The following is a 54,190-nucleotide window of genomic DNA, read 5'->3' on the forward strand; positions in this document are numbered from 1 at the left end:
TGCACACTACTTTTCTAGGGTTGTGGTTTTTTTTGTAACTCAATAACAATGTCTTATCTAGAGAATTATGCAAGGTATTATATAATATCCAATGCATTGTACACTATATGCACAGTATTTGTTTATCTGGATTCTAGGACACAAAAACAAGGCAAAATCAAATGGCTGATGTAGCTGTTTCTGGCATATCCCAAAAGGAACGGAGCTAAAAGGATACAATCATCTTCCCAAACCATTAATGTTGAAATCAAGAGGATTAAAACAAAATTACATTCATTTACAAATGAGTGCAACAGAAGACACCAATTAATTATATTAAATGTAAGTATTCATTATTAAGAAATCTGCAAAGGAGAATTTTTGAAGATAGTGTTGCTCTGACAATCTCATGTGGTTATAACAAGCTATTACCTTCTTGTTTGGCCACTAGATTCTGACCAGATGGACCCCTGATCTGGTAGGATTTTTCTGATGATTTAGATTAGGGTCCCCCTGTTAGGAAATGGGGTGAACACCTGGATGTGAGTGGCAGCTGAGTGAATGAAACCGAATTTATCCCCCTCCCTCTCGGTCAGTGGAAAAGTTAGCTTCCACGAAAACAGCCCTTAGTCTCCAAAAGGTTGGGGACTGCTGGTTTATATGATTAAGGATAGCCTCAAGAAGCAGATGCGTAGGTCAAACGATACATAAAAATCATAAATGTATAGTTATGCTTGCCTGACTTCCTCTTGTTATAGACTGCCCTCCCTTGCCCGGTTGCTGTACAGCCAGCTGCGCCGCACGAGCTAGTCTTCGCTGAGGTCTCAGTGTCCTTTCGCCGTCTAGCTGCTGTGTGTGCCCATCTCGCTGTGCATGGTCGCTCGGTGTCCCTGCAGGAACCTCGTTCTTATTCCTGTCAGCTGTCCACATCTTCATGGGACGTGTAATTAGACAGGATGTCCCTTGCTCTCTCGCGCTCGGATGTCGTGAATCTCACTGTGATCTCAATACCCTCTCGCTCTTCAGTGGCTGTGGCTGTCCCGTCATGCGTGGCCATTCTGTGCTGCTGTCGGCTTTATGCTCTGGTTGTTGTGGTCAGGTGTGGCGCTGTTTAGTTGTGGAAGAATATAATTTTCTTTTACTATATTCTTTTTTGTTTTTTATTTCTGTTCCCCCTTTTTATCTTTCTTTTATGCATCTTCTACTTTTTCTTTTCTTCTTTTTAGTTTATATTAATTTTTATAAATATAAAATTGTATATTATAATCTTTAATAAAATTATTATTGGAAAATACTGCATTTTAATCTGAGGCTCTGAGGAGATGCTCCGAGGTTTCCTTAGCAATAGCATTTAGACTTATATACCGCTTCATAGTGCTTTACAGCCCTTTCTAAGCTTTTTACAGAGTCAGAATATTGCCCCCAACAAACTGGATCCTTGTTTTACCGACCTCGGAAGGATGGAAGGCTGAGTCAACCTTGAGCCAGTCAGGATCAAACTCCTGGTAGTGAGCAGAGTCAACCTGCAATAGTGCATTCTAACCACTGCACCTCCACAGCTCACCAGCTTTTTTCCTTGATTTTTAAAAAGATCAACCATTTTCTACTTCCAGCAGAGGAAGCGGCTGGGTAAATCCAACTCGGTATGAAACCAAGAATCATATCTCACTGATGGATGTGCAGTCAATACCTTTGACTGTCTTACATGTGAACTGGGTGATTGTGAATGTCAGAGCTTGATGCTTGCCATGAACAACATCAGTATATAAATATTAAAACAATAGTTATTTTTCAGCACAATAGTACTTTTGGGCTAAGGCAGAGGTGGTGAACTACAGCCCTTTGGGACTTTAATTTCCAGAATTCCTGAGCCAGCGATGCTGGCTCAAGAATTATGGGGGTTGAAGTCCAGAGGTCAAAAAAGGGAAGTAGTTCTTAACCTTGGGTTAAAGGATCAACTTTTTTTTTTCATTTTACTTTTTGTGGTGCATAAAATTCTACTTTATATCATTTTAAAACTTTGGACAATTTCTCTTGGGTTGAGAAATAAATTCATCCTCTTAAGGATTGAATAAATGATGTAAGTGGACAATTAGACAAAATATTTTGTCACTGATTTTTAATGCTAAGGTTTATTGCTTAATGCAGTTTAATTAATGTGCATGTTCCATTTACTTTGCACTTTCTTTAATATTATTATATCAGACAAGTTCAGTAGCAATTTGACCAGGGTGACTGTTTTTACTGAAGCAAAACAGTTTGGATCGAAGCAAAGACTTAAATATGATGACTGAAAGGCACCTCTCTAATTCATTAAGAAGAATTTGAAAGGTTGAAATTGGATCCTGCTCTATTGTACTTCTGTGTTCACTGCTGCATTTTCCAGCTTTCTCCTTTGACAGAATTGTTTTATGTTCCAATTATATGAGCCAAAAGATGACTCAGGTTGATGCTAACAAAAGTGCTCTGTATGATCATTTATTTGGAGATGGGTTCAAAATAGGATAAATTGCTATTAAATACAAGCACTTTTAAGGAACATGGCATATCTGACTTCCAGGGGAGGTATGGTGAACTGGTTCCTTGGAAGCCCTCCGAATAAAGAGAGGTTGGGAGTTCACCCACATGCACTCTGGAAAGCTCATTTTCCTCAAAACCAGAGTGAAACCTTTTAAAGGACACCAATTTAGCAAATTTTATCTTCTAAAGCTAAGTAATATTTTGATCCAATAAAGTTATAAGCAGATTATATATCCAGAATGGAATACTAATGTCATGATTCCAACAGATGAAACCCATCAAAAGAACTTCCAGGCAAAATTCTTCCTTAAAGAACATTTTATTTAGGAAACAAAGTATCGGCACTACATAGTTGAACCCAAAAACTAAATTCCCTTCCCCCAGGATACAAAGTAACAAAGTGCAATTCCCATCCCTAATAAGCTATCATAAATCACATTTCACAATTAGCTAAAAGCGTGGGCTTTCTCCCCAGCTCCTCAGCCCGCCAAAACGTTATCAGCTTGTCCTTCATTTCTTGCAGTAGCGTTATTATTATGGCTAGCTGAGCTTTCATCCCAACATCCCCCCGCCCGCTGTACCTGATTTCTAAAAGCAAGAAAAAGCTTAGTAAAGGAGAAGAGAAAATGGCTGCATTTTCAACAGTTGTCAGAGTGGGAATATCCAATGTTAGCAGCGTTGACAACTTTTACTATAAGATTTTGAAATTAACTATAAAAAATAAACAGCTTCTCATGGGAAAGATTTAATTTTGACTATCTTAGTTACTGCAAGTCATAACAAAAGACAAGTGATGCTTTCAGAAACTGGACACTAGAGGGGACTAATGAATTTAAGCCTAATTTCAGTTAATCTTTGAAGAATTGGGCCAGAAATTAGTAATCAGAAATTAGTAACTACAATATCAACACTGTCAGTAATGATCTCTGCTTCTATGTCCAAAAGACATTAATGAAGGAATGACAGATGTGAAACAAATGTTATCTGACAAGACAGAGAAAGTACTGAAAGTGGAAGTATAACTGACAGGCCAAGAGATTGATTTGGGAAAAAATGCTTTACTGGATAATCAAATCATTACAGCCCTAAGGCCAGATAGAAACAAAATATCAAATAAAAGAATACATACCGGTACATACATACATACATACATACATACATACATACATACATACATATTCTTTCATTTGATATTTTGTTTCTCTCTGGCCATAGGGCTGTAATAAATTTGATTTGATTATCCAGTAAGGCATCCTTTTCCAAATCTATATATAAACAGAAAAACAATAAGAGTAATAGAAACTAAAAATAATTAAGAACAAAGATACTAAATCCAAACCATATACTATTACAGGAAATTCCAAACTAAGTGTCTTCTATAAATCCAGTGTTGGAAAATTATCTGTATTGCTCTCTTGGTTTGTTGATGTTTTTTTAATTATTAAGACATTGGCCAGTTGCTTTTATAGGACCAGTGCAATATCTTTTACCATGTAATTTTTGTAGCCTGTCATTTTTAAATCCAATTCCAAGTCAGTCTCAATCTTGTCTGGTAGAATTTATTCCATAACATCTTTTACACACAATTACATATATAGAGAGACAGACACTCTTAAAATTAATCTTTGGATCGTTTATTCAAAAATATCCTTCAATATGTCCAACATTTAACTATTTTGCTTCATTCTCTAATTCTAAGTCAAGTTTGCCTGTTTTTTCCCTTTTAATTGTAATATTGCAATGGAATGTGGTCCAGAGTGACAGAAGGGAGGGGCTCTTTCCCATGAAGCAAAGAGACAAAGAAACCTGGAATAATCTGGTATGCATAAAAAGAGTGTAGGTGATTTTCTGGGAGCATTACAATTCCTTTTAGATTATTTTTTAACCAAGCAGTATTTTTCTCCTCCAATGTCTAATTTTATATGCTCAATATCTATAGTTCAAGATGGGGAGTGGGGATGTTTACAATTTTCCTTTTCTAATAAAGACATTTTTAAAATCCTATGTGGAGTTTCATTTATCTTGAGTTTGGATACTGCTGAAACATCTAGCTATATAACGAAGAGGTCACATTGTGAAATTATTCTTACTCTTATTTATAGTTTATAAATAAGAGTAAGAATACTCATATATTTAATCATCAGAAGGGTAGCAGAGTTGAGAGAGCTCTATATCTTTACGTGTCAGGATTAGGTGGATGTTACTAAGTGAAGGACTCATGAAGATAGGTGGTAGCAGCTGAAACTGTCTATTTGCTTGTTCAACACAGGAAGTGAGGTCAGAGTGTACAGGGCTGATGGGAGAGGAGAAGACTTTTAGCTTTGTCTCCTGCAAGTTCAGGCATTCAGCTATAGTTGCTGGTGGAACTATAGAAAGTAAAATAGAAAGAAAATAGTTTAGGAAACACAGACTCTAAATGTTAATGTTTCACTCCCTTTGCAATAAAATCTGTGTGAAGCTACTAAAAACATAATCCAGTTAAATTGCCCTGTACTTTGTTCTCCATGTATGGCTCTTTTGTCTTTTTGTATGATTTTAAGCAAACGTTTGTTAGCATGAGGAATTTGTGTAATGGAGTCTACTGCATCTCCCTTTTTTGTTATATTTTTATATACCAGTTATTTCCAATCTCTGCACCATAAAACGTTGTGGGAAGTCAGCTCCCCAGAAAAAGGCAAGAAAATATATTTCCTCAAAGGATCTTGAAGAGGCAGAAAAAGCATGCCCAGTTTTTCTTAATAGCCCCAGGTCTCCCTCCCCCAAGCAAGGACCAGCTCTATAGAGATGCAGGTGTAAATCCAGGGAGCTAGGAGATTAAGAAGACAAAGACCTAAAATACCCCAGCCCCATGGAATCAGGATATGACCTTTGGACATAATAGGATTTAACCCATCACCATCAGAATACCAGAAAGGCACACACAGACTCAAGTCAAAAGTTCATGCCACAGGAACAACTCCAAACAAAAGGCTCCAGAGGGTATAAAAACCCACTCCCTACAGGTACATGTGTTCACTCTCTTTTCTGCCAGCCATCTTCCTGTCTGGTTCTCCTTTTCAATAAACTACAACCTTCTTCCTAAAGCAGTCGCCATGTTTGTTCCCAGCTTGGACTGAACCACAATGAAGACTTTTCTTCCAACAACGTGTTTCATGTTTATACATCTAGAGTGGATTGAATTATTCCTCAGAACTGTGAACTGTGTCAGGAATAGAAGGCAATGCTATGAGGGGGAAGAAGAATCAGCAAAATAGTCTTTTCTTCTTCTGCCATGAATAAAAATAATTGTTGGATTGTCAGTCTGTTTTCTGTTTCTCCCTGTGCAAAAGTTGATTGAAGTTGTTGTTAATGCTACCTTAAGTATATAGCTTGTGTTAAATTAATATAGTTCAGAAAGATTGCCAGCAGAATCAGATGTAAAGGAGGAAAATACTAACTATATATTTGTAAGGTTCCTAGTCTTCAACAAACTATATTGTGTTTGGATATGCTTCACCTTGCATACATTTAAGTTATATTCTGATGTCCATAACATGTTAGCATATTTGGGGGAGGGACTTCACTTAATGCTAGAGAACATGCTTTGTACTCTGACATTCAGCATTCAATTTCCAGATGGAAAGGCTTCTGCATAAAATCTTGGGCACCTGTTTCCACCAAATTAGACCAGCCTCCTTCAATATTGTGTGGTGCTCTGCTCTCTGATCCAGATGTGTTAAAATCTTGACCAGGTGAGGTAGTTCTGGATGTTGATCTCCAAAATAAATAGAAATTTGAGCCAGATTGGTATAGGGCTAGAGTTTGAGGTTTGAATATTTAAGGCATCTGTAATTCAGTACTGAGTTCTATAAACGTTTGTTCTGATTTTTTGAAGATTTGGTTCTTCCTACTCCATCCTGAATGTTTTGCATAAGCTTAGTAGCTGAAAACTAACACTTGTTTTGCAAACAAAAAATTATCATACTGCTAGATATCTAGAGACACACACAGGAAAGTATAGCAGTTTAGTACCTAATTACCTTTACAATCAGTGAAATTAAGTAAATAATGTGCTGGAGTGTAAGATAATTATAAGGCATCCAGAGTGCTATGTAAACAAGAGAATGAGCCGCAAAGCAGTATGCCTCACACATTTCTAGATGAAAAATCTGTTTTTCTGTTCACCAGCTCTAAATTTAAATAATTTCCTGAGTTTGTGAGAGGATCAAATCCAGAAGCATTGATCCTCATATGTATATTGGGTATCAGTCTGCGATCGCAACATACTTTTTATCCATTAATAGTCAGCTTTTTCTTTCTTTATTTAATATATAATCAGCCACAAAAGAGGCTTCATAACTACCTAATTTCTAATAAGTATGGACAGTCAGTAGCTCTCCAGCTATTGCTGAACTATAACTCCCAGCAGTTTACATCCACAACATCGTCCCTGCTGGATAAAACTGATGTTGAACAGTTCCTGGAGAATTAAAAATGCTCATCCCTGACTTGTGCTAGTAAAATAGGAATGCTTTAGACATTCATTTTTTATTCTTTGAAGCAGAGGTGTGTTATGTGCCTTCTGAGATGGATCTCCCAGCTTATTTTGCTTTGATATTTTAAATAGAAGCAATCAACTGATCACTTTAAGCAAAAGGTCTGATTTTAAGCTGGATTTTTTTAGTACAAAAGTCTGGCTGAAATGGAATGTGGATCATCAGAGTCTTGGAGAACTGAGAATAGGATACAAGTGAAAAAGCTTTGTAAATATAGTATTAAAATGAAATTGTTTTATTTAGAGAAAAGATTTGCTGTTGCTTCTGGATTTTTTATGACAAGATAGAGACTCAAAATACCAATAGATTACAGGTAGTCCTCAACTTATGACCACAATTGAGCCCAAAATTTCTGTTGTTAAGAGAGTAATTTGTTAAGTGAATTTTGCCCATTTTGCGACCTTTCTTGCCACAAATAAGTGAATCATTGCAGATGATAAATTAATAACCCGGTTGTTAAATGAACCTGGCTTCCCTCATTAACTTTGTTTGTGAGAAGGTCACAAAAGGTGATCACATGACCTTGGGACACAGCAACGGTCATAAGTTTGAACGAGCTGCCAAGCATCTGAATTTTGATCAAGTGATCATGGGAATGCCTCAAAGGTCATAACTGTGAAAAATGGTCATAAATCACATTTTTCACGGTCAGTAAATGAACTGTTGTAAGTCGAGGACACCTGTACATTGAAATACTTTTATAGCCTTGCATAGTCCTTAATACTGATACATTTGTTTCAAGAGTGCCTATAATGGATTTTTCTATTTAGAAAATTCTTGTAGGTATAGTCAACGTATGCTGAGGATGCACTTAAGATACAACATTCACTTCCAGTTTTCTGTTTAACAAAGATATAGCACAGTGATTTAAGAGATCTTGGCATCTTGCCCTGAAGTAAAATATGAAACGTCAAGATTTTGTTCTTAGTATAGCAATCTTATACATGAAAGAGAATAATAAAAAGGAATGATGGAAAATTGCAAATTGAAAATGTAGCTTTTGCAAACTGTGGGAAGAGGAGGAAATATTAAAAAGGGCAGAAAAATATATTTCCTCAAAGGATCTTAAAGAGGCAGAAAAGCATGCCCAATTTTCTTAGTAGCCCCAAGTCTTCCTCCCCCAAGCAGAAACCAGCTCTATAGAAATGCAGATGTAAATCCAGGAAGGTTGGAGGTCCCCAGCTAGAAGATTAAGAAGACAAAGACACCTAAAATCTATGTACCCAACCCAAACTCTAAGACAGGATATATAGGATTAATTTACAGATGCCAAAGGGATTGGACCGGTTTGGACTCCAGCTGGGCAGAGTCAGGCGGTCAGGACACGGGCGGTCTTGTCAACGTTACCTGGGAAGAGTTTGATTCTGTGACCCCTGATGAAGTGGACAGGATTATGGGGAGGCTGAGCTCCTCCACATGTTTGTTGGACCCGTGCCCTTCCTGGCTGGTTTATGCAGCTAGGGAGAGGACACGAGGCTGGCTCCAGGCGGTTATATCTGCTTCTTTGAGTGAGGGTTATTTCCCCACCATCTTGAAGGAGGCGGTGGTGAGACCTCTCCTCAAGAAGCCTGCCTTGGACCCAGCTGTATTGAACAACTTTCGTCCAGTCTCCAACCTTCGCTTTCTTGCGAAGGTTGTCGAGAGTGTGGTGGCGCATCAGCTCCCTCTGGTCCTGGATGAAGCGGATTATCTGGACCTCTACCAATCGGGTTTCAGGCCTGGGTACAGCACAGAGACGGCATTGGTCGCTCTGGTGAATGATCTCTGGAGGGCTCGGGATAGGGGATATTCCTCTGTCCTAGTCCTATTAGACCTCTCGGCGGCTTTCGATACCATCGACCATGGTATCTTGCTGCGGCGTCTCAGGGGATTGGGAGTGGGAGGCACAGTTCTTCAGTGGTTCTCCTCCTATCTCCTGGGACGCTCGCAGTCGGTGTTGGCAGGGGGGCAGAGATCGGCCCCTAGGTCTCTCGTTTGTGGAGTTCCTCAGGGGTCGGTTCTCTCGCCTCTCCTGTTCAACATCTACATGAAACCGCTGGGTGAGATCATTCGTGGTTTTGGAGTTGGGTATCATCAATATGCCGATGATACCCAACTTTTCTTTTCGACCCCAAACCACCCCAGTGATGCCCTCGCTGTGATGTCCCGTTGCCTGGAGGCGGTTCGGGTCTGGATGGGGAGGAACAGACTTCAACTCAACCCTGACAAGACTGAGTGGCTGTACATTCCGGCATCCCGGGACATTCAAAATGTTCCATCTCTATCTATGGGGGGTGAGCTCTTACCCCCCGTGGATAGGGCTCGCAACTTGGGAGTCCTCCTAGATTCACGGCTTACCCTGGAAGATCATATAGTGGCCGTGACTAGGGGGGCTTTCGCCCAGGTCCGCCTGGTGCGCCAGTTGCGGCCCTATCTGGACCGGGATGCCCTGTGTACGGTCACTCATGCGCTCGTGACCTCTCGCCTTGACTACTGTAATGCTCTCTACATGGGGCTTCCCTTGAAGACCACTCGGAGGCTCCAACTGGTACAGAATGCGGCCGCGAGAGTTGTCTTGGGAGTTTCCCGGTACTCCCATGTTACACCTTTGCTCCGCGAGCTGCATTGGTTACCAGTTGTCTTCCGGGTGAGGTTCAAGGTTTTGGTTATGATCTTTAAGTCCTTACATGGCATGGGTCCGGGTTACCTCGGGGACCACCTGCTGCCGGCATCAACTCCCCTCCGCCCTGTGCGTTCCCACAGAGAGGGCCTCCTCAGGGTGCCGCCAGTCAGGGAATGCCGACTGGTGGCCCCCAGGGGGAGAGCCTTCTCTGTGGGCGCTCCGGCATTATGGAACCAACTGCCGGTTGAGCTCCGGACGGCATCAAATCTCCGAACTTTCCGTCGTGGCCTGAAGACCCACCTATTTGAATTAGCTGGTCTGGCCTGACGGGGGATTATGGGTTTTAAATTGTCGTTTTAGAATTGTATTACTGTTTTTAACTGGGCATTGGTTTAATCTTTTTTAATTTTTGTATTGTCTTTTTTATATATGCCCTGTGAACCGCCCTGAGTCCCTACCAAGGAGAAGGGCGGTATACAAATTAAATAAAACTTGAAACTTGAAATTTGGATACAGGTCAAAATATATGACACAGGAAATACAAAGCCTCAAACAGGAACAGGAAACAACCTCAAGAGCTCCAGAGGATATAAAAAGCCACTCCCTACATGTGCTCTCTCTCTTTTCTTCCAGAGCCATCTTTCTGTCTGGCTCTCCTCTTCAGTAAACTGCAACTTTCTTTCTAAAGCAGTTGCCATGTTGTTTATTCCTGGCTTGGACTGAACCATGATGAAGACTTTTCCTTCAACAACACCATACTGTTAATATTTCTTTAGAGTTAGAATTGATATTAGTTTATGTGTAGTTACTTAAAGGGATTATACATTGACAGTCTGTCTGATTGCAGAAGAGATTTTTTTTAATCGTTTTTCTGAAAAAAAGGAAATTTCTCAGTATTGTGATTAGATAGCAAGGCTTTTTGGTTATTATTGAAAGCAATTGTCAATGACTCAAAGCAAAAAACCACTGGGTCTAAATGGGGCTGATGCATCTGATGAGCCAGGAAGTACCAAGCAGTCTAGTAACCGTTACCCAAGAAAAATAAGACAACTCTTCCTTCTATTAAATTTTGCTTGATCAACAATGTCATCCTAAATTATGGTAGGGTTATATGTCATCCTGATTATATCCTTAATCTTTCATCCTAGATTGTCTTTTGGCTTCTCCTGGCTTAATAGCTTGTGACTACAATTTAGTTTCAGATGTAGTAACATCATTTTGAGGGGATGTCCTTGGTGCTTTATAGATGTTTCATTACCCAGACTAGGTATCATCATCAGTTAAGTTAACCTAGTTTGGATAATGAAATGTCTGCAAGAAAAGAACTAAGCTCAGAGGGCAGCAAGGACTCCTCATTTCACTCCTGAGCTACAAATATTCTCCTTTATCGGTAACATCATTTCTTTTGGCCAGGGAAGTACAATACTTTGGGTTTGCCTTACCTTGTTATTTATTGAGCATATCCTAAGAAATGTTCAAATGCAGTATATTCAGTAGTATAAGATGCAGAAAGAGCTTCTTCCTTGAATGAGAGTTTATGGTGGATGGAGTTTTTTTTAGAACACAGTGTGCTTGTAGACACAGACAAAAAATACAGCTTCATAACCACTATGTTTATAATGGGAGCATAACTGTGGGAAAAACAGGAGATGGCCATGTGTTTATGGACACCAATAACACTGCAACCACAGGCTTCAGTAGTTCTCATTTATGTTCATGTTTTTTAAATCCACGTTTTTGTTGCAGACCTTAATAACTTCCTTTGAATTTACAAGGTGGATTAAAAAACACACAAAATAAATCAAATGTTCAGTAATAGAGACTGAAGTATGAATTTCATACTGTATTCTTTGGCACTCTCTCTTCTATTTACTTAATTCCTCAACTTGATCTCAATTACTTCTAGCCAGTATCCCTTCTTGTTAGCTTCAATCCTTTCTAGCCAGCAGTTTCATGGTGCAGTAGAAGACTCCATGGCTTGATTTTGCTTGGTTTCTTTAAGTACTGAGGAATTTTCCTCTATAGTTTTATCCTGGAAATGAAACTAATTGTAGTTGAATTTCAAAAATATTGCACTCGGCAACTTTCTTGGTGTTCTTCTAAATTCCACATCTTGTTGAACTGACATTTTGAGAGATTAGTTTTTTTAAAAAAAAATTGGTTGATATTTTTGCACAGTAAGTTATACTATAGGTAAGCTAATAGATTCACTTGAATTTGCTATCCTAACCATCATGAGCGGAAAGGGTCTGCACTACATCTACAGCTTCAATATCTTCATGAAAACAAAGGGGCGGGTGGATGTAGGTAGGAATTCCATTGATATAAACAAGCTCAGCTTCATTTGTTTCTGCAAACTTTGGAAACAAACTTCTATATTCTAATTAAAATGCTGTTGAAATTCTGGCCAATAAACTTTAAAAGCGCCTCTATTTTATAAAAGACAATTAACTGATAAAATCAGAATCTGGCAAAGCAGAGGTAACTCATTGCTCATTGAAGTTGATAGGTTTTTGCTTGGAGAGCTTTATTTTTTACTTTTTAATTAGCAAAATGATGGCTGCAATATATAAATATATTAAACAACAATATTCATTAAAACATATCCACAATAACATCTAAGCCAGACATGTCAAATTCGCGACGTTGCGCAACGTATCGGGACGGTTTTGCCATTGCCGGCAATGGGGTGGGCGCGGCTTTCGCATGACGCATCTGGCCCATGGGCTGGCAGTTTCACACCCCTGATCTAAGCTATAAAACAGTAGTAAAAACAAAGAATGCAGCAGTCCAAGTTATTTCCCCCCAAAATGTCAAAGCAGATAAATTTCAAACCAGATGTCACAAAACTACCCACAGATACTGCAAAGCAAATGTAATATTTCCCCATTATCATATGGCATTAATGCTTTGGGATCTCTTTGCCTGCAGTTCTATCCTTTGTAAAGTTACTGGGTCCACACTGCAGTTGCTACTTGAGAATTTTCTACATTGAAGAAAAACTTTCAGAAGCATGTTTTGTTCTTTCGCTCACTATGATTCTACAATCTGTATTCTATATTCTAGCTGAATGAATTTCTTTCTCCAATTCTCCTATCTTCCAAGTCTTTTCTTTTTTTCCTTCCATATTTCTTTCTCATAGATTTGTGATTGTTCATCTTATCTTAAAATCATGTTGATTAAGAATAGTAGAAAAAATAGTAGAAAAAAATGCAGGTCAGAGCAAAGAGATACACAAACATCTTCTGTCTGTAATTTAATATAGCATCTGAAAAATGGTCTGTTTTGCTTTCCTCTTTTTTTCCTCTTTTTTTTCTGCATAATGGCATATGGCTTGCACATATTCTCTGAGAAACCTACTCTGATAAGGGTTATCTGGAACCTTTTGGGCTTTCAATAAGAAAGTGTTATAGATGGGGGAGAATAACTCTAGAAACAGCAAAAAAACATTGGTACCTCATTTCCCCCCCCAAAGAAGTCCCAATTTGCCTTGAAATATGTTAAAACTGATAAGTAAATGGCACCCAACATTTTTATTCTCTGATGTTACCTAATAAAATGTCTGCAAATAAACAACCAAGTTCAGAGACCACTAAGGACTCCACAGTTCAGCCCTGTGGTACATATATTCTCTTCTGTTTCGAGTAAAACAAAACAAAACTAAGTTGACATTGAGGGGCAAAGAAAAATACCATGATTTGTAAGAAAAAAATATCTGATCCATAAGAAAAATCCAACCAATGTAAAGAATATTTAACAAGAGTACAAAAAAGTGCAAAATAAAGACTTGCAAAAGAGTGTGACAAGATATTCTTATTTATTCATTCTATATGCAGAATATATATTAAGGAAAGCTGGATTTGAAGTACTGTAGATTAGTATAGTTTAAAAATTGGAGGAAGAAACATCAATAACCTGCACTATGCTGATGGCATTGTCCTGATAGCTGAAAATGCAACGGATCTGCAAGTCTTAGTACTAAAAGTCAAAGAACACAGTGAAAAAATGGGATTAAAATTAAATATAAAGTGAAGCTGAAGACAGCACCATATTAGAAGACAGTTCATGGTCTTCCACTGTCCAAGACCAGCAGACGTCTGTGTAAGTAAGCAGATTTAGCTATGCTCATTTATATCAAGTCAGACAGAACCTTTTGGAAAAAGCAGATAGTTTCAACGCTGCCTAAATTGAAAACCTGTGATTTCAATTTGATGATTGGCTATTTGCATAGACACTATCATGTTGATACACTACTACCATTTCTTAAGAGATATGGAATACTGTTCTTAAAGAATCCATTTTTGGCTTGCTGAATTCATCTTTTCAGAAATCTTATTCATTTTGCCTTTTCCTCAAGCGGAAGACTCTGTTGCTGCCCCTTAAATCGCAATCCTAGTCCTATTTGTCTGAGAATTTAACTCACTATAATTTTTACTGACCAGAAATTAATTTTCCATTAAAGGAACATTTTGATTTGGGTCTTTATGTATAGCGCTATGAGAATTCTATGCAAGGTTACCACTGAATAAGTATAACAACCTTCAACTGAATTCATGACACTGTCATGCAAGAATTCTATATTAGTTTGAAAACGGCTCCAATACACTGGCAACCTGTGAGAATGGCATTTCTAGGTCAGCTCTGGCACAATGTGTACCTGCCATCACCACAAAGGAAAACTTTATAAATTATGCATTTCTGTGGAGCTTGTTGGTGGCATGTTTCATTATTTGTAAGAGAGAAATCAGAGGGTATGCTGATTTTATATAGCATAAAAATCAAACAATAGTGCAATGTGAAACAAGGATATGGATTGTAGTTGAGAGGTGGGGTAGAAAAGCAGTTTTTATATAATGCTAGTACAGATACTCCTCGTCCTATAACAAACCTCCCAAAAGCTATTTATGAACCCTTTTCAAAATAATGATGGCCACACACAAACTCTGTGGTCATGTGATTGTATTTTTGGCACTTGGCAACTGACTCACCTTTACAGCTATTTGCAGCATCCCGTGGTTATGTAACCAGGTTTTTTTCAGTACTTTGCCAGTTTCCAGATTTTAATTCCAGTATTCAGCAAAACATGCCTATTGGGTTCAATGGGTTTGCTTAACAACTGTGGTGTTCACTTAAAATCACTGCGAAAAATGTTGTAAAATTGGGTCTGATCAGTGATTCCTCAATTTACAACTCTAAAGTGAAAGGTAAACATGAAAATCTATAAAGAAAAATGAAGGAAGGGGGAAAAGTGCAGGAAGTAGTAAAAAAAGGATTTAAAAAGAAGCTACTTTGGATTTTTACAGCAGTTACATTTAGTATCTCTCCTCTTTAAAATTATATTAAATGTTCCATTTTCAACCATTTTTTAATCAGCATACCCATAAATCATCATTTTTTCTGTTTTCAACATTTTATAAAAGCTGGGACACATTCTTATGCATGGTACATGCAATCTTAGCTAATTTTAAATCTGTGTTTTAATATTACTGTATTAAGGCTGAGTTGACAGAAATAATAAATTTCCCACAGAATTAGCAAGAAAATAAAATATAGAATTTGTAAAGCTTGGAGCAAATAAGGCAAATTTCTTCTTCATTAGTGTACATTTATTTTCTAGCTGATTTTTCATTTCTCTTTTATTATAATTCTTTTCCTTTCCGGGTGTTTTATTTGTATGTTCCTCCTTTAATATTGTAAATGGCTGTGTAGCTGAGCTCTGACTGCAATACTCTTATAATCCGTCATTGAGAGATGCCAGTAATCACATAGAACAGTTTTTTTATTACAAAATGTGCTTTATTATACAATTATTAAAAATATACCAAGAATTTTTATTCATGACTCTATTAAACCTTCCTATACATTTCTAGATACTGTTCATTTGTTTTTATTTTTATGTTCTATATAGTTTAAACCTTAAAGCTTCCTTTCTCCACCCAAACATTAAATTCTCCCCTCCCTCTTTCAATCCTTCCTGCCTATTTATCTCTGTTAACAGTTTCTTTACTCTTTGATTGCTTTATGGCTTAGTTCCTAGACTTTAATTACTTCATTTTTTTTCAAATTGTTATTATGGCTTCTTTCTCTCCTCCCTCCCGTCTATGGTTTTGCTTCTTCCAGATTCTTCTTCCAAGCGTCTGAGATCACTTGAAAAAGAATTGAACTAAATTGAACTTTATTTGGCCAAGTATGATTTGACACACAAGGAATTTATCTGCGGCACAGAAGCTCTCAGTGTACATGCAAAGCAAGAGTAATAATAATAATAATAGCACCAATAAAAGGGGTAGTAAGGAAGATAAGGATAATAATGCTACAACCATACAACATGGGTAAAATATACATAAACATTAGACAGTACTGTGAGAATTAGGTGTTCAGCAGAGTGATGGCACAAGGGAAGAAACTATCCCTGTGCCTAGTTGTTTTGGCATGCAATGCCCTATAGCAGCACTCTAAGGGAGGGAGCTGAAAGAGTTTATGTCCAGGATATTAGGGGTCTGCACATATCTTCTCAGCCCTCTTTCTCGTGCAATATACAGGTCTTCTATGGAAGGCAGACTGTTTGCAATTGTTCTTTCTGCAGTCTTAACTATCTATTGGAGTCTGTACCTATCCTGTTTGGTCGCTGTAGCAAACCAAACAGTTATAGAAGTACAAAAGTGGCAAATACATTCACAAGATCTGATCCATCTCTTATTGACCAGTAAATTATGTAGTGCATTTTGGAATTATCAAAAAAATTTTCAGGCAAATATACAGTTACGATAAGCCTTGATGTGACTAGGGCATAGATTACCGTAATAGCCTAAAGTAGCATAAAATGTTTTGATTCTTGCAAGTGTTTCTTTGGTTAGCCCTAATACATTAAAGTCACTGCACTGCATATTTGGTCCTTTGGCAGAAATGCAATATTGAGACAATGGCTGGTAAAGCAGTCTGTTACTGTTTGATATGCATTTAACTGCAGCCTCTTTACTGTAAACTGTTCTGAAGCTGGACATACAGGACGTGGCAAATGTCATTTGCAGAGCTATGGTATCAGATAGGGCAGGGATAGGCAACTTTGGCTCTTTTATGACTTGTGGCCTTCAACTCCCAGAATTCCTGAGCCAGCCATGCTTGCTCAGGAATTCTGGGAGTTGAAGGCCACAAGTCATAAAAGAGCCAAGGTTGCCTACCCCTGAGATAGGGCATTGTGCACAGATATGGCATCTCAACCCAAGCCTCCAGATGATTTCCCTAACTTGTTAATCAGTACAAATAACAGATGACAAAGACCCTTACAGCATTTCATTAGCTAATGATCATGGTGATTTCAGCAGTAGTCCATCAGCATGATTGGGGGACTGGAGGCTAAAACATATAGGGAACGGTTGCTGGAATTGGGTATGTGTAGTTTAATGAAGAGAAGGGTGAGGGGTGACATGATAGCAGTGTTCCAATATCTCAGGGGCTGCCACAAAGAAGACGGAGTCAAGCTATTCTCCAAAGCACCTGAAAGCAGGACAAGAAGCAATGGATGGAAACTAGTCAAGGAGAGAAGCAACCTAGAACTAAGGAGAAATTTCCTGACAGTTAGAACAATTAATCAGTGGAACAACCTGCCTCCAGAAGTGGTGAATGCTCCAACACTGGAAGTTTTTAAGAAGAGACTGGACAGCCATTTGTCTGAAATGGTATAGGGTTTCCTGCCTTAGCAGGGGGTTGGACTAGATGACCTCCAAGGTCCCTTCCAAATTATTATTATTATTTATTTTTATTATTTTTATTATTATTATTTTTATTATTATTATTATTATTATTTTTATTATTTTTATTTTTATTATTTTTATTATTATTTTTATTATTATTATTTTTATTTTTATTATTATTATTATTATTATTATTATTATTATTAAACAAGCCGGCCTGGCCTGAAGGGGGATGGGTTGGGTTTTTATGGTCATTTTTAACACCTGTATTTACTGTTTTTAGTTGGGCATATGTTTAATTTTCTTTTAAATTTTGTATTTTTGTATTTTTATATATCTGCCCTGTTCACCGCCCTGAGTCCTTCGGGAGAAGGGCGGTATATAAATAAAATTATTATTATTATTATTATTATTATTATTATTATTATTATTATTATTATTATTATTATTATTATTATTATTATTATTATTGCACCATCTGCTGATAGGAATCCTGCAAGAAGCCCATAACTGTTTGCTGCATCTCAAACATGAAGGTAGATTACAATGATTTGAAATCAGCAACATCCAATATTGTCCTATCTTTAACTGGATTTTCTGCTTCTTCAATAGCTTTGCAAGCTTCTTTGATGTAAGACAGCCTTTGAAAGTTATAGATATTTGTGGTTATGTTTTTATGTTTTTACTTTTGGAACTGGCAATTAAATCAATTATTTTGAAATGAGTATATCACAAATTGCACTCTATCCTGCAGACTTCAGTGGAAATTAAACTTAATAAGGAAACAATATACAGGCTTCTGTAGATTATTTTTCTACATTATTAATGTTACCTAATGTAAAACAGTTGCTTACATGTAGAAGTGTAGAAATATAGGTAGCTTCAAAACAATTCTTTTGATGTACTAGATAGTTGCAGCAGTATAACATTTTGCCCACTACAAAGATAATCAGATATTATCAGTAAAGAACACTGGCCCCAAGTCAATACACATGCTACTATGTTTCAGGAAGACTGCCACTATATGAAGTGGTTAACTTGTCCTATTAGAAATTTCCCATAGAGAAGGCTACTTTCTGAAACATCCCATCATATTATGCTTTGTCATACTAGATGAACTAAAGGAGGATTACTTCAGGCCTAGCTGATTTGCTTGCTCACTGATGCTTACACAAACTATAGAAAGACAGAAGACTAAAAGTCTTATTGTTCTGATGTTCTTGTTAATCTCTTATAACAAGACCATAGTAATATATTACATATTCAAGTAGCTATTTGCAAATATTCAAACACCCTTGATTACAGACAGATGAAAAGACCAAGTATTAAATAAATTCAGCATGCATGATAATGGTTTCCAGAATTTTAAGAATTTGTGATCTGTTAAAAGAATTTATTTTAAGTTAAAATATACATAACTACATATGAACATTTAGGTCTGTAGAATTAGATTTCTTCAATAATTTAAATCAATCCTGAGTACAGTGATTTGTGTGTGTGTGTGTGTGTGTGTGTGTGTGTGTGTGTGTGTGTGTGTGTGTGTGTGTGCATGGAAATGGATCTTGATAGATATGAATGAATGAATGATCCATTTCCATGCAAATTAACCTGATAGGAACGAGGTTAAATTTAGAAAAACCTCTTATTTTTGATCGCATTTCATCATCTGATTTGAGCCAGAAATATTAAAGTTTTGTCTGCTTTAGCAAATGAAGCAGGTGAATGAATAAATGGGCTTGAGTAAGGAACTAAATGAAAACTGAGTGTCAGGAATGTCTCCTTTCAAAGAAATGAAGGAGTTTGCTTTTGGCAAACAGCTAATATTATCTATATTGCACCAACTGCACAATTATCTATAGGAGAAATTGCAGCTGGAAATTGATATGGATAGTGGTCTACAGTTGGCTATGTTCTGTTGCTTTTTTAAAACAGTATTTTTAAATTGAAAAATAATAGTTTTTTAACTTCAGGCAAATATGCTGGAAATTTCTATAGGTGGTAGGATTATATGATAGTTTCTTATATAGGAAGGTTATATAGGAAAAAGGTTACATAGGAAAAAGAAGGTTATATGGGGAAAAGGTTATATAGGAAAAAGAGGCCGTTTTAATTTTAACAAACTTGAATAACCTTTTATGGGTTTACATATGATGCAAAGGTAAATGGCATTTATAATTTGTAGCAATAAAAAGACCTGGGAAATAATGTGAAATAAATTTAAACCACTGCAGATGTCCAGAATTCAATTTGGATTCAGAAATGAAGGAAAACTAAGGAGGGCAAATATTTTCATAGTCACTGCTTTTGCCTTTCTTTCTAAAGGTGACTTACCCTGTTGGGGTCAGGCATTCAGATTTGTACACACTCTTAGGTTTCACTGCTTTGAAGCCTCAGATCCAACTGTACCTCTTTTTCTGTTTCTGCTGCCTCATTAATACCCACTCAGACAGCGAAAGAAAGAGAAAACAAGCTTTTCTTTGCAAATACCAATCGTTCCTTTTGGTATACAGACTTCATTGACCCCAAAATCATGAGCAAAGAATGCCATGAATTTAAACCTGGACACAGTATATATACCAGGTTAGCAATACAGGGATACATGTACATTCCTTAGTTCATCAACACTAACACTTGTGCTTTTCACATAATAACCTGTGATCTTCCTAAATAAAAATTACAGTCTAAAACTGTTCTGGTGCAAAAAAAAAGTTGAACAATTTTGCTTACTGTAACAAGATAAAACCACTAATGTAGGCAATAAATAAAGAAAAAAATGCTTCCTTGAAAAAAGAATGAAACAATAAGGGTACATTTTTAAGCAGTTTCTGTATGGAAATATTCCCATTACTCATTATGAGGTAAACTAAAATTTGCCTCGCTTCACTTAATATACCTAAAATGAAGTCTGCTACTAGTCAGGGATTCTTTTTTATAAAAGATAAGATTCTACTAAAGCAGCTTTTAAGCATCTGAGAGAGTAAAAATCCTCAGTTTGCTCCCAGTTTGAATAAAATTCTCAGCATATAAATGTAAAAATATTCTGATAATTCTTTGTAATTTTGCATACGTCTGCAGTTTTGAAGAAAAATAAATATACTGCTCAAAAAAATAAAGGGAACAGAAAATAAGACATCCTACTATTAAATACAGTACACTGTGTTGTTTAAGTGTTCCCTTTATTTTTTTGAGCAGTATATTTTCTTTGATGGGAGGTACATCAAAGTCTGGCAAAATGTTGTTTTAACTGATTAATAAGTTGCTGAGAGTCTACATGCTCTGGAAAAATTTCTTTGGACTTCTGAGCTTCTATATAGCTTCTTTGGAGATCTCCAACCTGCAGAAAAGCAAACAGACCAAATGATATAAAAATGCTACCAACAGCCTTTTACGTTAAGATTTCATCCAATGATTCGCTTTAAAAATATTTATATTCTAACATATATAATAAGGCACAACATTTTGAACTCTAAGGCACTCTACATGGGGGCTGTCTTTGAACACAGTACAGATGCATGGACTGCTACTATGAGACTGGAACAAATATATCAGATGGGCAAATTATATAAGAATTCTGCAGTAAAAGTTTATTTCATGAATTTATTGCTTTTCTTTCTCTTTTCCAACCTATTTTCCTTTTTGTCAAATCTAGGTAGAAAACTGATCTTCAGACTTTTTAGGCAAATTTTGGGTCAAAAATACTTAAGATATACAAACTAATAAACAAATACATATGACAGAGATACATTGTGGAATGGAGGAGATGGATTGAATATATTCAGAATAAATATGGGACTAAAAAGTTTTATTTAGCATTTGAATAAGTAGTGGATCTATATGATGTATAACTAGTTAGTAGTTATTTTATTAATATTTTGACGAAGGAGAGTTAAAGTGCGATAGAATTTAATGTTTTATTGTTGTTAGCATATTTTAGATTATGTTTGTTTGTATTTTTATACCCTGTATTCAGCTCTGGGAAGTCAGGGAGGGGGTAGGGTAGGGAGGGGTTGGGGAGAGGGAGGAGGGTTTTTTTTTGTATTTAAAAATCTATTGTAAAACTTTTCAATAAAAAAAACAACAAATACATATGACAGGAAAAACAGTGATGACATTACCTTTTCAGACAAGACAGCAAAATTGAAATGTGGCTCATACATATGAGGTGCTATTGATGAAGCCGTCTGCAGAAACACTCTTGCCTAAAGCATAGAAACAGTGTTCATATTTGTACAGGTCAAGATACTCAATATTGCTACCCCTCTTTCCATCTTAGGTTGTCCCGTGTTATTTTAATATAGTAACTTTTCTCAGACCAAGTTGGATCACTGGTCTATTTAACTTTATATATAACGCACTATAGAATAATTTAAATACATGAGAAGCACTCATATTATCTGTTTTTATTGATTTTATTGAACTGAACTTTCTGTCCTCCCCTCAGACTCATTTTTCCTACACAGAGAAGACAAGGTACCTTGTGAATAAGGGCCTCTTTGCAAGTCAAACTCAAGTTTATTATCTAAGCCAAGATCACTTCCTCAAACAGAAACATATTTTAACTTTTAATATATCCTACACATTATGTAATGTAATATTAATTGCACAGCCAGCCAGATATTTAGGTGGACAAAAATGCAAATCCACCTATCGACAAAATCGTGGCATAGGCAGATGTTGTGTTTTAATAGCATCAAAAGATATCCTCACATGATGTAAGCTGTTCCAAACAAAGCTGCCTTTGCAATTGACTGATAGTGATTTTGTCAATGCCAGTGGTGTTCAAGTATGTTCCAGATGTATGGGGATTGCACCCAAGGAACCAATCATTATTGATACTATCTTTGCTTTCTTTTGCCACAGTTCTGATTCCATTTGCAGATCTTTATATACTGGATTGTGATTTTCTCGAGTTCTTCTATTCTGCTGTCTCCAAGTATTGCAATGTATACATTTTTTTGGTCTTTCATATTAACACTTGTTAAATTTGGGGAGCTATATAGCAGATGCATGTCTGTTTGAATTCTAAAGTCCCAGGCACTGGCTTGTTCATTTTTTATTACTTTGTCTATTTTGCAGCCTCATCAGTTCTTACTTGCAGGCAAGTGGTATTTATTTATTTATTTCTTATTAACAAAAGTTAAGTCTGTGGTATTATTATTTAAATGTATATATTACTTGACTCTTTCTATATTGTAGTTAACAACATACAACTATGCAAAATTATATATATTATATATATACACACTTTAGCAAAAGAACATACTCTGAAACCAGGAAACTGTTTTTAGCAAAATCCTGTGTTGGGAAAGGTGCAAACAGAACCATACCTATTACAAAGCCATTCTTGTGGGTGTCTACCCCATAGCTCTATTCTTGTGACAAGTGCTTTATGCAATTCAAGGTGCTGGTGATTACCCATAAAGCCCTACATGGCTGGGACCAGGGTATCTGAGGGATCACCTTTTTCCAAGAGTATCTACCCGCCCAATTACATTGAACAGGATGGGCATGGTGCAGATTCCATCAGCCTAAGGATGTCGACTGATGGGAACTAGAAGACAAGTTTTTCTGAGGAAGGCCCTCTGTGGAACATCTTCCATTTGGAGATTAGATTTTGTTAGCCCTCTGTAAAACTTTAAAGACCTGGCTGAGCTCCCGAACGAGGGACACTACATGCACTAAGGCAGGGGTGCCCAATCCCCAGGCCGTGGACCAGTACCAGTCTGTGGCAAACAAGTACCGGTCCGCACAAACAAGGAAAGCCCCATCCTCAGGATGCAGGCAGGACACAAAACTACGCCCCCTCTGTGCTATATGTTGCTTGCAGATGACCATTTGTCTAGCTCTGATTCATTGTTATGACTAAAATCAAATATGTTATTCTGGAAGATACAGTTTGTTACCAATTACCTCAACACTAACTACTCTGTATAAAATTACCAAATACAAACAGTGGTTTGGATAAAACATTGGAAATTTCCTCTAATCCCCAAATTGAAAGATGGTCTGTGCACCTGGTCCAACTGCATGGTTAAGAATTATTATATGAAGATTTGAAATGCATGCCCACCATCAATTTAGATATGCAATATTCAATGCCAGAACAGTACACGTGTGCTCAAATGCATAGCGGGTGAGTAGGTATGGGATGGGTGGGAAAAGTGGTAATTAAACTAAGCTATAAATGACAATCTACAAGCCTTACAGTTACTGCAAAAGAAACTGGAAACAAACTGAAGGAAAATATTTAAAAGAAAAGATGCTATGCATATATATACTACACTGCCAGCTAGACATCAGTGTATGATCTTTATTTATTAGAGCAAAGGATTGTGCAGATGTATATTTGATAATTTCCATGGTAACTGCTAGAATACTGAAGCAGTAAGCCTGAAAGAACTTTGATAATTATGAATAAAGCTTTAATTAAAATATGTTTTTGAAACTTAAGTTATGCTATGGTTCATTTGCTAAACTAAAGCATGCTAGCTGGGAATTTTTGGAATTTATATCCACACATTTTAAAGTTGCCAAGTTGAAGAGCACTGCAATTAATTTGTTCATAGTCATCCAAAGAGCAAATCTGAAACTCTACATAGTTTAAAAGCATAGAGAAATTTATATAAAAAAACCAGTATGTAGATTTTATTTTTCAACAGTGATTTTGGCTTGGGCATGGCAGCCAATGCTACAGATACAAGTTTCATGACCTCCAGGAGTCTGCCAGTGGACTTACTTTACAATGCACTCTATATGCAACTCTTTTCCTTGGAGGGTTGATTCATTGGGGCTTTATACCTGCCATATTTTTTACCTAGTTACAGTGTCTCTACAACATAATTGACTCAATGAGGACAGCTTAAATTTCTTTCTCCTCCATATTATGTTGAACTGGCCATTATGGATTTCCAGAATTTAATTCTCCAAATTGCAAAATGTTTGTGGTGTTTCAGACAAAACAGTTCTAGGCCAGAATATCAGAAAATATTTCTGATTCAGAGGATAAAGATCTGAAAACACCCATTAGAGCTGTATTGGTACAGCCTATAGACAGAATTGGAACGTTTTGTAACTCTGTGGAATGTTCTGCTGCTGCAACACTAAGTTTTGTACATATCAAGTTGAAACAAACCTTCTCCTACTCCATCGTGGATTGGTTAAAGGCATTTGCACAGTCGTTTTTCCTACCATTGATGCAGCCTACCCTTCAGGCTGAGACTTCATTACTATGGTTCTCATTTGCCTCAAAGAACATTATTCCTAAAATACATTAGCTATAGAAACTTAAGGTCCCACCTTCCTTTAAATTTGGTACTAACCTGCTCAATATGACCTTTTTGCATTTCCAACACAGCCAAGTTATTATAGGCTTCTGCATGGTCATTATTGTTAGCCAAAGTCAATTTGAAACATTGATGAGCCAAGTTTATATCGCCTATTCCCTGAGAAGTCAAAACACAGAATATGTCATAGTTTCTATATGCCAAGTAATTCCCCCTATTCAGATATTATAAGTTTGGAAAGGAGATATGTTTATACGTGCCACTCTTGCTTCCTCTAATCCTGACCTTCCTGGATTAAATTGGGAGTATGAAAAGAGAGTGTAAAGATGTTCCATACAATAAGAGTGTAATTTTGCCAAGGTTTGTGACAATATGAGTTTTAAAACAACTTTTAGAGCTAGGGCTTCCATTCAAACCTTTTCTGTAAAAAAGGGAAATAATTTTTCCATTTTTAGTTATTTTTCAAATGTATTTAGCTGCCCATTTTACAAAAAAGGTGACTCCTAATTTTATCATTGTAGAAAACAGTATTGTACTATCTGGAATTTTTACTGGATTCAATAGAACATGTGTTAAATTTCTTGAAAACATAAAAAAGGAGACAATATCATGCATTATTTCAGTTTAAATGAAAGGTATCTGACAAAATTACCAAATGATCAACCACTTTCTGCCAGAATTCATTTATAGCTATAGGATGTGAATATGCATTTAACTTGGAAATGAGACCACTAGAACTAGTCATGCAGAGAAATATCCTATTCCAATTCCTGTAAGTCTTGAATGGACATATTTCCTTTGGTTTGGGCTGCATTTTGTTTATTTACATATAGATTATCATATTTTCTTCCCTTTTGTGGTACTGTCATCATGCCTCTTGGAGGGTTGCAAGGGATCCTAGAGTGTCTTTGAATGAGCAGGGCCAACGTTTTTTGCCCTCTTGGTGAGTTTTGGGGGCTGCAATAAAAAGAGTCACTAAAACTGCAGGTTACGTATTACTGAGAAATATCCTCAAATCTTTACTAATTTTTTAATTAGTAAATTTTTTATAAATCAGCAAATTATAATGGGAACTTTATTGGATCAGTATTAAAATCCTGATGCTAGCCTACCTGCATTTTTCAATCTGATGATTAACACTTCAATTATCAATACACAGAAATAAAATATAAGGAAATTTTCAGAAGTCAGATTAAACAGAAACAAGACTTTCTCTCAAAGGCTGCTTCTCCGTGAGAGGTCTTGCCCTTGAGATGTACATGCTATGAAAGTTTTGTTTGGAAAATTTTCAGGCAAGTCTTTCAGCAACATACTGCGTAAGAACCCTCCATTGACTTTTTCTATGGAAATAAATGTACTGTGATATGCAGCATGCAAAAACATAGTTGATAAGTAGGTTATAGGCCACTAACACTTTCTGGGCTACAGTTTAATCATTTCTGCATAAATATTTCATCAAAGTATTCTTAACAAACATTACTCTTACCACAGCTACGTGTCCCAAGTTGTACCACACATCTGCAGCTTGTTCCTCACTTTCTGCTAGAGATAGTGCACGTTCAAATGAAGTGAGAATCATGTCATATTGCTGGGCATAGAAGCAGCAGAGGCCTAGATTGTTAAAGAGTTGGCTGTTATAAATGCCCATCTGCAGGAGCCGCCTAGTTCAACAGAAAAAGTAAATAAGTCAATTTGTATTTTTGGAGCATACTTCTTGAAAGTTCCTTGTCCTCATGTAAAATTCTATATACAAACACAGAGAGAGAGAGAGAGAGAAGAGAGAAGAGAGAAGAGAGAGAGAGAGAGAGAGAGAGAGAGACAGACAGACATCAGTTCTCCTCATTCAGTAGCTTGATTCTTGCTGACTTCATTGAGATATCCATAAAGTTTTCTTGGGAATGGTACAGTCCTACCTATTCAAGGATAGCTTTGATTTTCCAGTCCAGCCTACTGTAGTGGGAATAGAGAATGGCCTTGAAAGACAGGAGGAAGAGCTGCTACCAAGGCCATGATAACAAGCATGGCTTGAGCCCATTCCAAGAAACTAGTTTGAGTAAATGTGTCAGGCCAGTCTTTAGTTCACACTAATATAAAGTGAGGGAGGGGGTAAACACATTCAGACTTGCATTTCTTTTTGTCACTATAGCTGTTACTTGATCTATATGGCATTCATTGCTTAGACTGGTCTCCCTTCAAAGCAGACTACAACCTAAGCATTCCTTGAAGTCTCTCACTAAAGTAATCCCAAGATCTGACCATTCTTAGCATCCTACCTCAAGAAGGCTGCCACTTTTCAGGTAACCTAAAATAGGGAGTTCTGTATAGTATGTTTCATGGCATGGCAGTTGTTGCAGCAGCCCAACTCCTTCGCCATCTCATTTAATATCACAAATTACAATCTATACAGTGTGTCATTTTACCTCTCCTGGACTAGGGAAAAAAACATTTCAGGAGGCATGATCTCTGTATTTCTCACTGAATATAAGAAGAATTCAGGGTGCAATAGTTCTTATATCCTCATTTTCAGCATTTTCTCTCCTTCCCCCAAGAATCCAGCCTTGTTGACTAGAACAGAGTTCCCCAATCTTTCTTGCTTTGCGGACCAGTGGCGGGGGGGGGTAGAGAAAGGGGATGGTTCTGTGCAAGTGGCAGGCGAATGCATACACACTCCTTCATAGCCCGGTTCCAAAAGGCTCAAGGCTCAGTACTGGGCTGTGGCCCAGGGGTTGGGGACCCCTGGACTATAACTATCAAATTTAGCCCTCTAAAAAAGTACTCCTACTATAAAGGAAATAGCTGTTCAAAACACTATGTAGTACCTTAAAGACTAATCCATTATTATATTCTTACATTTTCATAGCCTTTGACTGCCTGACAGATATAATAAAACACTTTTCTTTTTCATTTTCTTCTCAGGCTGTGCAGTCAAGCTAGTCTGAGTAATTCTTGTTCTATAAAGTCAGGGACATTAGTACAAATAGCTAACGTCTGTAACTGAGAAATGAATACAGAGCAGCTCTCCATCTAGATGTAAATAAAATACATTATTTAGAGAGCAAATATATACTCTGGACAAGAAAATATATACTTCTGTAAAAAATTAACAGAAAATATGTTTGCCACATTCCCAGGAGATATTATCAGAAATACATGAAGCATTGTATTAAAACTATATTTTGTGTGTGTGTGTGTGTGTGTGTGTGTGTCTGTGTCTTTCCCCCTTTCCCACGTTAGTAGTATACTACTATTACAGTAGTATTCAAAAGCAAGAGAAGAATAGTCCTCTAATAGCTTTGTAGTACTTCCAACAAATTTGATGGCAAAAATCTCTTGGCAAATAAGCCAAAGTAAAAATACAGGTGGATGGGTGAATATTTGAATACTATTTTTATGTTGTCTGATTAATTAGCTGAGGACAGATCACAAATCAGTTCATGTGTTCCCAGGGTTTTCAAGGCTAGTGGAAATGATACAGATGGTTTAGGCTACCTTGAGACTGTGGAACAGAACTAGTAGATATGGAGAAGCAACTCAAGATTCCCTTCTGTATTTTAAATATTTTTTACAAACATCTGTTATGGATGTCTTAGTACAAAAATTTGGCTGTAGTTTCTTTCTAGATTCCTATCAGGGCTATAATTCTTAAGTTGGACAGACAACCCGCTGAGTTAGTGTATGATTTAACATATTTTTCACTTATCCATCTATTTTGGCCTTTTATTTTTACTCTTCTTCACTATTATTTCACAAATTATATATAAAGGTGCTGGTACTTACCTTTAAAGCCCTACATGGCCTAGGCCCGGGATATTTGCAGGACCGTCTGCTGCCGGGAACGACTTCCCATCGCCCAGTGCGCTCACACAGAGAGGGCCTCCTCAGGGTGCCGTTGGCTAGACAATGTCGGCTGGCGACCCCCAGGGGGAGGGCCTTCTCTGTGGGAGCGCCAGCCCTGTGGAACCAACTCCCCCTTGAGCTCTGGATGGCCCCGGATCTCCGGTCCTTTCGCCGTGGCCTTAAAATTTCCTTTTTCATCAGGCTGACCTGGACTGACAACAGGGTTTTTTAAAATGTTTTTAATTTTAATTGTTTAGTTTAATTTATTTATTGGGGCTGTTTATTTAATTTCTTTTAACTTTTGTATTGTTGTTTTTATTGTTGTTAGCCGCCCTGAGTCCTTCGGGAGATAGGACGGCATATAAGTCCCCCCATATATATATATGTATGTGTATATATATATATATATATTTGTGTAAATTACTAACAAGAATTAAAGGGAAACTGAAATCCCTTTAATTCTTGTTAGTAATTTACACAAATATATGAACTGTCCGGTGTGACTACAGCCTGTTCGATGGCCTTCAAGATAGGCTGAAAACAGGAAATAAAGATTTGCCCCATGTTTGGGGCCTAGCAAGGTAATCTAAATAGTTAACATTTGAAATATATATATATATATATATATATATATATATATATATATATATATATATATATATATATATATATATATATATATATATATATATATATATATATATATATATATATATATATATATATATATATATATATATATATATATATATATATATATATATATATATATATTTTTTCAGTATCTTCTTACCTATAAAAACGTAGAGCTATCTCTGGCTGGTCAGAGTAAAAATGATTACTTGCAATGCATGCAATGGCTTCCACATGGGTATTATCTTGCTTTAAAACATCTTTATAGCATTCTGCAGCTGTAGAAATGTTGTTCATTTCCTATAAACAGATGAAAAGACAAAAGTATTTTAAGTTACAGATGATTAATAAAAACAAAAAGTGTTCTGATTCCTTAAATATTGAGGAATATTATAGTAATTACATGAATAATGTTCTAAGATTATGCAAGATAAGGTTTTAACTTCCTTGTTTTGTTTAGACTGAATATATTAACATATTGCTTACCCACAGTCCTCATCAAACAGCATTCTAGAAAAACGTTGGACTACAAAACTGCATCTTTTATTACAATACTCAAATATCTGCTGTATCAAGCATATCTGGGTGAAATTTTGGAAGTGTACTGAATGAATTGCAATGTAACTGAGAATGAAAACTTGAAATTATCTTTGGAATTTAACATCTCTGGTTTTGAAAACACCCTTCAAAAATAATTAGGGTGAGAAAAAAAACATCTCTACTAATTTACTTGAATCAGTGGGTTAGGACGCTGAGCTTGTCAATCAGAAGGTCGGCAGTTTGGTGGGTCGAATCCCAAGTGCCACGTAACAGAGTGAGCGCCTGTTACTGGTCCCAGCTTCTGCCAACCTAGCAGTTCGAAAGCACGTAAAAATGCAAGTAGAAAAATAGGGACCACTATGGTGGGAAGGTAACAGCGTTCCGTGCGCCTTTGGCGTCTAGTCATGCCAGCCACATGACCACGGAGACGTCCTCGGACAAGCGCTGGCTCTTCGGCTTTGAAACGGAGATGAGCACCAGCCCCTAGAGTTGGAAACAACTAGCACGCATGTGCGGGGGAACCTTTACCTTTTACCTATACAAGTATACTTTCAATATACTTGTTGGGTAAAACAGTACTACATAACAGTATCATTTTTTTTCAGCAAAGAAACAGCGTTTTCTGCTTGTTTATATAATTTTCTGTCAGTTGTTATCAAAAGATTTTTAAAAGATTTATTTCCTAGGCCTCTAAGCTCTAAAGATACAATCCTAATGTACATGCAGCCGTCCATTCTCCCAATACCCATGAAATCATTAGCAAGTTGCAAAAAAATCAACTTTTTCATTAAGTTCTTCATGTCTTTATTGTTTGAAACAATGAATACTAGAAAAGATCTGGTAATGATTTCTTTGTCTAAGCATGGATGTTTGTCTGAAACTGAACTATAAGCAGCTACTTCAGTGGAAGCTAGAAGAGCTATAACTCAGTGATAAACTGAGTGATTTCAGTCCTTGATATTTAGATTCTAAACATACAGCTATTACAAGTTTTAGAAATACTATATCGAGAAAAGCTGGAGAATAGGTCAGCTCTCCTATTCTTATATTTTAGGACAAAGAAGCCACAAGCCTAGTCTTAAAGTTGTTTCCCCATTCTGCCTCCTTATTTGCACATCTAGGTACTGGAATTTAAACAAAAACTGTTTGAGGGCATACTCATCAATTATCCTCTTGATGTAGGACAGTCATGTCGAACTCGCGACATCACATGATCACAGGCAATGGGGTTGGCATGGTTTTGGGATGAAGTGTCCAGCCCGCAGGCCGGCAGTTTGACACCCCTGATGTAGGAGAAAAACTTGATTTGCATACCTCATGAATCCTGGCCATGCCACAAAGGAGGGAAACTTCTCCAGGAAATTGTTCTAAACCTCGTTTGAAAACATTTAAAGCTGTCAAAGGCTGATCCAAGCGGGAATAGACCTGGGCAAATACATGGGTGTAGCTCCATCAATGTTAAAGATTTTTACAATAACTATAGCCATGAATATTAGCTGCCAACTGAATCATATATACATGTATTAATTCTATGCATACAGCCACATTTAAGTCTAGAAAACTACTCTCCACATTTTGGCACTGCCTCTACATATGTTCCAGGACAAAATTCAGATAATGCCACAAGATCATGGTTTTCAAAATACCACCATTCTTTTTACTCCTCTAAAATATTGTTTTTACTTTTCTAAAATAGTGTTTTGTATCCCTTTGCACTACTAGTTCATTCATTCCAGCTCATGAGATCATGTTACATTTTTTTTCTAGGATAGTGGGCTTCTCTGTTAGGCCTTCAGCAGGACACGGCAAGCAATGAACTTTCAAGAGTGACAGGACAACAGTGTAGTCTTGTCAAAGGCACCTGCTGATGCCAGTTGGAAAATGCTGGCTACTAAATATAAGGATAGGTACTAACCCCCAATATATATATAGACTTTTAGCTGTATTCTATAGTCATTTGTAAAGAGAGATTACAAGGTAGTCTATCAGCTGGAAAGGTTTGTATTAAAACCAATTTCTTCAGGAGACTGATCTTAGATACCTAGCATATTGGTCATTGTATATACAGGGAGTGGGTGGGTGGGGAAACAATACAGAAACATTTCTACTGCAGCCAGTATCACTGCTGGACAGGCAATGCAATAACATTCTAAAACTAGATTTACCCAGGTGTTGCAAACAGCAGTAGAAAAAGCTTCCAAATTACCCTTTCCTATAGATATTAAAAAAGAATTAGCAACTGAAATTCTATTTTACCTAGCTTGCAAAAACTTAAATTATAATCCAAGAGTTCCCGATCATTTGTCTAAAATAATGATTTTTTAAATTAAAAATGCCAACTTACTTTTGCCAAGTACAATACTGTATCTACCATATCTTGTTGTCTGAGAGCTGACTTAAACTGTGCTTCTGCTTCACGGTATAATCCTAGTCTAGACAAATTTATAATGAAAAATAAGTTAAAACCAACAAACTAATAGGAAATGGGTTATATTTTACAATAATTATACTGCAAATCACTAAAAATGAGAAGATATATTCTACAATTTACTTGACTTGTAAAAACAAAATTAGAAAGGATAAATATCAAAATAAGATAAGATAAATCTCTTTTATTATGTTCCAAATAAAATGAAAGTAGCTACTCAATCCCCTTCATGGATTACTGCCTTGTTGTGGTGAAGGGGCTTGCGTAATTCAATGAAGCTATGAGCTATGCCGTGCAGGGCCACCCAAGACGGACAGGTCATAGCAGAGAGTTCTGACAAAACGTGATCCACTGGAGAAGGAAATGGCAACCCACTCCAGTATCTTTGCCATGAAAACCCTATGGACAGTACCAAAAGTCAAAATGATATGACGCTGGAAGATGAGCCCCTCAGGTCGGAAGGCGTCTAATATGCTACTGGGGAAGAGCAGAGGGCTAGTACTAGTAGCACCAGAAAGAATGAAATGACTGGGCCAAAGCCGAAAGGATGCTCAGCTGTGGATGTGTCTGGAGGTGAAAGGAAAGTCCGATGCTGTAAAGACTTTTTCTCCATAGGAACCTGGAATGTAAGATCCATGAATCAAGGAAAGCTGGACGTGGTCAAACAAGAGATGACAAGACTGAACATCGACATCTTAGGTATCAGCGAACTAAAATGGACAGGAATGGGTGAATTTAATTCAGATGACCATCAGGTATACTACTGCGGACAAGAATCCCTCAGAAGAAATGGAGTAGCCTTCATAGTCAATAAAAGAGTAGGAAAAGCAATACTGGGATACAATCCCCAAAATGACAGAATGATCTCAGTTCGAATCCAAGGCAAACCATTCAATATCACAGTAGTCCAAGTCTATGCCCCAACCACCAGTGCTGAAGAGGATGAAATTGACCAGTTCTATGAAGCCCTACAGCACCTTATAGAACTAACACCAAAAAATGATGTCCTTATCATCATGGGGGATTGGAATGCTAAAGTAGGAAGCCAAAAGATAACCGGAATAACAGGCAAGTTTGGCCTTGGAGTACAAAATGAAGCAAGGCACAGGCTGATAGAATTTTGTCAAGAGAATACGATGGTCATAGGAAACGTTCTTTTCCAACAACCCAAGAGACGGCTCTGCACATGGACATCACCAGACGGTCAACACAGAAATCAGATTGACTGTGCTCTGCAGCCAAAGATGGAGAAGCTCTATACAGTCAGTAAAAACAAGACCAGGAGCTGACTGTGGCTCAGACCATGAGCTTCTCATTGCAAAGTTTAGGCTTAAACTGAAGAAAGTAGGGAAAAGCACTAGGCCACTCGGCTATGAATTAAATCATATCCCTGTTGAATATACAGGAGAGGTGACAAATAGATTTAAGGAATTAGATCTGATAGACAAGAGTGCCTGAAGAACTATGGACAGAGGTTCGCAACACTGTACAAGAGGTAGCAACTAAAACCATCCCAAAGAAAAAGAAATGCAAGAAAGCAAAATGGCTGTCTGAGGAAGCTTTGCAAATAGCTGAGGAAAGGAGGGAAGCGAAAGGCAAGGGAGAAAAAGAAAGACGTCCCTGATAATCACAATGAGGTGGTCACTGACCTCGAGCCAGACATCCTAGAATGTGAAGTGAAGTGGGCCTTAGAAAAGCTGAGCACAACAAAGCTAGTGGAGGTGACAGTATTCCAGCTGAGCTATTCAAAATCTTAAAAGACGATGCAGTTACAAGTGCTACACTCAATTTGCCAGCAAATTTGGAAAACTCAACAGTGGCCACAGGATTGGAAAATATCAGTTTACATTTCAATTCCAAAGAAAGGCAGTGCCAAAGAATGTTCAAACTATTGCACCACTGCACTCATTTCTCATGCTAGCAAAGTTATGCTTAAAATCCTACAAGCTAGACTCCAGCAGTATGTGGAACAAGAACTACCAGAAGTACAGGCAGGATTTTGAAGAGGCAGAGGAACTAGAGATCAAATTGCCAACATACACTGGATCATGGAGAAAGCTAGAGTGTTCCAGAAAAACATCTACTTCTGCTTCATTGACTATGCTAAAGTCTTTGATTGTGTGGATCATAACAAACTGTGGCAAGTTCTTAAAGAGATGGGAGTACCAGACCATCTTATTTGTCTCTTGAGAAACCTATATGTGGGCCAAGAACCAACAGTGAGAACTGGACACAGAACCACTGATTGGTTCAAAATTGGGAAAGGAGTCCGGCAAGGCTGTATACTGTCGCCCTGACTGTTTAACTTATATGCAGAGCACATCACGAGAAAGGCAGGGCTAGATGAATCAAAAGTTGGAATTAAGATTGCCGGAAGAAATATCAACAACCTAAGATACCTCTCTAATGGCAGAAAGTGAAGAAGAACTAAAGAGCCTCTTGTTGCGGGTGAAGAAGGAGAGTGCAAAAGTTGGGTTGAAACTTAACATTAAGAAAACCAAGATCATGGCCCTCTCAATTCCTGGCAAATAGATGGGGAAGAAATGGAGGTAGTGACAGATTTTATTTTCCTGGGCTCCAAGATCACTGCAGATGGTGACTGTAGCCAAGAAATTAAAAGACGCTTGCTCCTGGGGAGGAAAGCCATGGCAAATCTAGACAGCACACTAAAAAGTAGAGACATCACCCTGTCAACAAAAGTCTGTATAGTCAAGGCTATGGTCTTCCCAGTTGCAATGTATGGCAGTGAAAGTTGGACCATAAGAAAGGCTGAGCGCCAAAGAATTGAGACCTTTGAACTATGGTGTTGGAGAAGACTCCTGCAAGTCTCTTGGACTGCTCTTTAGAAGGCCAGATCCTGAAGCTAAAACTCAAATACTTTGGCCACCTAATGAGAAGGAAGGACTCACTGGAGAAGAGCCTAATGCTGGGAAAGATTGAGGGCAATAGAAGAAGGGGACGACAAAGAATGAGGTGGCTGGATGGAGTCACTGAAGCAGTAGGCGTGAACTTAAATGGACTCCAGAAGATGGTAGAGGACAGGAAGGCCTGGAGGAACGTTGTCCATAGGGTCGCGATGGATTGGACACAACTTCGCAGCTAACAACAAGCTACTCAATGAAGAAAATGCAGAATGATATAATTCCTATTTTTAGCTCAGTTTTTTTTCTAAAAAGGAAACATGTTACATAAAACAATTATGAAGAGTAAAATGAAAGGGCAGTATAAAACTTGCAATTGATTGAAATATATATTTGTTTTTATGTATTTTTGTGTGTATTAAATTTAATAATTTCACAAAAAGTGATCACATGATCCTGGGACACTGCAACGGTCATAAATATGAACCAGTTGCCAAGCATCTGAATTTTGATCACATGATCATGGGCATGCTGCAAAGGTCATAACTCTGAAAAACGGTCATAAGTCACTTTTTTCAGTGCCACTGTAACTTTGAACGGTCACTAAATGAACTGTTGTAAATTGAAGACTACACATACATACATACATACATACATACACACATATAAAATTACAATATATGAATGAGTTAAAATTCCAGGGTCAAACAAATTGCATCATAGGATATTGAAAAACTTGCTGATGGTCTTTCTATAGAGAGAAATCCTGTGAAATAGGTGAAGTGCTAGACAACTGAGGTGGCAAACACTGTCCCCAACTTTTTTTTTTAAAGGAGGGAATTTAGCAAACTACAGAATAGCCACACTTCAGCAAATCACTTTAGGTACCCTTAAGTACCCCAAGGCAGTCTAATTAGCAAGTTAGCAAAGTATGGGCTGGATAGAAGATAATTTGCTTGAAAAATCCCTTTCAAATAGCGCTCATTAATGTTTGTTCATCCAACTATTAAGAAATATAAAGTGAATACCATATGGTTCAATCTTGGATTCTGTGTTCTTCAATACTTTTATTAATTATTTAGATGAACGGTGGAAGGAACATTTATCAAATTCACATATGACGTAAAATTTGGATGGGATACAAAGATAAGACAAATTCAGTTCCTAGTACCTACACAAAGGGGTTTCCCCTTGTCTTCCAATTTTTTTTTATTTAAAAAAATGTTTAAAAATGTTTCTAATCCCAGGAATTCTGGTACTCTACCATCCAAATATTAATCATATCTGACCTTGTTTAATTTTTTTGAGAACAGCTTCGTACTACCATAATCTGCCATAAACTATCTGCTATAATCATAAAGGATAAAATTTAACATTCAAAGAAGAATTTGGTTTATTTTATGTTAATGGATTTGCAAGTAGTTTGCCATTTTAAAATGTGTTTTCTTTGAAAGCATCCATGTAATACCAAATGTTCTTTATTCAAGTTCAACTGGTAATACTTTGTTTCCCCTTTGGTACATTTTTAAATTAGCAACTGCTTTCTTAAGTCCTCTGCTATAATATACACCATGTTCAATACAAGATTTAAATGTTATGAGTTTGGTATTTCAAACTTCAAAAGCCGTAAAAGTAGTGGTTCTCGGTGGGATAAAAATTTCACTGTCTTTAATTTTATCACAGGAAAGATTGTTAAATGAAACGCTGTCTTTTAATTGAAGCAAATATTAATTTACTTCCTTTCTCGTAGGTTTTGAAGACTGTCTCTAGTACTATTGAGCTAATTTCCCAATTAAATGTATGTTTTGAAGGTCAGCCTAAAATTCCTTCTCAAACTGACATCATATATTCATAATATGAAGGTACCACCAAAGAAGCAAGCTTGAAGTTGCAGGTTTCAAAATGGACAGTTTACCTGTAATAACACTTCCCAATTTGCACTTTCCACCACCAGTCCTTGAATTGGGAATGCTGTGTCGCACATGCTGCCAAATCTAAAGCCTTGAAAGGGAAGCAAATTTACAAAGGTCACCTTCAATTTTGAGAAAAAACATATACAATTTATGTTTAGCAGGTTGCAAAAAAATTATAAGATTAAATCAGATAAATATACTAGACTTTCCCCTTTTGTATTTTGCCTCATGAGTTGAAATGGCAAAAGAATTCTTGATGGCATAATTTTAACCTATTCAAACCTGGCAGTTTTCTTGATAAAAGCATTTAAAAAATTGCTCAAAACCCTCTACCACCTATATAATTTAACTCAAACAATGAATTATCTTCTCCATTTTTAGTATTCATTCTTGCGTTAGGGTTGGATTCTTCTTAAATTGGATCATTCCAATCATTTGGTACATGCATATTTGAATACTGAAATGGTGTACACAAATTTTGTGCAGCTAACTGCAAGTTCAGCACTCTGTGCAAAGACATAAATACTTCCTTAATCCCTCATATGCTCCAATTCTTCATAAAGGAGAACATCACATCCGTAATTCACTATAGCTTCTTCTATTTATACAAATAAGGCATATCCTTAATGAAAAGCAAACTCACAACAGTTTAGACAAATGAGCTACTTTTTTAATACAATAAATTGTTTTGAGAAAAGCATCAAGAAATCTGAAAGATGCCATGAATTAAAATCCTAGATGGCAATTGGGGAACAAGGGAGAGACTAACATACTTATAAGGTTGTGAGGTCACTTTTAATGACTTAACTAGCATTTGAGCACATCAGGTATCAATATGCTATTCAATGTCATATTTGGATATTTTAGCAATTAGATTATTTCTAGATAGTTAAGAATCAGAATGGAAAGAATGAATGCTAGTTTTCAGTATTATTCCTAACAGCAATTACATAGTAATTAAAAGTTAGGAGGAGGAAGGAGTTAGCAGGAGGAAGGAGTTAGCAGGAGCTTATATGCAGATGATATAAACACATAAAGCTACAATGTGCAGACAATCTAACCCTTATTTTCTGCCTGAATAAACTATTAATCACTGTTTTGCATATCCATAAAGCAACAAAAAACAAGTCCCAAACTGCAGATATAGAAAAACATTTACGTTAAGGCCTTTTCTCAACTGCAGATAAAATCCACTTGTATTTCTTGGCAAATGTCAAGAAAAAAAAGACATCTTCAGCACAGCAATGAAGTAACACTACTGACTCCTTCATATAGGACAAAGGTGTAATAATTCTAATTCTTCTTTGTGATCAACATTTCAAGTCATCATTCAGTTATAATACTGATTACAACTGTTTAAGGTTCAGATATATTTATTTGGAGAAGTCTCTCACCATATTTATAGGCCAAGACAGTTTAATTTAACCTTGAACCCAGTAAATTCCAGAGCTTTTCAAGATACAAATGGCTTCCCATTTCTATTTTAGAACTCCAATAGACTGCAATGACGGGAGAGGGAATATTTACAGTATTGTATGTGCTGTATCAACATTGCATTGATGCATAAATCTGCGACCCAACCTTCCATAAATCTACAGTAGGAAGAAAAAACAAGAATGGTAGGCTGGTATTTCTTCAGAATAGTTTGCTTACATAACTGAACTACTTAATTGCAAAATCTATTGGAGGAGCCCAAAGTATCCTATTTTGGTACTTCAAAAAAAATGTAAAAACTTCCATGTTGAACATTACAACCTCATCTCAGAGCCTTGTTCATTCATATAGCTTCTATCATCCTCTATATTTTTTTTCAATGTAAATTTCTCCATACCATGCCTTCCTTAGGAAAACAAAAGTATATATTTCTATATGCAGTGAGCTACATGTTTATATATTTTTTCTGTTTGGCAGTGCTTTTTTTCTAAAAAAAAAAGGTGCCGGAACTCAGAGGTGCTGTCACTGGGAGCAATGCCGGTGTCTTGCTATGGTGTCGCCGCCCATCCTTTGCACCCCCACCCCTGCGCAGGGATTCCCCTCCCCACAGCCGCCATGGGGATTCCCCTCCCCGCAGTTGCCATGCCGTGGCCCGTGCTGAGCCCCCACCCGGAGCTGCTCCGAACCTCGACCCAGAGCTGTGTTCCTCGTGGCAGTGGTCTCTGGCACCAAACAGCCTCTTTCCAACCACATCCAGAAAAATTTGTAACAAACATTGGAATTCTCAAGGCCATGCTTGGTATTTCCCAGCAATCTGTTACTGGAAGGAAAAAGCAATCCCTGCTCCGTTACTGATCCCAGAGAAGCATTTGCATGTATGCAGGTATCCTTAGGGTGCCATAGTTATGGATGAGAAATATTGGTTGCAAAGTTGGCATTTCTGGATGTAATACAGATATTTTGGACTTATTTTTGTTTCTTTGCATGTTTGATATTTTTAAAAAGGCATATGCTACTGACTACGCTTATGCACATATGTAACATCTTTTGTTAGGATACATGACCACTGCTTCTCCAGAATGTGAAAAGTGAAAGATTGTGACTAAACAAAATTTTAATGTACAGATAATACCACCAGAAATTATTTTAGCCTTTTTAATAAATGTTGTTATTGATGTTCAGCTCACCATGGAAAACATCATACATTGTTATGTATATACTAGGTTAATTATTTAAAGACTGAAGTGCAACATAACTAGATTCTAAATAATCTATTTTTCAAAACATACAACAGTCCAAACAGTAAAAGTAAAGTCCAAATTAAGAATATTTCATTCTTAAGAATTGTTTAATTTAAAGTGGTTTAGTTGTAATTGATGGTTATAGATTCAAAATAGTTTTCAAGAGTGTACAAAAGATACTATTTTTTTCAAGCATCAGCTAAATTAGACATATTACATTGAGAAAAATGTTTCTCATTTCTTTCCTGTTACCTTTATTGATTTCATTGCAGAGATGTTAACATAGGAAATAGTTTATTTTGTTATCTAATTTTACCTTCCAAAAGACAGAAGCAGATGAAAAATGTGAGGTTCTTTCCTGTTGGCTTTTTGAATTAGCTGCTTTAGATTCTAAAAGTTTAGTTCCTAAAGAAGTAACCTTGTAAATAATTTTAATGTCCTCCTCTAGTGCAGGGTAGGCAACCTTGACTTTTTTATGACTTGTGGACTTCAACTCCCAGAATTCCTGAGCCAGCATGGCTCAGCTTGGAAACCTATCTCTTTCCCCTCAGCGTGGCTGGCTCAGGATTTCTGGGAGTTGAAGTCCACAAGTCATAAAAAAGGGCCAAGATTGCCTACTCCTAAAGCCAATAGAGGGAGCTTTTTTAAAAAAAAAAAGGTGCCGGAACGTTGTTCTGAGCATTCTATGAGAAAAAAAGCCCTGCTGTTTGGAAATAATAATCATCTGGTATTCCTGCTTTTATTTTAATACTTTACAGAGATGGTTTTCCTTAAAACGTCTTTTAAACATCAATATAGTTCTTGAAGCTGAAAATTAACGACATATTATCATGGAGAAAATCTATCCACATGTTTGCTAAGAACTGACACTGATCTGATGGCAATCAATCAATCAATCAATCAGTATTTCTTTAAGAAATGGCAAGTGTTTTCAGAAAACATTTGATTTCAGAAACTATCTGCTGATTTCAACTGACCACTATGTTTTTTGGGGGAAACCAAAATTATTTGAAAAATAAATTATTAAGTTTAAATTATTTAACATGAAATAACTGAATTCAACCAAAAGCAAAAAATTGTCTATTTTTCTGAAGTAAGAAAATGCAACACCATTATCCTGGATGAAAGAAATAAAGCCTGCCCTAGATGGAATTACTGGTAGTTTCCTTCAACTGTTAAATATTTATCTCACGCTCAAAATAAAAATGGAAAGAATATTAACCTTTTAAAAATAAATGTACTTACATTCTTAACATCACTCTCATGATGAAAAATGTATTCAAACAAAGCCTATTAAAAAACAAATTTAAAATATGTCATCAAATTGGAGGCAAATAAGATCTACTTACAATTAATTAGAAATAAGTATTTTATTAGCTCATTTAAAGAATTCACATTTCAAAAATCTATGTAATGTTACTGCCTTGTTAGGCAAGAATTCTTAATCTTACACTTGAAAGTAATTAATTACAATTTATAGAACATGTGATTCTCAATGACTTGAGGCAGTTTACAATTAAAAGGAGAAAAATTCAAATACAAAAACTAAAATATAAGCAACCCAAAGGAAAATACAGTTTACAAACCTAAAACCAAGCAACCAATTAGTTGACGGAGGCTGACACATCATTTTATTCTAAAGTCCGTGAGAAAGCCAGGGAAACGGGGTATCTTTTATGTGTTGCAGTTACTGTACTTATCAAAGAAGGAATGGGGGGGGGTTCATTGCTGAAAAGTTGGATGCTTTGAAAGTTATCTTGGAGGATCAACCTTTGCTTTGAACAACTGATCACATTGTAAATACAGATAATCATCAACGTACAATGGGTCAAATTAACGACAGCCTAAGAAAGGTTGTTTTACACCCTGTAAAACACATCCAGTCATCGTCAAAGTTCACAACATATCTTGCAGTCACATGAATGTAATCTTGGTGCTTGGCAACCCGGTTGCACTTACAATAACTTGCCAAGTGCCCATAATCATTTGATCATCATTCGCAATCTTCTCTGCCAGCTTTTCCAGAAAATCAATGGGGAAACAGGTAGAGAGGGTTGCAAGCTGCTGCCACCTGCCAAGAGTATACGCTCTCATCTTTGGAGGCTGCCTGAAAAAGCTGATTGAAGGAGGATTTTGGCTCCATGCTTGCTTTCATGGAACTGAAATCTTTCATGCCTGTTTGCACAGAGCTGAAATCCTTTAAGTAGGCATGGAGCTGAAATCCTTCAGTGGGGAGCTCTTTCACCCAGCCTTTGGAAATGAAAGGGAATTGAAATCAAAGTAGGATTTTCAGTCCTGAATGGAGAAGCAGTAAAGTAAGAAGTACAGGGTGTCTCAGGGGTGTAGGGGAGGCCCTGAGAGGCCTGGTACAGGCCGCATGCCAATATCTTTCCTCACTCAGGGGCTGAAAATATTGCTTGGATTTTGGCAGGGAGGATTTTCATTCCTGAGTGGAGAGGCAGCAAGGTAAGGTAAGAAGTACAGGGTGTCTCAGGCATATAGGGGAGGCTCTGAGAGCCTTGGTGCAGGTTGCATGAGTCTTTCTACTCAGGGGCTGAAAATTGCTTTATTGTGGCTGAGAAATTGCACTATACTGAATTTGTGTGTCTCTCTTGAAACAAAATAGTAAAAACACAAAAGCTATTAACATGTTTTAATTAACAGATAAGGATTTAAAATAAACAAATCAAGAATGGTATATTAAACAAGCACATACCTTTGCCAACTTTGGTTTTTGGGCATAATTATTTAAGTTCAGTTTAGATACATTTACGAAAGGACCCTCAGGATTAGTGAGCATCGAGGCCTGCAGTAGGAAAAAGCATCAAATTAAATGACATACCACGTTTGAAATATAATTGCCAATACAATATACAATTCTGAAAAATCAATATGGTGCCTATAAAAAATAATACATGAGGATAATTTGTGACACTTGCACAATTCCCAGCTCTTGTCATTGCTCCTAGAGTTGAGTCAACTAGACTCTCATCCACTCCTCAGCAACAACAATGGCAATAGAGCTTCAGGAAACTCATTCTCCAGTGCCCGTCCAGAGTCATATAACTCAGACAGCCCCCAGTAAAGTGTAATCAATAGGAATCTCCCTTTTTGAAAAAAATATTTATTCGCTTCACATTTTTCTTCTACTGTTAACATGTCTAAACTACTCAATAACAAAGGTCCTTGGGTGGAATGAAACGTTACTAATTTTTTTAATAGTTATTACAAATATTAAGAACACTAGTAATCAACATAATAATGAGGACAATAAAATGGAAATAATAAAGGAAAATATGGAACATATCATTTGTTATCTGTAACATGCAGGGCAGATACGAAACTGTAAAAAAGACTATTACTTGCTTGAAAATTCCACACAAGGCAACCGTGAATGCATAATATTTATTCATTTATTAATCAAATGTATACGATATAAAGCATTGTTAAATTCAGTAGGGCTTACAGGACTATAATACCAAACTGTATTTTTAACTCATTACCATGCATAAATGGATGTTTGTGTATTTCACGGAACATTTGATCTTCATCGGTTTAAGCAATAATGAGCAAAGTCTATTAGTATTATACAGATTACAACATATTTTTCAAAAGTGCAATCATGTAAACAGACATAAAAATGCTGTTAGTTTTAATAAGTTAGTAAGATAGCAGGGAGAAAAAAGAGTAAGGGAAGGGGGAAGCAATAGTCCTCCTATCCTGTATACATGTAGCTCCAATTTCCAAGAGTACAAACATAGGATCCTTACTGTTCCAAGCCTGACATATCTCCCAGAAGCACTAGTCATGGGACGGGCAGTGTGAGCAGTTCTTGGAGTCTTTAAGGCTTGTTCAATGCTACCTGGTCTCCCAGCCTGTGTGCCAGGACGTACAAAACCTGTCAGGGGTCGCCCTGTTTGTGTCACTGGCCTGAAATGATCCAAAGATGGAAGAGAATCATAAAATGATAAACAGAAGCATTTATTGCTATTTGCAAAATCAAAACGTGTACAGATTGCCATATGGAACTATTTAGTATAGATACATGTACATTAACTCAATTACATTTATCATTATTATTCAATTACATTTATCATTATTAAGTACACACTCCTATAGGATTTACTCACTACCCCATTAAACGGCACTTACATAATTCTTATTATTTTGAGGAAGATCATCTATGTTATCTTTTACAATGTGATACCTCTTTTTGTATTGCTATTTTTGTTCACACTTTTAATGCTTGTAATGGTTTCCCAAATTTATTTGTCTATAGAACATTTTGGGCTTTGAATGTATTGACAAAATACATACCTACTAGTCCTTGACTAGCTTCTTATCTCATTAAGGAGTATAAGAAAATTGTGGATTTGTCATCCACAATTTGACAGAAAAATATCCCAGCACTTTCTGTCCAACTATAGAGAAATAAAAATCATTTTAACTTTGCATCCTTTAGAGCAAAACACATTAAAGAAGAAAAATTAACAAATAGACTGAAGCTCTCCTTCAGCTAGTCTATTTATAATTTTAAAAAGCAAGCAATGACTTTTTTTTCACAGAACTTTATTAAGTCTCTGAGGAATGCTGGTATTTCATAGAATGTAGTCTGGAAAACTGATTTCAACTAGATATCACACTGGTAATTTTTTGGGGGGCGGGGTAAAAAATTAACAATGTATTTTATATGTCTATTTAAGAAAACACAGCTGAGTAATTTCTTGACCCAAAGTTCAGTCCATGACTATAACTTAAGAACAGGCATTTCTGATCCACAAAGGAGCTGTGAAGAACTGCTATGATTCCTATAAAATATATTTACAGCGACTCAATTTTTTAAAAAATTTCATTCTTTGGCAAGAAGACTTCTAGAATAACTTAAAAATATAAATAATCAGATAACTCCTGTTAGTTCTCAGGCTTACAATATACAAAATATAGGGCAAAATGAAAAGGGCTGAGGAGGGAAAAAGAAAAAAAACCCATCAGCTCTAAAAGCTTATCTTGACCAGTTCGAATGAAAAGAATTCAAGTACATAGTAGCTGCCACCTGGATGACAATTAAAAAAAGCTCAAATCAGCTAGTCTCAAAACATAGGAAATAAAATACATTTATTTATTTCTGTTATAATTCTATGTGATGATTATCACTTAAATACAAAGAAAAAATAACAAATTAGTTAGCTCCACTAAGAAACTTAGTACAATAATACCTGATTGCCTTGCTAGGCCCAGCACCATGACCAGTTCCAGGTGTTTTAAGTGAAGTACCAGGTCCTATCAATCAAACAAACAAAACAAAACAAAACAAAATAAAATCATGATGTTTACATTTTATAGATACTTTCCTATACATGTTTCTTTTACCATTTATCTTTTGGTCCATCTCCCAGGTTTTTTAAAATAAAATCCAGAGAGAGAAGATTCAAAGCACAGATGAGGAGTGAAGTGCCACAAATAAAATTTAACACTATTATTTGTTTAAAAATGCACTGCTTCATTTAATCACAGCATGGTTAAGTGGACTCAGAATCAGTCAAAACTGTAAAGAGAAGATAATTCCCTTATGCAAACAAAATGCTAACTGTGAAGCACTGGAATTACATTCATAATAAAGTAATTAAAACTGGAGATTTTAATTAGTGTACTGAGGATTTTGCTTGAAAATCAATTTCTAAGCTTGTTGCGGTATTGATCGAATACAAAGTGTACATGGAGATTATTTACCGGTACTTACTAAAGACAACTTATATTTTATAGGAAATGCATGGTTGAATTCTAAACTGTAATATTAATTGACATAAAATGTACTATGTTATCAAAACTGAAGATAATAATTTTAAAGAAAAGAAAATACAAGATAATAGTTTAAGTAGTAGCAGTCACTCATTCCATAGAGCAGCTTTGGGGGGGGGAAAGAAATTAACCAATGAAAAGGAATGTTAGTGTCCTAGGGAGGGAATCATGAGTTGCTTCTTCCAATGTATTTTGGAGCACATATAAATGCAGCTTACGTGCAACTTGTGCAATTGCATTTTCATCCAGCATCATTTCAGCTATGCCTTCCTGATCCACTTCAATTTCATCCACATAAACCATTTCAGTTAATGCTCGCATTTTTAAACACCAAGCAGCCTAAAATAGAGATGGAGAGGAAACAAAGCCCAGTAAACTAAAATGTCTACAAAATACATTCAATGTTTTAAAAATCAAATAGAACACAATAGGCCAGCTGTAGATTATCTGACGCTTGTGGGAAAGGAAAAAATAAAATGGTCGTTGGGATACAGAGATCTTGGCTGCATTACTGTCTTCAATGCAAGCATTAAACATAGAAAACATGTCAGAAGAACTAGAGAAATATGTGAGGAAGACCTCAAGAATGCAGAGAACACATTCATCCAGTTGACAGATGTTCACAAATGCTCAGTCACTCCCAATATTACATTAGAAGGGAGAGATGTTTTTATCATGTAGTCTACTGCCTCCCTCACCCATAAGAAAAAAGAATGTGTTCCATTTCAAATTAGGCAGAATCTGTAGGTGATGCTATTGAATATTTAATTACATTTTGATAGGGAAATAAAAGGATTTGTGCAGCTGAGCAGATAGTAAAGGATGCTAGGCACAAGGCACAGGTAACACCATTCCTGTGTGGGCTGCATTGCTTACCGGTGTGCCTCCAGGTGCAATTCTAGGTCCTAGTGGTTACCTTTAAAGCCCACCATGGCTTAGGACCAGGGTACCTGAGAGATCACCTTTTTTCAAGAGTCTCTACCCATCCAACCAAGTTGAGCAGAATGGGCATGCTGCAGATCCTGTTAGCCAAAAATGTTGGCTGATGAGGATCAGAAGGTGAGCTTTTTCTGCAGTAGCCCCTATTGATTCTATGGAACATTCTCCTTCAGAGATCAGTACAGCCCAACTCTGTTGGCCTTTCGTAAGGCCCTAAAAACCTGGCTATATTCCCAAGCCTGGGGTGCTGAATGCCCCATTTCCTGGCTAAACATCTTGCGCATGTATGTATGTATGTATGTATGTATAGAGTTGTTTTAGAGTTGTTATTGGTCTTACTGTTTTATTGTTTTAAAATGTTTTCAATAGTTCTAACTGTAATATATATTAATTATAAGCCACCAGGAATCATTGAGATGGGTGGACATAGAAATTGAATAAATAAATAAATTTGTGCGTTTTAGAGCTCCATACAAATTAATTTGACTCTACGTTGCATGCTGCTGCCTCATGCTGTATCATGTGATCGCTCTCAGCAGCCAGATCCTGAAGCAATAAAGGCAACTAAAATCCCAAGTTGCCTCTTCCCTCATTCTTTCCAGACATCTTCAGAAACACATCAATCTAGGAATAATACGCTGATCTCGTGCATTAATTTATCCTGATGGCAGGGTGGAGGTTTATTTGCTTTAAGCACAAATAACAAATTTAATAAAGTACTTGGTTGGAGAAGAGCATTTGTTACAGGCCTGCTTTATTCTGATTCATTTTGCTATTTCTTAAAATACAATTTTGGAATTAGGATAAACTTAACTTGAGCCTATACGATATTTATTTTGTAACACAATTCTAACTGTATGAAGTCATTTAAATATGTCAAAAAGGTTGAGAGGATTTTAATAGACAGTGCCAATAAATATTATAACATTAATGATAGCTGAAAAACCTGTTTCCACATAATGTTTTTTATATTTTTTATCCCACCTTTATTTTTATAAATAACTCAAGGCAGCGAACAAATCTAATACTAAAATAGTGAAATGGGAATCATATAGAATCCTAGTGAATCTTGCTTCTTTTTAAAACAAAAGTATACTTAATATAAACAAAAACATGAAGAGGCCTCCCTTTCTCTTGGCGAAGAGACAGCTTGATGATATAACTGTTATTTCTCTGTCCTAAGCCATAATGTGATTTATTTATTATGCGCAAACTTGGCCACTAATTTTTGTTCAACCATATATCCTAATTTAGTTTTATATATAAATTCAGTCACTAACAATGACTGATTTAGAAATTCTATATATAGTCGGGGCTCGTACATATTAATCCAGGTTTCCTAGAAAATGATTTACTGAATAAAACACAACATACTAAGTCATAAATCATAGCTTACAGACCACAAAAGCTGTATTCATGTAATGAAAAATGAAACAAACCATTTGAGTTTATGTTTTGACAAAATATAAACTCGGATGTAATGCAGATTGAAATACATATATTTTGAAAGTAGTAAACACTTTTAAACCTATTTAGATTAAATCAATAAAATACAGTAAACGAAGTGCTTAATCTCGTATATTTTTCCAGAATTTATTAGAAAATGAATATATGTCGTATAAATTAGTATGTAGCTTCTCTTAAAATACTAGTCTGTGAGGAGGAAGTATAAAATGAATCTTTCCATTTGCGTGAAGTGCTCTGTAATCTATGGTGATCTCCACTTCAAATCTCTCACTGGCTTATATATTTAATTATTTAAAACACTTATATAGCTCTCCATCTATGGGGCTCCAAATCAAAAATTAAAACAATGTAAAAACCATATAAAATTATAAAAACCAAACATGTTAAAAAAAACAAAACTGGTGCCAAAGCCAAGCTTCCAATATACAGTTACCACATGTTATTCTAGTGCTTGTGGGAAAAGCCAGGTCTTCAATGCTTTACGGAAGGCTGGAAAGGTGGAGGCCTGCCAAACTTCAGATGGACGTGTTCCACAGGGCAGGGGCAGCCATAGAAAAGGTTCACTTCCTAGCTCCCACAAGAGGGCAATATTTAAGGAAAGGGACTAGAAGCATGCCCACCTATCTGATCTAGTACAATGGGTAGAGATATCCTAAGGGAAAGGTGGTCCTGCAGATAACCTGGCCATATGTGATATATAAAGGTGATAACTGACACCTTAAATTGCGCCTGAAAAGAAACTAAAAGCCAATACAGCTCAGACATCAGAGGTGTTACATGGGCAAACCCAGGGACACCCAGAACTGCTGCCATGTTCTGGACTAATTGAAGTTTCTGGGTGCAATTTAAGGGCAGACCCATGCAACAGAGCATTGCAGTAATCTAAAGAATTTTTATCAGTTTTGATAAGGGAATAAAAGTTGGAAAAATATGAATATTTAACCATTTACCCTGTAAAGCATTTAACACTGTCTTTTAGGCTATGGCAATATTTACACCGTTGGGGAAAGAGATAGAACAGCATTGTTTCATTTTGAATTGGTATTTTCCCCCTAAGAACACTACAATCAACTTTTCAGTCAAACTTGTAGGGCATAATGCAATATGCTTAGTTTTAAATACAAAGATTTGAAACTACTTAACTGCTGACGTTAAAAAGAAAAAAAAAACTACAGTAAACTATAAAGTTTACAGTAAACCTTTTTCTTCTGTTCAATCATGTCCGATTCTTAGAGAGTGTCTGGACACATTGCTGCAGTTTTCTTCTTGGTTTACCACTGCCTCCTTCCTAGGATTGAGAGAAAGTGACTGGCCGAAAGTCACTCAGCTAGCTTCATGCCAAAGGACTAGAAGTCACAATTTCCCAGTTTCTAGTCTGATGTCTAAACTACTATACCAAAGTGGCTCTCAAACTATATAGTAGTTGATATAACAAAAATAAACTTGGGTATGTAAAGTTAAGCTCAAAGATGCTTTCCTGGCATCAGAAAGGGATATGACAGCAGAGACCCTGCCCAAGGTCACTTAATGAATACATAGTGATAGAATGAAGATTTTTTTTTATCAATTAGTATGAATTTACACATATATTTTCTAACAATATTTCTAACAATATTTTAAGATGATGTCTCTCCATCTTTTCATTGTATTCATTATGCCTTCAAAGGGCATGAAAGGAAAATCAGGAGTGAAATACAGTATTAGGATGAGTTAAGAAATTTTCATTTCTTTAAAATCAAAATCTGAAATCAAAATATTATGTATATTTGCAAATAAAACCACAAAATTATGCAATTCAACATAAGATGTTCATCTACTTTTTTGTGTGTACTTCAGTACTATAAATCAGTACTGTTTCCTGGTCTTTAAACTGACATATGGAACATAAAGAACAGTAATCAGATTAGGCAAGCAATCAGGATGATCAACCAAGATAGTAGGACAGAAACATGTTCCTTTTAGGTCATGCTATAGATATAAACAAAGAAGCTACAATGAGTTTAATAAGGTTCATGAAAGCTTATTTCTGGCAGTAATAGCTGATTTAGATTCTTTCACAAAAATTAATTTTAAATAAAGTACGTATGTTTACTTAAAAGGAAATCCTACTAAATTTCTTGAATCCTGCTCTCTAATAAGTATCAGAAGTACATTTAACTGATGTCACAATGCACATTTCACCATTATCATGGTTAAGAATGGATTCATATAACTGCTTGGTGAGTCAGCCTTCTTTCTGAATTTACAAAACGTAAAATAAAGAGGAAAATAACACCTTTAATTTTTTTTAAAAAAAACAACAACAGCAAAAAGCTTTATCAAAATTTTGACTAGGAATAAATGTGGAATAAAATAAACAAACCAGGCCTGTATTGATTATCTGATATCAAAGGGAAAAATGGATGGAATTTACAAAATAAATGTAATATGCCTATGTTATTAAAGTTATGGAAAGACAAAATGGACTAAGGGTATAAAGAAAAAGAATGAAGAAAGAAACCCCAAAAGCCTAATAGAGTATTATATGTGGAGAAAAATGGAAAGATTCTTAAATAGCCACAACACAGAAATCATTGGTAAAAGTGGGAGGACTTAGCAGAGATGGCAAAATTAATTAGAAAAAGATCAACAACTATATTTATCAGTGATTGGAAATCACCTTATGGACTTTTCACTGAAAACAAGAGACATGTAAAATCAGAATGTATACTAAATACAAACAAAAAACAAAATTGTACTAGAAAGACAAAGGCAACTCTACATTAAAATGATACATTTAGAAAAATCAGGATGCCCTTTTTTTTAACAATTACCTAAAAAGGAAGTGATGAAACATAACTATGCAGTCTATGCACATATAAAGGGTGATATAACACAATGAGAACCATAGATTTAATATTGCTTTATCAAAAGTGCAAAATCTTATTATGTATAGGACAGGAATAGCCACTGAAACTACACTAAGGCATGTTAAAGGCAGAGTTTTTGTATATGCGAGGACAGTTTTGATTTGAATAGCTTGCTGGCTTAAAAAAGGAAGATTACTCTAGGAAGGAAAGCTTGATCTCACTTTCTTTCCAAATTCATAATACATTGCTTGGCACTAAGCACTACCCATCCATAAACAATAGTAAGAAACATATCTTGTGCTTATGTTTATATTTCAACCCTTAATGTTCTGAAGATCTTGTAAGATACGTTCCAATTCTGTAGTATGGATAAGTCACTTATATATCTAAAAGAATTATAGTGCAGAGCCGGTTTCTGCAGCAAACAGCTTTTAGTCTTTTCAACACAGAGAGGGCCTCCTCAGGGTGCCACCGATCAGAGAATGTCGATTGGTGGTGCCCAGGGGGAGATCCTTCTCTGTGGGCGCTCCGGAGCTGTGGAATCAGTTGCCGGTAGAGCTCCGGATGGCGCCCGATCTTCGCTCCTTTCGTCGCGATCTCAAGACGTTTTTGTTTGTACAAGCCGGCCTAGCCTGATGGGGATTGGTGGGGTTTTTATTTTTTTGTATTCTTAATTTTATTTTTGGGTTTTATTATTGTATTAATTGTTTTAACTTGGGCAATTATTTAATCTCTTTTTAATGTTTGTACTTTGTATTTGACTTTTGCCCTGTGAACCGCCCTGAGTCCTCAGGGAGAAGGGCGGTATATAAATATTATTAAATTAAATTAAATTAAATTAAACACAATACTTTTAAATCGAGTTCTGAGGAACTGCCTCTCCCTGGTTTAACACCCTACCTCAGACATGTCAAACTTGCAACGTCACATGACATCGTGCAACATGTCGGGACGGTTGTGCCTACCTCATTCTCACGGAGAAGGTATCCTGCAGGTCCCATCAGCTAGAGACCTACATTAGTGAGTCCCAGAGAAGTACCTTCTCAGTTATTGCACTCATCTTACAGAACATCCTTACTCCTGAAATTAGATTGGCCACATCTCTTTTAATTTTTTTGAAAGGCCATCAAGACCTGGTTATGCTGCTAAGCCTGGGGTTCTATACATCTTTTTAATATGGTTCTGAATTTCAGTTAAGTAAACTTATGAGCATCCCTAGGTGGAAAATGACAACATAATCATAAACATGATGTTATTTTGGCTTCATTAGTTTCAATGTTTGTTGTAGATGTGCAAATAGTTGAAGCTTTTATCCTAGATAACATTTTAGTTTTAATTACATCATGAGAGATAGTTACATATTTGCAGAGTTTACACATCAAGCTCAGGTACAATGTGGTTGGTTTGGTTTTGACACAGAGTAAGATAATATAAAGCAAGGTGTGTCAAACTGCCGGCCTGTGGGCCAGAAGCGTCATCAGGAAACCACACCCACCCCACTGCCGGCAATGGCGAAAAAGCTCCGATACGTTGTGCGACGTCACGTAACATCGCAAGTTTGACATGCCTGATATAAAGCAACTGCAATTTGTATGTTTTTAAAAACATTGTTTTTATCAGACTAGTATAGTTATTAAAACTATGGTTAAATAAACCACAGTTAGTATCATTGCATAGAGACCAAGTAAGAGTTTCCTGTAATGTTCTGTTCCTATCTATGACCATCTGGATTTTTGCAGCCTAGATCTGACAGTCCTAATAAAGGCCTCTGGACCAAACAAACTTCTTATGATACAATAGGTGGGGCAAAACTGCACCTGCCTTATATGCTATCCTTATTTATTAGATTTTCATCCTACCTTTATTACTTTATAAATAACTCAAGGCGGCAAACATACTAATACTATTCCATCCTATTTTTCCCACAACAACCTTGTGAGGTGAGTTGGGCTGAGAGTGACCCAAAGCTACCCGGCTGACTTTCATGCCTAAGGCAGGACTAGAACTCATGGTCTCTTGGTTTCTAGGCCAGCACCTTAATGGTGTTTGTAACTTCAGAGGTACAAGGTTTAGTTGTTGTTGTTTTTTATCCCATTTATATCCCGCCCTTCTCCGAAGACTCAGGGCGGCTTACAATCTAAGCACAAGTCAATGTGCTTAGCAATAGCCTTCATTCTATGTATATGCCTGCTTATTAGGGCTAAAATTAGTCTCATAATAAAGTAAATTTCGCTCATCCAGTTGTGTGTCCTGTATGTTTTACCTGGAATGGCCAACATCAGTTTTGCAGTCTAAAGGCACAAACTTCCTGCTGTCACTTTTAAGAGTCTGATCAATTAGGGTTTTTTTCCCTAAGTTTCTTCGTCTGACCATTAATTGACTGCAGGCTCTTATCAGATAGGCTGCATTTCTTTCCCTTGTACCCCAGTCATCCGCACATTTCATTAATTCTGTTAACCATCAGTTAATGATGGTACTTGGAACAGACATTGCTGTCACTAAGCAAGTCATAAAGCACATCACATGACCATGCTACTTAGTGATAGCACATCTGGCATTTCCAGTTGCCATCGTTAAACAAATCCTGCATCATTGTTAAGTGAGGACATCAAATGATCATCATTTGCAATCTCCTGCTGCTGGCTGATTGCTTGTAGAAAGCCGGAAAAGAAGATGCAAATGGCAATTATGTGACCTCAAGATGTTACAACAGCTGGAATTTTAAGGGCTGACATTAAATACCAATTGTTTAGAAAGATGGCTGAATCAGTGGTTGTTAAAAGAGAACCTCCTGCATTTGAAATCATGTCAGCTATTAATTGGATTGTAACCTGTCTCAAAATTATCTAAATAATAAGCTATATTTTTTCATTAAACTAGAATTTTTCTTGCATTGACACTTTGTGGGTAGCATTTCCAGTTAAGAGCACTGCTGGAGTTAAAACCCTCTGGATTATCTTGTTTCAGCTAATTCGCTACCCAGAATATGAAATGCAGGAAAGGCACCGTCACAGATTTTACAAAACGCTTGTGCCGAAAAGCAAATATCTGCAGATATAAAAAAGGAGTAATTACTAAATCAAGGCGTCCACCCAAGGCCCGGTTTTACATTTTCCCTGAACTCGGAAACATCACATCCACGCTTCCAGCTCCTGCCCTGTCTCTCATTACCTGATCGCCAGGCTCCTTTTCCAGCAACTGGGAACAGAGATCCGAACAGAGTTGGAATTTCCTTCGCCTGAAATAACTCAAGGCGTGGAGCAACGGGTCCATTTCCAGCGCCATAAGCCAGGCAAACCACTAATAAAGTCACGCTAACATCCCCCCCCACCCCCGGTCCTACTTAGGCCCAGCGTCTCAGCTTCGTTTTGCCCAGCAACGCTACCTGGGGTCCTTGACGAAGCAAAGGCGACTAAGCAACTGCCTGAAGGGCCAGAGGGTTTTTCCTTTCTGTCTCGGAAAAGACGGTCCGGCAAGGAAGCTTGAAACATTTCAGTGCCGGCAATGACTGCTGAAACTTTTAGAGGTGGCAGGCTATGTCTGATTTCCATGCCTTCGTCCTTGATTCACCTCTTTTTTTCGGGAACATTAGGGGTTTCTGACTTGTTTCCTTTCGTTATGTGGCATGAAAAATGA

At 36.6% G+C, this 54,190-nt stretch overlaps 1 protein-coding gene across 5 annotated transcripts; it reads right to left on the reverse strand.

Moving 5' to 3' along the window:
- Window positions 1-20,537: 20,537 nt before the first annotated feature.
- On the reverse strand, window positions 20,538-53,839 carry TTC8 (tetratricopeptide repeat domain 8; the record flags this gene model as incomplete). Of its 5 annotated transcripts, none has more annotated exons than XM_081322170.1 (14): window positions 20,538-20,664; window positions 21,446-21,529; window positions 24,650-24,772; window positions 26,100-26,274; window positions 29,244-29,383; window positions 30,938-31,048; window positions 31,968-32,055; window positions 36,828-36,913; window positions 40,746-40,790; window positions 42,217-42,306; window positions 43,271-43,430; window positions 44,717-44,780; window positions 45,518-45,638; window positions 53,726-53,839. In XM_081322170.1, the coding sequence occupies 14 exons, from the start codon at window positions 53,837-53,839 to the stop codon at window positions 20,548-20,550; spliced, it is 1,518 nt and encodes a 505-aa protein (XP_081178296.1). The 5 variants fall into 5 exon arrangements, with proteins under 5 accessions (XP_081178296.1, XP_081178295.1, XP_081178298.1 ...); XM_081322169.1 differs by having other exon boundaries at window positions 53,696-53,839; XM_081322172.1 differs by lacking the exon at window positions 42,217-42,306.
- Between the last annotated feature and the right edge of the window lie 351 nt (window positions 53,840-54,190).

This window comes from Vipera berus (assembly GCF_964194415.1).
Source record: "Vipera berus genome assembly, chromosome: 1".
Classification (NCBI taxonomy): domain Eukaryota; kingdom Metazoa; phylum Chordata; class Lepidosauria; order Squamata; family Viperidae; genus Vipera; species Vipera berus.